Source organism: Puntigrus tetrazona, chromosome 7 (genome assembly GCF_018831695.1).
Source record: "Puntigrus tetrazona isolate hp1 chromosome 7, ASM1883169v1, whole genome shotgun sequence".
In the NCBI taxonomy this organism is placed as follows: Eukaryota; Metazoa; Chordata; class Actinopteri; order Cypriniformes; family Cyprinidae; genus Puntigrus; species Puntigrus tetrazona.
In genome coordinates, this window is record NC_056705.1 from 21,420,913 (window position 1) to 21,493,001 (window position 72,089).

Below are 72,089 nucleotides of genomic sequence, written 5' to 3' on the forward strand. Positions count from 1 at the left end.
TTGCTCCACGAATCTCACTGTTTCCATCGTCTTTATCAGAGCAATGACAGAACACAGGACTGAAATTCAGACTTTCTCAGGACCTCACACACACACACACAGCATTGCATACAAAGACACATATGCAGACACTGACGTGAACACACACAGACTCACAGATAACAGGCTCGTAAATTGCTGCTGTTCTGCAAGACTGCTGAGCTCAAACCCTTATACTACTGAAGTGCGTGTGGGAGAGCAGGCAAAGTCTGTAAGCTTAAGCAGAGCTGCCAGCAATTTATTTTATCCAAAAAATCTATTTCAATTGTTAAGGGTAAGCATAATTTTGTAAAAAAAAAAAAAAAAAAAGAGTAATTAAAACAGGTCTCTCAAATGATGTGTGAATCAATGTTTTGGAGAAATAGTTGAGAGTTTAAATTGAGGGACAAACTTTCGAGGATGAATTTATTAAGCAGATTGCAAGTGGGCCAAAAATGCGAACAGAGAGGCTTGCCGGCATGACAAGAAAACATTCTGCTTGCAGGAACAAGCAGTGGCTGCAACCAAGCAGCAGGGATGAGAGGAGAATGTAAAATGAAAGCAGCTGTATGCCGAGATGGAAACTTAGAGAGGAGATGGCAAAAGGAGGAGGTGCTGAGTTTTCATGAATGAAATGAGAAGAAGAGCAGGGAAAAAATTAAGGTGTATGTAAATAAATGTTGATTGACTTCAAAATTACTTCTTTTTTTTGTTTTAGTTTTTATGAGAGTCATAAACTGTGAATCTTATATATTTGATTTTTACTTTTTTTTAGCTGTTCGGACATAAACCACTTTCCAGTTACATTAAATAGTTTCTAGAAATTCTCCAATTTTTTTTTTATTGATACTGGCAGCATTTGTAAATGTTGACACACGCTGAAAGGTGATGCTTGTTAATTAAATAGGAAGTTGTGTACTTGTCCTCTTTACACGCTTACTCTCTCTCTCTCTCTCTCTCTCACTTCATCATTAGCATGTTAGAGGAGGCTGTAGCATATGTCAAGGTGAAGTGAGTATCAGGTGCTTGTCTTCGTCCTACTGTCACCTCTATACTCACACCAGCACATCTGTAGCATGTGTATGATTACAGTAGCATTTTACTATTGCTATTATTATTCTTTTTTTTACTAGTTATCATTGTCCAATTTATTAAAAATGAAATATGACAAAATATTCAAATAAAAAGAGAATAGAAATAAAAGAGAAATAAAATTTGAGAATACGTTGAAATGCAATTGATTCAATACAATTCATACAAATTATATCTACATGCATTTTCAGTTTTTTAATCAGCGTTATAACCAGAATGCAGCTGTTTTATTTATCACGAAAGACATAAAACTATTATATCACAGAAAGAGCCCTTGCTCACCCTGATGGTTGTCAAAGTGATTCTTTCTGACTTGCATTACATTATATATAGAAGGTTCAAGAAGGATGGAAATACTTTGTTTAATTGCTGCTTAAAACATTTGATATTTTTAGTCAACAAAACTTGAAAACACACTTTATACTTTTTCATTTTTTATTATCTTATTTCCTGGCACTTGCATTTCCCCCTCTCTTTATAACATTTTAAATATTCTCATTTGTCAGTGGAACATAATTGTTTTGCATAAAATATAACAGCTTATTTAATATTCATTCTGACCTCCTGAGGGAGACAGATATTCTCTGAAGGCTAAATTGAAATTCATTCACGGAAAGAAACAGTTATCCATTAAAAGCTGAAAGAGAAAACACTCACTTCCTTTGCTTCTCATATTAAACCAGTTTTGTCTATTGTGGTGTGTGCGTACATTTTTTGTTTCGCTGGAAATCTAGTTTTTCTGGTCACTGACTTCTTTGAACTGTAGCAGTGGGTCATGATTCCTGCATCATGGTTTGATGCCTCTGGCTCTCCTCACACAGAAACACACTCTCTCTGCTGCCGTATCCAGGACACGTCCAGAGTGATGTAATATCAGTCGGCACGGTAACGGACACGGGTAGAACAGCGAATGGCCGATCTAGTGACTCTTAATTATGCAGTCCTCTCTTTTTTGGACCGAGCTGTGGAATGGACCATTAAGCAGGACACAACACACAGGCCATGGGTCAGAACAGGAGTTGCAGAGGGGACGTGACCTCTGTGTGTTCAGCAGAGATAAAATAACAGCCATGTTAGGATAAAGTGGATCAGTTTGATTTTAAGTTGGCCAATCTATAATCTGACTAATAATTCAATATATAATTATTGTGAAAGCAGGTATTTACTACATGGATTTTACTGGGGTCATGACATTCATTATTTAGTCCTGTCTATTAATTTACTCAAAAAGTAATTTGTGAATTAAAATTCATTTTGTTATTTTTTATTGCTCATGGATGGAAGGAGTGTACTTTTTTTTTTTAAGTAAATCCTTAAAATTGCAAAAAAAATAAAATAAAACTTGAAGAACTAGAAAAAACAAATGATTGATTATATTTTACACCAAAAATTTAAATACAATTATTTTAATTTAATCAGTTATTAATTTTATCATATCTATATATATAGATAGATATTTTCACAAATATTTTTTCCTTCTAAAAATAGTTGTGATCTAACCTACATTCAATATACAATATTATCATAAAACCGTTATCATAGGACTGTGTAGACACTCAAAAGTACAAGTTATTATCATTTTAAAATGCCATGTAAAAATGAAATTACTTATTATAATTATTCATGTTATCTGTTAGAGATTTGTTTTACATTTTTTAAGTAATGAATGTTCTTGATAATGTAAAAAAAAAAACATATATATTATATTATAACCAATCTGTTTCAAAGAAGCCATTTCTTTTTCACTGGATGTAATGTCCTTTTTTCTTTATTGTTGACACGTTTTATGCCGTTGACCCACTGTAACAGCAGTTTTTCCACCTGAGAGATATCAGACGTTATGTTCTACTCAGATGTAGCTGTTGTTTAAATATCACAAGCTGTTGAGCACTCAGTGTGTGCTTCAGGCTCTCTGTCATGCTTAACACAGAGCCACTACATGTAACTGGCATAATCCAGCATGAGAAATCACACGCTCTGTGTGTAAGATCAGTGTGTGTGTGTGTGTGTATGTGTGTGATAGCCCCTTTGAAATCCCTGTGTGTTCATGGATGAAGCGCTGCTTGCTGTGAGTGTATGTGTGTGTGTGTGTGTGTGTGTGTGACAGGGGACCATCAGTGAGTATGATGGGCAGTGTAAGATATGAGCTGTGACAAGCGCGGCCGTCACGGGTTATGACTGCTGGAGGGGGCAAGACAGTGTTTAAGGAAGAAAGAGAGTGTGAGTGTGAGAGAGCATCCGACACACGTGGCCGACTCGTGCTACATTATCCGGCTGATTGAGTTATGACAGCTGTGTTCCGCGCAGGGAATCGCTCTCGCTCGCTCCCTCTCTCTCTCTCTCTCCCTCTCCTTCTCTCTCTCTCGCGGAGCTGATGATGATGAAGAGATCACTTTAAACAACAATCTCCATAATATTTCATGCTCAGTAAGCACCCGGAGGCTGCCGGCTCACTTCTCCATCAATTGATTTGATTCACTGCTGGGTTTCTGTGCATACACACACCTATGCCTAGCACTCAGCCCTGAAGATAAATGGCAGGTTAGATGAAAATAATATGTATGTCCATAGGAAATGGGAGTGTGTGCGTGTCAAAGAAAGTGGGTGGTGGGAGGTTATTCTGTATCAGAATAGAACATCACAGGAAGCATTGAGATGAATTATAACTGTCACATCCTTCCACACTACAGCCCACCCTTTTATTCTTCAATTAATCAAAGTGTGAGAAATATTGTGAAGGGACATAGAGCTTTGTTTCGTTTTGTGACAACTAAAAAATGAAGTGTGTTACTTACTGTTGATGTAAGTGACAACTAAAATATTTTAGTTGACTCAACATTTTTTTTTTATAGCATCTTGTTATATAAACAACTATTGTTTTTTTACAGTGTGTATATGTGTGTGTGCAAAGAAATGGCTAGTAACTCATTATATTAACTGTGCGTGTGTGTGTGTGTTTAATTGGAATATGTGTGTTATATAAATAGCTTTGATGTTTACTATATTATGTTGTTCTGTGTTCTATTTTTTATCTGTTCATTTTTACTATTTATTCATTTTGGAGGTTTTCCCCTGATGTTCTATTCTTTGCTTCTTAACTTAAACATTTTTGTTCTATTTTTGCAGCATTTGTCTTACATTTGAAAAGTTAAAAACAAGAATGAGAAAATGAAAAGCTTGCATGGCAGCTTCAGGAAAAAAAAAACCTGGATGAAAGAGTGCAATGGATGTGTCAAGTCACGGCTGGTAAAGTGTGTTTAGTTTTATTTGTGTGAATGTATAAATGCATACATTTACCTTTGTCTGTGTGTACAGAAGTGGAAGTGGTTCTAGACTCGGGGGATATTTTGGTTGTTGAACAGTGTACTAATGAGTCCACTGGAGACTTCCACCACAGGAAAGGGGAGAGAGAGACAGAGCGGGAAACAGTAAGAGAGGGTAGGACTACGGTAGGATTAAGTATCTCTTAAAGAGATCTACTTTCAGACTCTCAGTTATCAAACCACTAGTGTGTATTAATTAAGCCTAATGTAGGGATGGGTTATTGGAACTCTCTCTCTCTTTCACACACACACATTACGTGTTTTCACAGATTTTTTATCAACATACTTTTATTAAAACACTCATGTCTGCATACAAATTCAGACATGTTGTTCTTAAATGCATAATTAGTTGCACAGCTAAAACATAACATGCTGTTTTAATCATCATATTAAGTAATAGCAGGTCTGTGTAGCAGTATTCTGGTTGTTTGGAGGAGAGCTGGTATCAGGCAGCCCTGGAGCAAAGCTCTGCTTTGATGTTGTGGAACATGTTTCCTGGTGCGAGACTGGGATCATTTTAACTGCTCCTTTCTCTCATCACTCTTCACTGGGTCATCACTGCGTCATTACTGCTGCTCATTCACGTGTATGTATGCGTGTTCTTATAATGTATCACAAAATAATGTAGCTTTCACAACAAAATAATTAGTAAATTATTAAATGTAAAAATGATTGTAAAAAAAATATTTGCATTATTAATTATCAGCATTCATTAAATTATTAAGACATTCCATATCAATTTAATACCAATTAATTTTTTTGCAGTAGTAAAAATTAATGTTTGCTTTTCGCATCATAGTACTTTTCTGTGAACATTTGTGCGTATGTCATACTACTCTTTATTTGTGTTTATGCATACTTGATTAACTAGTATGGCACACCTGAATAACAAAATCTCACTGCAGATAACCTGGTTTGCTTCTAAACGAAGCAGCACTTTGGTGTTCGTATACATTTTAAAGTAAGTGGAAGAGAGAGAGAGAGTGAGAGAGAGAAAGAGAGCGCACTGGCAGGGGTGCCCCACTGTCCTGGCATTCACCCTTTGACTGAATGGTTAAAGGCATGGGTAGTTTGCCAATGTTGTGTCAAAGTTGTGCCAACATTTGTATCAGATGTAGGCCAACTGTGCCACTTATGGGTGGTTTCTGATGTCCGCTTCCAATCGGAGATCAAGAGGGCCAAATGAAATAAAACAGCTGTAATTAGCATCACTGTTAAAAGTTGGCTGTGACGTTCTGCTACAGGGCCACAGAACATACCCTCATTTTATAATGTCAGATTTCAATCCTACTATCTGGCAATATAAAACCTGAAACTAATGAAGCATAAAAATTAAACCTTAACTTTAGCCTTAGTGGTTGATGTTTAAAATGTATGTATATGTATATGTGTGTGTGTATGCATATTAAAAAATAAAATAGAACTACTATGTGTCCTTATAAAAGTGTAACCATCTTATTGTGCTGTTCTTTCACCATTTTGTAAATGTAAATGTGTTAGCGGTAATCTTTGATTTCTTCTAAGGCTGTCACTGTTGGATCTATTGATTCCCACCATGAGTCAACAGACATGCCACAGATGAGCCTTTCTCTCTCTCTTATTCTGTCTCTCTCGCTTCTTCATGCTTATTATACCAATTATCGGTAACAGAGAAACGTTTCACTTTTTTGACTCCCTGCTGTGTGATTTGAGCAAATCAATATCTCTGATCAGAGCTGCCTCTGCAGCATTCTTTATGGGGTCCAATCACATCTCGTAAAGAGGTTTGTCCTTCAGATATGTGAAACTAATCTGCAGCAAATATCACGCAGTATTGTGTTCCATGCTATGGCGCTCAGCAAATGTGGCAGTATGTCACCGATGTCTCTTTGTAAAGCACATACGTCGTTACAGTTTGAGATGCAAGACCACCAAGCACAATAAGCCGCTGTCTTCCGCACATGTCTCACTCTCAGTGTGCCTTGGTATTGTCTAATTGCTCGCCACAATTACTGGAACTCATTGCCGTGTCTGACCTTAATGCTACAGACACAGGCCGCAAGTAGATTGAGCGTCCCGACTCCTCCAAAAATTTCCCACATTTTGAGCGAGACGCGACGGACAAGGTCCGCGTGACCCTAACATCCAGTTGAGATTGAGCTCGGCATTCATGCTCCGTTGTTTTCGCCGGTAATTTGATTGACAGGTTGTTTATCATGCAGCTGGGCCTGACACTTTCAAAGCTGGAGGGTGCACATGTGTTTGTGCGTGCGTTGGGGGGAATATCCAATCTGTCTAACTCCCCCTCCACAGCAGCTGACCCCTCCGGGTCGTCACGACTTAAGTAAGAGTGAAGTTGCTTAAACAGAAGAGCTCTGGTCAGAGGGGCCTGGCCCGAACCCACAGCTGCACCGATCTCCTCTCGCGCTCAGGCCTGTCTGTGATCCTTTAAGAATCCATACATATTGATTCAGACTGATAATAAACAATTTGATTAGCCTTCTTCTATAGGCTGTCAGTCCAATCACTCTCAGCGAACCATCCGAGTGGAAGAGGAGGGGAGGGGAAGGAGGGAGATAGAGAGATAGAAAGAGAGCGAGAGAAAGCTGCATAAAGCTGAAAAGGACGGATGGAAGGTACAGGGCCCAGGGGCGAGAAGAAGGGAGGGCAGAAAAAGGGATCCTGGTGTGATTAGGCGTCAGCGTTTGCTGAATTGGACAGGACAGCTGAGCTGCCTGGTTATTAACTCCCTCAGAAAATTCTCAGGCTCTCGCGAGCGCGCCTGAATACTGCCATCTGGATCGATAAGCAATCTCCGCTGTGTACTGAGCAACTGCACCTTTCATTTGTCTCAGGCGGTCCCTCTCTCTTACTCTTGCCCCTCGCCATTGAACAGGTGTATTGTCCAGTGAAGAGAGAGGGAGAACGAAACTTCTCCTCCGCTCTTCCCATTTCTGTTTCTCTCTGGCCATCACTCAGATTTGCTCTTTCTTCTTTTCTCGCTCGCTCACTCTCCTTTAGTCACCAGCTAGGGTCTCTATCGGCGCTAACATAATGACCCGGGGGGAGAAAGTGCGAAGTCGCCCGCTCCCCGGCACAGGTCAGCATTCAGAGGGGACGGTGGGCCTGCACTCGGATGAGGGGGGATGGGTTTGATGTTTGATGCCTGACAGGGGAGCAGATGTCATGACCGGGGCTCCACCTCGGCTCAGAAAGCACAAGCATTTGGCAGACACGAGAGAGGGAAAAAAATTAGAAAATGGGAATTGGACATGTTTCGCTAAACACGGAGGATGCCTTTAATAGGATGATCTAGCACACACACCTGTGTATGGACCATATCGCTCAGCGGTGCATGGGTTTAATAGACCCTTAAACACTCATTTGCGTTTGCAAAATGGGATCCGTGCTTAGGTTGAAGCAACCGCACATATTGGCAGTGTTGTATGGTTTTAGCTAACGTTTTGGCCGCAGCAGGAGGGAGAGAGTGTGAATGTGTGTTTTTTGAAAAGCGCTGCCTACAACAGCCCGTGTGTGTGGACTCAAAAGATGAATGTCCATACTGATTTTGTGTGTAGATTGAGCAGGCCTTGGGCTGATCACTTTGAGTGATTCTGCAGGCCATTGATTGGCTGGATGGATCTATTGATGAGTCAGGCAGCTGATGGGGAAGATGGGATGAACATTAGCCCGTCCTCTCACAGCACACATTTTCACAGAACACAAATGCATGAGGAAAATCACAGAATATATGAGGACAATGACTCACGTAGCTCTTATCTAAAAAACATCTATACAGAGAAAACTGATGAACATTTAGTGTTAGTGTTAGGTTTACAATGAACAGCCTATTTTGGCACTATATGATGCTTTTTTCTTATTTTGATGTACAGATAACTGTGTCTGTCGGGCATAAATCTTGTATTTACATATTTGTTTTTAAATATTTAGCCAATAAAAGGATTAACCACATCTCGTAACTCTGTTGGAAACTTAAACTCTCAGAAATGAACATAATTTGGAAAAATATTAATAAGACATGGTTTTGACCTCACATACTGTAAAGCCAGTTATGAACATACCAAGTTTCTGCTCTGCATATAATAACTTTGTAAAAACAGCAAAATAAATTGTACTCTGATTCTACAATACAGTATATTATCAGTTGTGTATTTTTTTTTGGGTAGCATTTTGGACGTTGCGTAAGGCGGCAAAAATTGCAGTTGTCCATAATAGCAATATTTTTTTGCAGACAGCTTTTATGGCTAAAATGGTAAAGTGCAGATATTATTTGATACTATATTTATATATAAGACCACACCAAAGACAGTTCATATCTTCATATCAATTTTAGACATTTTCTGAGTCATATTTTTAACAGTAGCCATTCACTACTGTCTGAGCTACAGGAATGCTAATTGTTCTAAAATAAGTCACAACAGGAAAATTATAAATGTGGAGGCACAACACCCAACTAATTATATATATATCATACATAAACAATATGCACTAATGGACACAGCACGAACAGCTCTCTAATGTTACCAGACAAAATAGGAAGAGTGAATCATGAATACACTTTTAATCAGTTCAAAGCTGCAGCTGTGTGGGTCGGTACATGGAAACACAGATTATGGCATACAGCTCCAAATTTCCCACATAATGATGGATAATGCCTTGTCCTCAGATATTTTTAGAAGAAAACTCACAGCTGCTGTAAGAGTTAAAAACAGAATTAGTCTACACTAAATGAAACTAGAAGCAATGTAAGTTTTTCAGTGTTGTTGTTTTTTAAAGAATGGAAAAAGAGATTTTCATTTAAAAAGCTTTTCTGTGCTTGGACTTTCTTAAAAACATTTTTAAACCGTTCTTCTCTGACTATGGAACTAGGTGAATTTCCTGTTGATGTTTCACTGATGTAGACACTTTTCCCTAAGAGGCTTTTTTTTATCATGTCTTTGTCTACTCTTCTTTCAAGGTCATTTCCAACCTGGAATCTATAAACCTCTGAATGGGCAAAGTTATATGAATTCTTACTTTTTAATGAGCAAGTTAAAATATTTCCATCTCAGACCCACCGATTTAAAACGATCCCACAATCTACTGAGAAGAGAGGACGAAATTACTGTGCAATTACTGCTTTCTCTGCCTGTCTTTCTCACAGTCAATCTCACCCTGGGATGTGACATGCCGTTCTGTCGTCTTGCTCTTTTAAATTCAGAATGATTCCGACTGCTTGATATTGTTGGGGCCTGTCATTGCTAAGCTTTCAGATGATGCAATTGTGAAGGCATCAGTTGTTAGAAGTGATCCAAGAGCTGAAGATCCACCAGTCTGGCTCTTTGTTCTGTTATCAATAAAAAGCTCTGATGCACTGTCACTGGATATTTCTTCATAAAGCCCAAGGCTCAGTAGGCTCTGTAAACAAATGCAATGTTTGGGAGTGTGACAGTGATGGTAATATGTGGCTAGGTGAGCTGCCTCCTGGAGTTGGTCACCTTTCACCACCTGTCATCCGCCCCTCATATCAAATACACACAAGCACTCGCGTATGTTTTAGCTGCCGAAGCATCTCAGAGGTGCTAACATGCCCTAACCCTGCTAACGTCTCAAGAAGATGCATCTGACGCTTTTTAGATTCCCCCTCCAGACGCGTCTCACTCACTGGGGCATTGATACAAATGAGATGGGACTGCATGCTGTTTGTCTGAACCTCTATTCTACCTGTTTGGGATCTATAATTAGTGCCCATGACACCTGCTGTCAACGGGTAAACATGCAAGGCAAAGTTTAAAAGTGTACAGAGCATAAAATGACCTCCAGTCAAACCCCACATATCAAACAGACCACCCTAAGTGCCTTTAAAAATATTTGTGTCCTTAACTACAGACTCTTGCTTCTGAAGATTTTGGTTGTGTTACATAAAACAAACAGTATAATGATAATGTGCCGTATTCGCTTGCATTTAAGCGCACAGCGGAGAGGCCATAGATTATGCTCTCTCGGCTCCTTCTTGAGAAAGTGCATATGTAGGCATCATACAAATTAGAATTCATTTGATGACTTATGGATTTAAATTTGCAACAAATTTGATTGAGGATGATTCACCGGCTTGGAACCGGATCCATCCAGCCTTCTGCCCATTGTGTCCCTTGATTGATTTTTAAGTTAGCGGGAAGCAATCGGTAAGCACCACCCAATCAAGGCCTACGAACATAGCGCAGATTAGACAATTTGTGGTAATCAATGAAAATATTCCATGATTTGCTAGCACTCAATCGGCACCGTAAATCAAGACCGTAATGCCTGGGTTAGTTAGCGATAAAACAAGAGCCCCTGACAGGACAAACTATAATGGATGAATTAGAAGGGCAGGTCAGGAAGTGGGGGGTGTAATAAGGCTGATATACAGGCTCCATACACACCAGAAGCCTGCGCCCGCACCAGAGCTGTCAACTGCTAATGGCTTAGCAAAAGTACCGGTGTTTATCATCTGCCTTCCGTCCACATATTTATTCATTTATTTAGTACTCTGATGCAGAATCATCATTTTTAGTGTTTAACATCCTGCCATCGCACACACACACACACACACACACACACACACACAGACATACAGTTCTCTGCAGCTCCTGCTAAGCTCTGTAGGAAAATTACAGTCATAAGTAAGACAATTATTTATATGTTGTTGAGATTGTTAATTGCATTAATTATACATGTTACTGTAAGTTACATGTGCATAACATTGTAAGTGTATTCAAGAACACAGCTATGAGAGAAATGGAGCTCTCCTCTCACATTGTGAAAAGCCGAGTACAGCCAAAATGGAAAAGTCTGTCAGCATTTAACTTTCTTTCTTAATTCTATGGCAGAACAAAAAAAATTGTGTTCCTATTGTATTGCGAAACACATCGGCTGATACTGAGATGGGATACGGGTATGGCTAGGGAAAGATTTGTTGGAAAGGTTTAAGGTGGGCTGAGGTGTTAGGGGTTGGGTCAACATTGTAATTAAAAATGTAATAAAAATGTAATAGAGTATTTTAAGTACAGGTAAAAACATGAATACAAGTACACAATAAGTTTTTTATTAATTTAACATAGCAGTTAAGGTCAACTAATATAAAGTGTGGCCGAGCTATTACAGTGTTTTTCAAATAAAGAAATGCCATCAAATTTTTGATATTGAATGTTGTTTATAGAATTAGATTTTTCATTATGAATTAAGAGTGATATGACATGTCATTTGTAATTGTAGAAACCAAGAACCAGCCCAATGTGATGGTATTAGCAATATAGGTATCCTTAATGTAAGGTTCTAGAAATATCTAAAATATACAATTATAATTTAATGTTGTAACTAAAATTGTCACTGTACATGTCTAATAATTGATTTAAAAAACACTGTAACCATGCAAACATATTTATAATATAAAACATGTTATCAGACTTACAAACTAAGTGAAGTGTGAAGTAATTTTCTTCTTTGTTGAGCACACATCTCCAATCAGTGAATTCTCCCAGAAATACAAATAATTTCAGTGAATTTCACATTCAGTTTGATGTGTTTATTTAGAAAATCTATCTGAACTAATATGCAAGTTTCTACATAGCAATGGTTCAGCACATGTGAAGTGTCTATAGAAAGTAATATTTGTGCTCTACACTGAGCCCCTCAACTCTGCCCTGACTCTTTGCGAAGGTAAAATGAATCTCATTTGGTTTGGAAAAGAGAAGGATACCTTAGACTCTTTCTCTCACCTGGCCTGTTCTCTTGACAGGTGCTGGGTCTTTGTATTCTGTTGTAATGGCTTGACTAGACTGATGCTCCAACGGCTGACCTCTACCAGAACATTTGATTCTATCATCCTCCGCCCTGCTCGGGGGTCAGACTGCTTTATCAGAGGAATTACCTAAAGTGCCTGTTATTTCATCATCCTGCCCGCCAATACAGGCTATTCCTTTAATTTATACACCCCCAAAACAACTGCAGTCTCCATATATCACCCTCTTCCTGCAAGAGGTAAAATATCACTCGCTCATCCGAGGCCAGGTGTAGAATCATTAACCTCTGTCGTAGCGAGAGCAAGGGGCTATTATAGGATAGAGGCGATGCCCATACAGAGAAAGAGAGAGAGAGAGAGGCTTTTGTGACTTGAGCTGTCCTTTAATACACACGTCTTAGACACCGGCATGCATCAATACACTGACTTCCTGCTCACATAGGCAGCTGCTGAACTCAGGAATGTGAGCTGTTGTGTAGGACTTGTGTTTGGTGCAATTCTATCCTTTAATATGAGGAAATCTGAATATTCTAGGTTCAATGTAAACTGACAGTGTGGATTATTACAAGGAACTATTTTTAATTGTCCTTTATTTTCCTAAAAAGTAAAAAAGGCAAACAGTGAGGTTACAGGTAAGCACTTACTATGGAAGTTTGCAGTTGCGAACAAAAGTATTTTATATTTGGCAAGGATGCATCAGATGCTCAAACGTGACATTAAAAACATAGTCATGCCCCAAAAGATTTGTTTCAAATATATACTGTTCGTTTCCCCCAAATTACTAAGCAGCACAACAGATGTGAAGCATATTAGAATGATTTCTGAAGGATCATATATATATATATATATATATATATATATATATATATATATATATATATATATATATATATATATATATATATATAAAATTTTTTCCTGTGATGGCACAGATGAATTCTTAGCAGTTATTACTGTTGAAAACTAAACTGCTGAAAATTAAACTGTATATATATTAATTATTTTAAATTATGGCAAGGTTTGACATGTTGAATATAACTGTTGAATATTACATCTTGAAATTGTTAATTTGTTAATTAATTGTTATACTATCGAAACAGTAGTACTCTTTGTAAGTTCCTTTCTGTCACACAGCAAAGGAGGGGCAGTTTGAAAGTAATTTTTGTGTGCTGTGATTGAACCTCAACGCTTGCCATAGTCTGATGGAAGTTTAGCAAAGAACAGTAGAACTATGAGAATCCGTCTCCTGAAAACCTGCAGAGGTCTCTTTCAATGTGTTGTAGTACCAGTCTGCTTTAACAAGACCCCAGTGAGAATGCGCTTCAGCAATCTGTCTGTAGCTGTAGTATGTTGATGTTACTGTAAGGGCTTGCCTGACTTTGCTTACCCTTGGAAAGCTTCTCTCTCCCTATGATCCAACATCTGAAGAGATGATAAAAACCCCCTGGTAGCCTCAGAGCAGCTGCCTGGCTTAACATTGTCAAAAAGCTTTTTTTACTCCCCCCATCGTTTCAACCTCTGGTGTGTATTTTATTGAGCCGTTCTCATCCCTCCCAACTGCATAAGCTGTGTTCAAAATGTATTTCCCTGCTCATTAAAACGGACAGGCATGCACACTACATACAGACTCTCTTGTTCTGAGAATGGATCAGGCTATGAATGTTCTCTGAACTTACTTTTAAGTTTTCACACAATGAACCTCATTGATATTCTATAACTTTGATAAGTAAAAGTTAAGAAGTGCATTCCATCTACACTATTCCATCACATAAATGCAACTGTAGACAAACAATTTTAAGATTTCTAAAAGTGCATGTCCAGATCTTTGCATTCTGTTGCACTCCATCCAATTGTTTTGAACATAAGAACACTTCCTTCATGAGCAACTTTGCCTGTTTTTAGTAAGTGTTGAATGTTTCCTTTAATAGCAGTGTGATAATGGTAGGGGTTTTACATACGGTTCAGGGAGCATGATTACTTGTGTGTTATTATTTTTTATAATTATTCACAGTAAATTAAAGTGTTAAACTGACTGCCCTATTAATAATATACTGTAAATGTATGTACAAGAGAGCACAACTATGAAAATCACAGTGTACAGGCTTACTTATATGTAAACTAAAGGCTTCAGATCTAAATATACATAATTTGATAAACTAATTGGAGAAAATGAGACATATGTGAGAACATATGTGCATATTCCTTTTGGCAGTAGTGTTTACATCTTGCAGTAAATGAAACTGCTTTATCATCTTAAAATATATATTAAAAATCTTTTTCATGTTGACATTTCTAAAACACTTAGTAGCTAATTCATCTTTAAGCACGCACAATTACATTGGTGGCTGAAAGAAGGACCCTCGAGGCAGCATTTAAAGCATTTGACGTCTGGAGTCCCATATGCTGCACACCTTATACGTCTCCACTGACGATGACTCGCTAAACTCAGCCTTTACGTGTAAAAATGCACCAGCACAAATCTTTCTAACACCAGACAGACCTTTTCTTTCAACGCATCAAGACCAAACTCCCAAAGCGCCCTCGCATGGGTACAGGCAGCTCCCAGTACACTTCACAGGCTGTTTTCATCTTATCTTCCATCATACAGAGCAAATATCAAAAATGTGATTCGAATGTCAGGGAAAATTATCCCTGAAGGACAAAGGGAAAAGGTACAAAATGACAAACTCATTCAACGGCACATTGGGTTTTCTTTTATTGGAATCAAACGAGCCGTCTCCCTCTCTCTTTCCAGTATTCCCTTATGTAAAGACCTCATGTCTAAGAGAGGACGAGAGATGAAGAGAAAGAACAAGGGAGGGAGAGAAAGCCCTCGCTTCTCCAGACAGTAGGCTAACAGCCCAGAAGGTTAATTGAAGTCTGGGAGAGTGACTTTGGTGGCCTATCTTTAACAGGACGACCTATAAATGTTTAAATGTTTGATTTCTGCTTAGCTATAGAAAAATGGATCTTGTGATCTTTCTGTGCATGGCTAATGTCCTTGAACAAGGACTTTGGACAGGTTATTGAGTTAGTGCGCTAGATAAATCTGAATGCCGGTCTTACATTACTCAACTAATGAGCTAATGAAATTTGAAAAATCTGTGCACTTCCTTCAGGGGATTGGACAGGAACCGAGACATTAGCAGGTGGCATGAAGATTGTTTGGAACTTTGAAAAATGCCCTGACTTGTAGGGGAATCGTTCAGCAGCGTTTCATCCATCAACGTGAACCTACAGATATTTCAAAGCCACAAAACTTCAGGCCTATCTGAGAATGAAATCTGCAGAGCATCCTAAATCTTTAAAAACTAATTTAGTTAATGACTTACCGCTGGCGATTAAAAGCTCTGCCTCCAGTTATACTGGCCTACTGATCAAAGTGTTTCATGATTTACTCGGCAGTATTTGTGTGTTTGAGTGTGCGCGGGCACGCACATAATCCTCCTTTTGCATCCTCGTCATTTGCGAGATAACCTTGTCATCGATCTGCAAAAAATGCCTGTAGATGAAACGTGCATTCTTGAGTTCTCTTAATCAAGAAGCTTATTGATTATATGACTAATGATGGGCCATTAAGATATGGCTGAAATGAATGGTCTGTCGTATCATACTGAGCTCTCAGCTAATAGGATGTTTCAATCAAGAGATGTTCATGATATCGCTTCTGTTACAACCGCTCTCTAATTTTATCTGTTCTTTAAGATAAGTTAATGTTCTTGTTATGTCTAGAATGCTATTGATTTGCCACTGCTTGGGTATTACAACACTATTTCATCTCTTTTCCTTTGCATATAAAAGTATGATACGCTCTGGAGGGGGGAGGAAGCAGTGGACAGGTGTGCTAAATGACTGCCCGAGCAAATGTTTCACTTCCTACGTCTTTCTTATAATTTACACTGGCTTTTCCATTTACTTTTTATTTGCTCGTGTTGATAGGGAATCATTTCAGTGAGAAATGAAATTTAATTTAAACAAGCACAGCTTAGTAAAATACAGGTCAGAAAAGAAGATTAAGAAGAAAAAGAAAGGTATAGCAGAGTTCAGTCTAAGAAGACTAGTTTTCTTTCGTTATCTGTAATTTGACTGAAAAGTGCATTCCAGTGTAAATGTAAGAATTCAGGCTTTTGAGATTGTTAAATAAATAAATCAATGATTGGATCAGTTTCAGGCAAAATAAATATATTAAAATATATTTAAAATAAAAAAGTACAAAATTCTATTTGAAAAACAAATATAATTAATGTACAAGTTTGGACTTAAGATATTTTTTGTTTGATTAAGCAGATATAATGGAGCCTGATTATATTAAAATTACACACACACACACACATATATATATATATATATATATATATTTTTTTTTTTTTTTTTCAGTTTATATATTATATATTATATTTCATTACAAATATAAAGCAGCACAGGTGTTTTCTGGTTTGGAGAAGTGGCTGCTGAAAATCCAGCTTTGCCTCACAGTATTGAATTATTAAATATATTAAAACAATTTTTAAAAAATGATATTTTACAATATTACTGTTTTATTGTGTTGCAGCCTCAGTGAGCATCAAAAAACATTAATTATAATAATTATAATTTTCAAACTTTCAAAGTATAGTGCATATATAACACTGAATATGAGATAGATATAACCATTAGATGAGCATCAGACTGTTGGCAAGACTTTGCTGACATCTGCACTGGTGTGTTTGTGTGTGTTTGTGCAGATCGCTGGCCCTCCAGAGTGGTGTTGGGTTTCACAACACACAAAGGCTATAAGTGGTGTAAGTTTTGTTTAACGGAGAACATTCAATAGCTTAAGGACAGGGTTCAGCTACATCCCGGGCCAGAAGGGAAGCCTGACAGACATCCCAGGGGTGTGTGTGGGGGTCTTTGACAGTTTCCACATGGTGTGAGTGGGTGTGCATAAAGCCGATGAATGAAGACCACTACAAACATGATACCAGACGCACTGCAGACCAGGTGTCAAACAGCCGGTGCCCAGAACACACCACTGCATGTCATTGGACATCTACAGACGGGGAAAAGGCGTTCAGATGAGTAGTCCGACTGCTATGATGGAGGTCGAACATCCGAAGCGTAGACTGATATGTGTTGCATGCTTGATCTGGAAAGAGTAATGAAAGGAAGGGAAAGATTAATGTTGAAAATGTCCATCCCGTGATCCCAAACAGCTCCTGACCCCCTGTGTGCTGGAGTGCATCACCTGTCTGGGCTTCAGCTCGGTTGTCTATTCCGTCTGCCACGTCCTCGTCTGCCAGATCTCCCTTCCCGATCTCAGGGCGCACGCGGCTATAATGGCAGGCGCATAAACAGAGTGCGCGGCTTGTCAGACCTAATGGTGCAATGTTAAAACATGAGGCCTCTAGGGGTCCATATAGCGTCGCACCCTCAGACCATCAAACCCCCTGCCCTCAGCCGGCATTATGATCAAAAGCTTCACCTTGCAGCCGAAGGTGGAGAGAGGCAGAGGAGGGATGAGGAAGAGTCCTCATTATGGTTCCGAGACATCCATTTGGGCATTTTTAATATGTGTATCCTATTAAGCTCTTTAAGTGCTTTTTGATAATTGTGCTTTGTACTTTTACAGCACTCCAGTCTATTCCCAGTTCAATTTCCTCTTTTATCGGACGTTTGAAATATTGATCTCTGACAGATAAAAGCAAACACTATAATCTTGCTCCTGAGAGAGAGAAAGCGAGAGATGGAGAGAGCGAGGCGGCGCTGTAGGAATGCACTGGGGACGTCTCTTCCTTCCAAACCCTCTTTGTTTTATTGCGTTTCTTTGTCAACAGAATTTGCTTACTGCTTACCGAGATGCTTATGTAAAGCACCTGCTCGCTGATGGCTCGTTGATATGACCGTCTCCCTCGGTCTCATTTACCTCTATCTGACTCTCTCTCTCTCTCTCTCTCCCTTCATCTGCCCGCTCCCTCGTCCCCCATCAAATCCCACACTCCCCCCTCGACATTTTGCGGAGCGGAGCGGAGGGGCGGCAGAGGTGCTTTCGATGATTGCCACAGCTTAAACGGCTGTCAGGCCGGCCTGAATAAGCATGATTTATCCCCGTAGTGCTTTATGGAAGTTAGTGTTTTCTGTTAACCTGAGCTCTCAAATGCAGCTTGCTGCTGCCTGGCCGTCACATTAACCTGAATCAATCACGTCTTGATTTTTCCATAAAAGAAAAGCCAGCTGTAAATAACTGGGTGGACGCGGCGCAAGGATGAATGCGCGGTGGGGCCGACTGCTATTCAGCGCTCCGCCGTGGGCTTATTACAGCGCTGCCGCCGCTGATGGTCCTACACTGGCAGGACTTTCTTACAGAAGATCACCCGAAAGAATTCCAACTGTTTCTCAGAGCATCGTCCTAATGTCCCATCAGCATGTGAGCATCTCACAGCCCTTCTGACGACTCAGTGATCTTCGACTTTCGCAGTTCTGTCAGTTTTTTATTAGGCAGACAGCAGAGAAAGCAAACCCTAAAGCAGCCCTTCCATTTTTCTGCTGCCGTTTTCAGCCTTTTTAGCTTTCACAGACACTATTTAAGATTTACTGCAAACATTTGAGCATCCAACCCACTGTATTGACTCCGTTTGACAAGCGTAATCCTTCTCCTCTTCCCCGTCGTTTCCATCCCAAGATCAATCACCTCATCAATGCTGCCTGACTGCTATGAAGTGCAGGCAGGAGGTTCGATTCCCGCTCAGCACCCTTACGGACTTGCTATAATATAGAAATTGATTCATCTTCAAAGTTTTCTTAAGTGCTCGCCCCGGTGTTAAAGGATGTCACTGGTTTGGTGAAAACACAAGCTCTTTGTGGGACTTCTGAGAAAACAGCCCACACAAATGGATCGCAACAACAACTAAGGAAAGCTTCCCTGCAGTTGCGGGGGTTCTTTGTCTTAGTCTGAAGTAGTAATTATTCATAATTTCACCAGCCACGATATCAACATGTATAACAGTCAGTTTTACTGTCGTGTGGGGTAAATATGAAGTAATATTTCTATTAATAAAATAAAATAGTAAGTATTAAGTAATATATCACAATAAAAAATTGGAAATGGATATATTTGAATATAGACATCCAAAAAAACGGTATATTTGAATGATAGTAAGTTAAATAAATCAGTAAATAACACAAACACAATATGCAAATATATTAATATATTTAAATATAATCACTTTCAAAAAGCATACATCTTTACTGTGAATTATTTTAGCTATTTTACAATAGCTATGCAAAATAACATTTGCATGTCGTACCATGTATGTATGTGTATGTGACAAATAAAATTTGAATTTGATTTTGAAATAAACAAAAAATAATGCTAAATAAGTATATATTCATATAAACAAAATACATTTGATTAAACAAGTAAAATAAATGTGTGTGTGTGTACATATACATGCATATATATATAAATATATATAAACACTGGGTGCACTTGTATCATTGCTCTTTTGCTGATTTAGATTGCTTGGCGTTGGATGAAAGAGTCTGCTAAATGATTAAACGTGAATGTCTACATTTAAAAGCAAGCACTTCTATGCTATGATTCATACGCATTTATGGTGAACTAATCAACATTTAGTGCATTTACTCCACACTATAGCATACCATCTATCTACCAACCACATATTTTGTGCAAAAGTGTGCACGTGTATGTGCGTGTGTAAAAGAGAGAAAGAGAGAGAGAGGGAGAAAGAGAAGGGCACACTTTTGGTCATTCATTTTCTTCAATTCTGCTCAGTCCAGACAATAACTTATGGCTTTTCAAAATGCCTCTGACATATTCATAGACCCACAGCTCAACCCAGAGAATCGAGAGTGTCAATTTTACTTTAGTCCCCTCTTTCATTCAAAGCATACAACTGAAATGGACATCTCCCTCTCGCTCTCGCTTTCTCTTGTTTTCTTTCTTTTTCCCACCTAGGGCGGCCCAGTTGATGAGTACACATGTCCTTTACAAAGCAATCTCCACGCGTGTAGACTGAACCATATATTCACAGTATAGCCACATTGTGGACACTTGTTCTTGCTAATATGCCTAGGTTGGCATTTGGAGAGCGAGTGTAGGGGTAGAGCTGCTGGTGCTAGTGTTTTGGGAAGTGTAGTAATTACTGTTCGGACAGTGTCAGTGACCTCCAGATTGCAGGATCTTGTCTCTTTTGTCTTGGCTGTGCCACTCTCTACACCGGCTGAAATTGTATCTATTCACTTTGGCTCTGTTAAAGAAAATGCTGGTAGTATTGGGAGCCAGTGAGCCGTGATGGCGAGGGCTTCTTCTCTCGTCCGGCAAACACACACGCACACACACACACACACACACACACACACACATACACACTCTCACAGACACATTAAAATGTGAGGTTACTACAGAGCAGCTGGGCCACAGGGTATCAGAGGTTATTGAATGTGTGTGTGTGAAATAGAAAGATAGAGAGAGAATTAAGGCAAAGAAAGAGAGGGCAAAAGAGGAAAGGAAAGAGAAAGAAGCATGCTGTGTGTATAATTTGATGATTATCAGGTGAATACCATGCTCCACCCGGACTATTGACAGGTGTCAGGTGACATGTAGACCGTGGCAGTATTTGTCAGCTGTCCCTCTCTGAGTATCTCTGGAGTCTTGAGCCGTTCACACACACACACACACACACACACACACAGCAAATGTATTTAATTCGATCAGCCAGCGTGTTTGCGCTTCCGCCCAAAATTTCACACCCTACATCCTCACTGTTTTCCTTAACGCAACGAGTCCGTACTGCCCACTGCTCATCTGTGGGACCCATTAAGATGCTTCCAGCCTGATACACCCCAGTACTTTGGCCTAAGTTAGCGTGAGCGGTTAGCGCTTAGCGTCAACATGCTAATTGGTATTCTGCAGCGCGGTGGGAGGCTGTTCAGGATGTGGGAGAGTGAACCAGTGTTCGATCCTATAAGAACAAACACTCTGTTCCCTGCCCTGCTGTCAGAGCATGGCGATACGAAGCAGAACAGGACCTGACATCACATGCACGCGATACAGAATAGCTCACACACACATACAATGGGGGATTTCAAACGCATGCTACTGTTTATGTCGTGGACATTAACTGGATTATTTTGCTTGTAATACACATTAGTTCTTTTATTCATCGTTGGTCTGTTTGTTTAGTGCTAATTTCGGTAACGACCCTCTTCAATTTGTTTTCTGAGTGAGCAAGAGTTCAAAGCTATTTGTCACTCTCAAATCACATTTTATAAGCAATGGTGACCATGAAGCACCGCACAAATTATTAAATAATCCTTTAACCTTTATAGGGACCTTAAATATGCATGGTACAAATCAATATCATTAGCTGCAACAAAATACATAAAATAAAATCAATGCTAATAAAATGACATCGGTCATATACTCTGTTTCATTTCCACCCTTACCTTACTGCACAATGATTCCCATAATTCTTTGCACTACCATATGCTACGGCATGGATCTTTTTCATTACAAGTGAGGTCGGGTCAATTAACAGAGCTGTTAACACTCTTTAGTTTAAGTTCACACACCAGCCAGCTGTTATTACCATCCTATTCTTAAGAAAGAGGGTCGGGCTCTTTAATCCACTCTGTGTGAAGGCACACACGCATCTCAAAAACTGTATAATACCATGACCAAACAATACATGACGCAAATTACATTTGATAAAGTGCCATGCTGTGACACTGAAAATATCCAAACAATTATATTTCCTCAAAACATTCACAATTCTTGTTGTCAGGTAATATGTATATTTATTATGTATATAAAGACACACAAATTCAGTATATATTTAGAAAATATTTACATGTATATCATTATATCCCTATAATTGATATTATATATAAATAAATTTAACATATCATTTTTTTTTACAAATATACACATGCGTGTATGCGTATTTAAATATACATAATACATATACACAGTACACACACACATGTTATATTTTATAGATTATCAGAAAAAAAGCTGATTAAATATGTAATTGGTTCTGATGTGCTGATGTTATTGCGATTTGTTGTTCTTTTTAGTCTGTGAGTGTGTGTGAGAGTTAGTGTTTGTGAGGGAGGTGTGTGCTTGCAGACCCTCATACCTGTGGGAACCCTGTGGAGCCCAGCGTGTTTCCTGCTCTTGAGTTTGAAGTGCTCTCCAGCTCGACCGTGGCCTCCGAAAATCATTAACACGCCTTTGTTTCCCAACGTCATCCTGCAAAGAAAGAGAATGAGTGAGCGAGAGCAGCATTTTAGAAATATGAGGCAAAGTAAATGCCGGATTTTAAAGTGTTTAAATTCATACGTTCTCTAAGGTGAAAAGTTAAATCTATATTCAATACATTGCGCTTTTAGCTCAAACGCATTTCATTACACATGCTAGTAGAAGCATCAGAGAGCAAGACTCTTGGCTAAATTGTGATTAAAAAAGTGTGAAATGAATGCAAAGACTGATTTTGAAACTGTTGTGGATTTATTACTGAGAAAGGGTTAAAAGGGCTACACTGTTTTGCTTAATTTAAAAAAAATAAGTTAAAGTTTACGGCTTTTATAATACTTGCATTTCTTACCAATTTTACCCTTTTTTAATGAGAATAATTTCATAGTGTTTTGGTTTGGAAACACAGAGACAGATTTACGGTAAAGCCCCTCCTGTTTTTGACGACATTTAAGCAGGAAAACTGCACAACACACACACACACACACACACACACAGGCACACACAGGCACACAAATGGACTCTTGGGGTTTTGTACCCATCATGCCAGTGTTGCATAAACATGCATACACTTTGGGAGTCGTGTAAATTGCCCTAGAAGGGAGGTCAACTAAGTGTAATTGTGCTGAAATTGGCCATGTATCCGCCCTGCCATTCCTCTGCCATTACTCCATTCACTACCTCTAAAATAAAAAATCCCACAAATCCAGCTTAGGAAAAACAGTCAAGACAAAAAAAATCTATTACACATTTGTGTTAAAAAATTAAGTCATTTATATGTATATACATATATACATATATATACATATAAGCCATGCATTTCATCATGTATTTTTACATCTTAATATGCAGTTTAGGATATAAGCGTTAAATATCTACACTAGCAAAATACAATAAAATGTATTTTATTTATTTATTGCAATTATATATATATATATATATATATATATATATATATATATATATATATATATATATATATATATATATATATATATATATATATATATATATATATATATTTTCCTTTTATTTTTCTCCTTAGCTTTTACATTTTTTTTTTTTTTAAATTGACTCATAATAATCTTTCCCAACAATTGTTTCTAAATTGTTTAGCCTTTTATTAAATAAAATCTGAATTATGTGAATAAAAGCATAGGTGAACTAAATGACTTAATTTAGTGTCCTGTAGACAACCCTAGATATTGTACTGTGCAGAATAACCCTTTATTTGTTTTCAAGTGATATGCTGTTTGTCTTTTCTCCAAGTTAAGCACATTCCCGTCTGACAATGACATCTGTCTGCTGATTAAAATGACATTAGCTCTTATTCTCTCAGCAACGTGAAACTGGACACGCGACAAATGCGCCGTCCCGGCGGAACCCGCTCCTGAAACCATATTTTAAAATAAACAAACAAATAAAAATAGATAAAATAAAAAAAACAACAACGACCGAATTCTGCGTGTTCGCTTTCGTAAAGCCAAGAAAACGCCGTTCGGTACCAAGTTATGCAGTGGGCTGGAGTGCAACGCCTCCTAGTGGTTTCTAACGGGACTCGTTTTTTCCGCTCTTTAACGTGCGACTTCGAGATCAAGAACGAATTTCCATAAAAGCGCGAGAGATCGCCCGTGCCGTTTATCTTTTGATCAGCTATGACGGATGCTCCGTTAATTCAAATCTACCGTTCCTCGGCGGGAGCTTCATTAATGTGCAGTGTGTTTGTGTGAGGGAGAGATGCTGGAATGCAGATGTGAGAGGAATAGCAGGTAATTAGTAGATAAGAGTTCTCATTTGAGTGCAAATACACACATCATACATAATAAAGCGTGTGTGTGAGTGTGTGTGTGTGTGTGTGTGTGTGTGTGTGTTTCTTTTTCAGCACTATATAGGCTAAATAAAAGGTCTAGAGGAACACGGTGTGTGTGTGTGTGTGTGTGTGTGTGTGTGTGTGTGTGTGTGTGTGTGAGAGGTAACTTGACAGAAAACTCACTGTACTTATATGCTGGAATGAGATGAGATGAGATGAGATGAGACCCCGGCGTTAGGGGACTGCAGATGAAGAGCAGACGTGAACTACAGAGAATGATACTATGGTAGTATTAACTTTTAAAACACAACCTGATCTTTGAGCCAGAGGCAGCCAGTGTGGACACATACACCACCCCACATCCAGGGAATCTAAGACTGGAGCAATAAGTGGCAGTCTTTAGTCTCTTTCCCCGGTGTATTCTAATTGCTTAAGATTATATATTAAATAAATACAAAAAAACAAAAGGAAAAAAAAAAACAAAAGGTCATGCATAAAGTGAGCAGGCTCTGTTCTGGGTACTATGTTTTAGTAGTTTTGAGTCTTTATTTTTATCATTGTAATTTGTAAATTATTATTGCCGTTGCTTAGCCGATTTATTATTTTGTTTCGTGCATAAAAAGCTGCCTTTCATGTGTGCACTTCAGCTATTTTAATTGCTATTCCAATTAATTTTCATTGATTTTGGACATTCGTGAATAATGACCACTTTAGTGTAAAGAATGATCATACAGCTTCTATTATCAAACGTGGCTCCGATTCTGCTTTGGTTCTGTGTTAACATAATGCAGCGGCACACACACTTTACCGCTGTATAGATTTCTGATTTCGATTAAAAAAAAAAAAAATGACTGATAATGTTCTCATTAATTGCTCCATTCCCAATTGAATCACTTATTTCCATAAGCACATATTTTATGTTAATTCTACACTTGTAGATTTGTAAATGCATGTAAGATGCCTGTCAGATACAGACACAACGTAACAAAAGGCTCACTGTTGAGCTTTTATGGAGAATTAGCGACAACAAACACTCATCACTCTCAGTGCGTTCAGTATATTTGTGTGAGACAGAACTAAAACATCTTCATGATTAAAAACTAAACCGGGAAGTCTAATTATTAAACACACACACACACACAAACACAAACATTTCACAAAAGCTACAACTAAATAGAGTAAATAAGATGCTGTCTGTTTCTGAATAAAGAATTAAAACTGTCAGAATACCTGGAAAGATAAAGAAAAGCCTTGACAGTGTACAGAGTCAGCAAATGCTTCCTTGCCGTAGAGTCCAACAAACCTGGTTACTACAAGAAGACAGATCCTGCTTTTAGTGTATCTCTAACACCTTAAACTAAATTATACATATATATATATATATATATATATATATATATATATATATATATATATATATATATATATATATATATATATATATATAATATGAAACCATCTTTATCATTCCCAGAATGCTTATTTAAATCATAATAAAGGTAATCAAAAAAAAAAAAGACAAAACGTATTGACTAATAACACTGAACATCAAAAAGAGGGACACACACTGCTTGCCGTTGCTCTTCATTTTGTTTTCTTTCCCCTTTCCCCCACCATCTTCCTCAGACACACTCACACTTTTAAGTCTTTCACACACACATAGTTACACATTCATACACACACATTCACAGTGTCTGTTTCACACACTTGTTAGCTAGATACGTTTTTTTGAACACTTTAGGACCTGTTGACTGGAAGTGTGTCACTTTAACCCCTACTTGCTCAAAACACACACACACACACTAAAGTGTCATCCCACTCACTGCGATGGTCTACATGCTGTGTGGAGAGAGCGCTGCAGAAACACTCTTTTTCTCTCTTGTAGCACAGTGGGTGTTAGTAAGGCTGTAAGAACAGGAGCGATGGTAGTAGCAAAGACGATGTGTGTGTGTATGGATTAAAAGGATATGGTGGGGAACTCAGTGAGCTGTGCATCATTATATAAAGAAGGGGGAGTGTGTTATTCTGGATGTGTGACAGCAGTGAAGAATAAACTTCATTAGTAGAGTGGTTTAGACCAGGAACACGGGGTGCTGGACAGTACAAAAGCACACATATGCACTTGGAAAAATTTTACCCGTAGGAATGTGCCCGTTATTAGTGAGTGCAATCCATTAAAAATACTAAATGTTCTTACTAAATGCGATCACAAAGGCACCAAAAAAAGAAATGAGCTGATAATCTGAATGTCTTGTTATCCCTCTTAGACCTCGGGCTATCAGAGCAAATTTAGTCTCAATTGTGTCTGGGGTTTTTTTTTTTTCAGTCCAAGTACGATTGCATGCACTTTAAAGGTCCAGGTGAAATCAAACTAAAGCAATAATTTGTCGTGATTCAACTAACCTGTACGCGGGTATATATTTGTCACGGGATTACAGGAGTGCAGCATTCTGCAGAAATGAGTAAAAGTTCAGAGGGAACACACACATCTTTTATAACACGGTTCATCTTCTATACAGGCAACCAATTAGCCTACAAATCTATTAAACATAAAAAAAGAGATTTATTACATGGCCAAATTTATTTATTCATTACTGAAAAATATTATACAAACACATATTGCATACATATTGCACACATTTAAAAAATTACAAATTTGTGGATTTAGGATTATTATAATATTATTATTTGTATTTTTGGAAAGAAGTCTTTTATTTCATGACAATACTGCAAAATTATCATATTGGGAAATATTGTTCCAATTCAAAATAACAGTTTATTTTAAAATGTCATTTATCCATTATGGCAAAGCTGAATTTTCATCAGCCAGTCTCCAGTGTCACGTGATCCTTCGGCTGATTTGTTCTTATTTCTTATTCATATTGATAAAAAAGGTGTGCTTCATATTTTGTGGGAAATTTTATAATTGTTTACAAACACACAAACAGGAAAGGAAATTTTTGATTGATTGATTTTTTTTTTCCAAATAGGAAGTTCAAAAGAACGTCATTTATTTGAAATAAAAATCTTTTTGTAATATGATAAATGTCTTTACCATCACTTTTGATCCATTTAATGCACCCTTGCTAAAAACTTTCATCAACACAAAATTTTAGCCCAAAAATGCACATTTATTAATTTTAATTTGGGCATTGTTTAATAGGCATTATTGTAAAATTCCATTGTCAGGATTTCAGAAGGTTCCCGTACCGTCATCTGTGTCTGTGTCTGTGTGTGAGTACGAGTGTGTGTACCTTTCTGTCGATCAGCGAAGGCGAAGGTGTCAGTTTGTGTATCAGTCTCTCAAAGAGTGTGCTCATCTGTCCATCTCTATGTTTGTTGATGCTTTTTTTCAGTTCTCTCTCTTGCTCTCCATCTCCCCGTCTCACTGAATGTATTACCATGGTTGTCTTCATTAAAATTCTAGCTCAAGTTTAGAGATGTTCTCCATATTAGTGGTAATAGGTAAATAGATAAGAGCAAAGCAAAGACGGTGGAATGGAGAGAGAGATTGCAAGTGCGAGAAAGACAGAAGCTAAGTCCTTGAACAAAAAGACATGAACCGACTCACCGTGGACGATAATTGGCCAAATTAGCTAGGAGCGCCTCGAATGCAGACTGGATTTCATGGATGCACTAAAATAAAGTATTTAAAATGAATGTTTGTAACATTAAAATAATAATAGTAAAATCTTAGATCAGAATGAGATGGCTGTTTATAGTATTTAAGGAGTTCGCTTGGTCATGTGGAGATGCAGGTGCTCTTCTCCTCACCTCTGTGTTGCTGGGGTCTCCAGACGGAGGTGAGGTAAAGCCGGTAGGGGTCACCAGGTAAAACAAGGCTAAAATCTAGTCAGGAGCCCTGTGGTTGTCATTTAACCCCAATCCAGCGTCTCGCACACATACACCGTGTCCCCCGGTCTGAGGCCAGGAGAGACGGGCTATTGATTGCTAGCAATGAGAGAGCCAGCTGCCATTACACCATTACAGTCCTGACAGAAGAACTGCACTGCATTGATCTGCAGGCCAAGGCCCTCCTGCTGGTATTTATAGAGGTAGAGCAAGAAACATCCTTACCCCATCCTTCTTTATCTTTCTCTTGCTCTCTCGTCCTCCCTCTTTTATTCTTTCTCTCTCTCTCTTTCTCTGATGAGGTGTAATTGATTGTAAATGAGAATGCGTTTCCTACCTGACCCCAGTGCACCGTGGGTAAGATTGATTACATATAGCGCAATTATGATTGATATGATTCAGTTGCTGAACACATCATGCGTTTACGTTTATAATCGAGCTAAAATAGACTCTAATAGAGAGAAAGTAGTGGCATTTTTGAGTGGAATGACAATAAGAGGGAAGATGTACAGTGCATTCAATGCATTGTACTGTAGTTTAACAACATACCAACTGTTGTCTGGAAAAAAATAATAATACAAAATTTCAATAAACATGAGAGATGCGAAAATTATGCGATCCTTTTGAGAGCATGTCCATCCTTGTTAAATTCAACACATCGTTTAACCCACGTCTTCAACTTTATGCATGAAACATAATAATATATTGAAATAATAAATGCATCCTGCCATCAACTCTGTTTTTTGGAGGAGTGCACGATGCTAGCAAGATTAGCATGTAAACGTGCTAAATGATGCCAAGCTACAATCACATTAACAGTATTGTTAGCTCTTGGATCAGTCAGACTAGAAAATATTTTAAAAGCTGAAATATTGCTTTGCTTAAGTCAAACCTAAAGTGCATGTTAATGCACGTGTGTATTTGTAATCAATACAACATTTAACCGATTTATCCTGTTTTCTTACAGATCTCCTATAACGTCACATGAAACACTTTTAAAATCCCACTTAATAAATTCCACCTCTTTCTCTCTCTCCCTTTCTTTTCCTTTTCACCCGGTGATATAACACATAATCATCTCTTCGTTGCCAGTGTTGTGACAGCACACTGTGCCTTGGTGAATATTTCAGTATGTGTAAAAGTTGAAGCAATCAGCACCGGTCTATACTGCTTGCTTAGCAGGAGGTGTTAAAAAGTATTGGCAGCTGACATAGCCTGACTTAATATCCAGCTAAGTGATTTAATAGCTTCTGTTGGATGCTTAACTGGTGTTTTTTCTTGTATTGATTTATGAGCTCATAAAGTGTACAGTGAATTTTCACCCACCATGGGAGCTATTGAACCAGCCATTTGATATTTCATATCGGCTCAATACAGTAATTACCCACAGTTTGGCAACCTTTCCATCACACATTATAAGCTAAAGGTGTGCAGATCTACATCACAACAACAGTGCAAACCAGCAAGAGATGTCCTGGTCCGTTGAATGTGTCTCGTTTCTATTTAACCACTCGAACCGATAGTCACTTTGCTGAATGTAAATTTATCATATTTGCTCATTCGTGTTTCTCACCGGCACACAAAATAATGTCTACATGTTGAACATTAGCTGAATAACATTAGTGTGTCTAAGAATCCCAATCTGTCCCTGTCAATAACCAACACGCTGCTTCCCATCAATCCATCTCTCCATCTTTTAATCTGTTGGAGTTTTGTCCTCCATAATTCAGTTATTGTGGGAAACCATAATGAAATTTCTGCATTGTTTGTTATTCTCTCATAGTCTGTAATTCATGCCATCATACAACTAAGTCGAAGTGTCCTTCTGCCTGTTAAATGCAGAGAAAGGGTCTCTTTATGTGAGGCGGTTATATTTCAGGCTGCCTCTATGGGCAGCCTGTCTCTCTGAGGGGAATTAAGTTAAGCATGTGGTTGAAATGGTTGGTTATGAGTGGAAGCATTACAGCAACAGGCTTTTAAAATCCATTTTGCTCTCTCTGATTAGATTTGGTGTTATCATCACTGCAGTGCTGAAATGACTGTAGCTTGTTCATATTTCTGAAGAAAAGCATAAATCCAGCTAACTGGGACCTGTCTGCTTCAGTTAAGGCTGATGAAGAAAAATTGCCACAAAAACCACAAGTCACTTATGACTTTCTTTCATGCTGTGCCTGAAATCTCTCTGTTCCTTTCTTTCCCCATCCATCCATTCATTACACAATAATTCCATTTCAAAGAATGATATATGAATTTATATCTATTTGTGAATTTTTTTTTAAGACAGACAGACAGACTCTATTTTGATCAAATAAATGCATCCTTATAGATCAACAGTGCACATTATTTAAAAACAGCACAACATTTTGGCAGTATTTTAAGGCTGCCAAATTTCAGAGCCAAAATCCAGCAAGTGAAATTAACATGCAAGACTCGCACGACATTTCCAACGCTAAATCCTTTTCCTCGGGGTTACATTACCGTCATGGCAAAGCGTAAAGCAAGCAGCGGTGTAAAACTATCCTAATCTGGCAACACTAATGCAGTGAACCAACACTACAAAACTGGCAATCACAAAGTCTGGGTTGCCATTCACCTCGAGTGTGAGCAAAGCTAAAACTCCCATTTTTGCCAGGGTTCCTAGCACCTGCAGAGCGGTGGAGTGTGTTGTAATTGCAGTTGTATAATGGCCTGTTTAACACTATGAATAGGAACAGTGCACCTGATGAAAACAATGAGCAAACCAAGAGATTGAGTGTCTGCCAACACTAAACCCAACCATTCAAACTGCACATAGATAAAGTTACAGTTCACTCCTCTGGACTGCATTAAACTAATGGCGTTCATTGATATGGCTCAAAATGGAGTTGTTTTTCAAAATATTCTTTAGAATAAGGAACGGCTTGAGTGCTTAACATATGGCTCAGCAGATTACTAATTGAATATTCCGTCTCTCATTTTGTGTATCACCTTTCGACAAAGCAGCATACAACCGCTCACATATTGCATATGTTATTCCGTCCATAAATTACATGTAGCGTCACATGATATTATCAGTTGTAATCATGAATAGGGAGGCAGTTGGCCATTAGTGTGGGAGGACGAAGATGAGTAGATTAACTCATCACATATCACATTTTGCTAGAGAGCATGTGAAATCTATACAATACACACCATATTTAAATTGAAAACGATCGCTGTAATATATATGGAAATTTCAGTTAAAAAGTTAAAAGAGAGCATTTCTGATTATATTGGACATTATATATACTATACTGTTTAAAAGCTCAGGGTGAGCAAGTTCTTTTTATTCGTTTTATTTTTAGTGATGTCAAATGAATCATAGGGATGAATCAATTTTTTTAAAATCAAAAATGTTTGTTTACATAATATGTGTATGTATTGTTATAGAACTCATGTATATATTCATGAAACATATGGTATACACACACACAGTACACTTGTTATTAACAATTATTTAATCAAAATTGACAGTGAAGACATTTATTGTGTTGCAAAAGATTTAAAAATAAATTAATTAAATAAATGCTGTTCCTTCAAATAGCCGCATTCGTGAAATCATCACATCATCAAATAATCCAAAAATAAAATGATCATGTTTCATGAGGTGGAAATCAGTACAAAAATCACACTGTAATAATTATTAATTGTAAGTAAAAAAAAAAGTTCTTTATCTATACCTTTAGAATACCTTCAAAATACATATAACCTTCTCATTCCATAAAATGTTACAGTAAAAAAAAAAAAAAAAGGGTGTTTAGTTTAGATTAAGAACTCTTCACTGAAAGGTTCTTTTGGGAACCAAAACCGGTTCTTTTATGGCATTGCTGTGCAAACCCCCTTTTGGAACCATTATTCTTTAAGTGCACAACAATTAAACTGCAATTATTTTAAATAAAATTACTGTTTTTATTGCACTTTGATCAAATAAATGCAACCTTGGTGAGCATTTCACTTATTTCAAAAACATTTAAAACCTTACCAACTCCTAGTTCTACAGAGTAGCGTGTATATATTTTTTAGTTTAAAGTGGATCACTCAAAATGCGGTTTTCTTCATGATACTGTAGCAAAAGCTGTGTAGTGATAAATGTTAAGATTATTTTTAAAGGTACAGCAGAAGCTGAGAGATTCTGTTTGAATAGTTTGCTCAGATTAATATATGTTAAACGAGAAGCAATAAATGATTTTAGTTTGCTTTTAATGCAGGGAGCGTAGCCTTAACCATAACTCTGACACAAGCCCACTGTCTAGGGCTGTTTTATGATTACATCACAATGGTAAAGTTATGGTATAGCTGTATTGTTTTGGATCAGTGGTATATTGCTTTTGATATCTGTGCTCTTATAATAAGTACAGGCTCCATTTAGGTCATTATGTTCTCTCTAATGCCTGTTCCTTTTGTCAAAATGTCCTACAATACATCTAGAGAGGCATGCTTTGTGTGAATAATTGAAGATATCAGAATTTTAGAAGTTAATAAGCTCAATGTTCGGCCATGTTAGAGGCGTACTTTGACAAATGCATTATATTTCCTCCTCCCTGATGCACTTACTATCTGTTACAGCTAATATAAATATGCAAATCTGCCTGTTGAACTTTACCGGGGCCGCTGTGATTCGTCTCTTTAAGATATTCATTTGCATGACTGAAGCACCCATGCATCATGCCAGTGTCATTCTGAAAGCAAATATTAATCAATTTTGCGTGATGTAACCCTTCCCCCAGCAATCCCTGTTTCTTTGTTTGACTGTAACGTTCTCTTATTTTTTAGCGTTTACTTGCTTTACAATTTAAGCAAGGTCTTTGTGCGTGACCCAGCTATTGTTGTGTCTGGCCCTTGTACAATAGTGAACAGAAATTGTGACATGATGAAATTGATTCATCTGTGTGAATTACTTATAAATGTAATTAAATTGAGTTATGTCCAATACCATCACAAAGGCTCTCTCTGACCTTTAAACAAATATTCCAGGAGCTGGTGATGTTCTCGGGCTCCGTTTTACAGTGATGTGGTTTACGTGCGGCATGGTGGCCAAAAAGGAGGACACTTCAAAGCGAAGCCAGGATAAAAACTGAAGCAAGCCCAATTTTTCTTCCTTTTACGAGGGCAACTTTTCTAACCTTTTTAAATAAGTGCTTCCATTTTTATGTAAATTAATACATTTAGTCAGTGAATGCAACTGAAATAGGAATCATCAACATCTTCATTATATAAATTAAATCAATTTAGACAATCTTTGCATTGCAGAGGTGCCACAGAAGCTGCATTTGAAGTGGAATTTAAATCTATTTAATGAATTTAGATCTATTTTATATCTATTTCAACGAATGCATGAACGCTACAGATGCAATTGCAGAAATGCTCTTGTAATGGTTTAAATATAAAATATACCTGCAACATAATGGTTCAATCTGGAAGAAAGCAAGTGATCGTCTTTATGAATGGGTCGAATAACTGATTCACCTGAATAATTCAAAAACACTGAATCATTCAGGAATGAAATGCCACTGTATTTGCAGAGATGCAAATGTTCTGCTGTGATTCTGCTCGCAACTGTTTTCACTGGTGGAATAGAGCTACAGTCAGTATTTACAAAACTGTGTCTAAAATACCACTTAATATTAACATAAACAGCCTTTAAAACATAATCTCCTGTTGAAAAAAGCCTAAAAAGGTCATGATCTAAAAAGAAAGACCAATGAATAAATGTCTGACTCAAGGCTGCGCCACAAGAAAGACATGGCATTTCTGGACTCTCCAGCCTAAAACTGTGTGGGTTGGCATTATATAATGTGTGTGTGCTAGGGCATACAAACCCTGAATTTACACAGTTTTAATTCCTGTTTGATTCCAAACTCTGATGCACTCAGGAACCTTGAAAGAAACAAAAAGACGGGTATGACTCACTCTCTGGATTAAGTTTCTATCATGATTCATTCATTCAGCATTCAAGAAATGGCACAAGAGCACAGTGTCAGTGTGTTTCCTTTTTTTCTGTCTTTTTTTTCTGTTTACTTGCTCATTCAATTTCTCACTCACCCTCTCCAGCAGGGTTAAGAGCATTGAACTGCACACACTCATAACAAATATGCTATATGTTAAATAAATATCCAGTTGTAAAGCCTGAAATAGAAAGCTCAAAATACAAACCCATCCAGAGGGCCTGCTCTTTGTCTTTCTCTCTCGCGCGCACACACACACACACACACACACACACACACACACACACACACACACACACACACACACACACTCCCAGCCCCTGTGGGATCCCCAGTCAGACAAACAATGATAAAGTAGTGCTCTTATGTCTTTGACACTCTGAGGAGATGCAGACCTCAAAACGCCTAACTAATAAACGCTGTCTGACTGCCACACACCCCGTGTGGCGATGCCTCGTGTGTTTCTCAAAGAATATTGTTTATTAAGGTATTACACGTTTTCCCCAGTGGCATTGGAAAAGGCCAGCGTAAGGTGAAATAAGCTAAATCTGGCCACTTTTTGTCACTGAGATGAAGTGTCCAGAGATGAAAAAGACAACGCACGGTCCAGGTGACCAACCTTTCCTATCTGGCCATAATAAAACGACTGGGTTTCATCTGGGTCGAGGCCTCCGAAGTAAAAGGGCACATGAGGAGAGTCAAAAGTTTGATTGCGAGCGAGACCCGCGAAAAAACCTAAGGCAGAACGGATGAGTGGACGGGTGGGGGTGTGGTTGGCGAAAGGTCAAGCATGTAATATAAGAGCAGGATCTCGGCCGTCTCCGTCAGACAATAGCCTCCCGCAGCAGACACTCCGCTGTTCTCTCTCTTCTCTTAATTACAGTCATATCACCCCTCTGCCGCCGCCTGTCCTTAACATATTCCTCTTTATTTGGAGTCCTTTTTTCTCAGCTAATGGAATGTCAGCTCTCTGCTATTCCCTCTCCTCATCTCACGCCGATCAAAGTGACCTCTGCCTCTCCGCCGGCGCACAAATCAATACGCGCACTGACAGAAAACCACACAACATATAATAAATGACAATCCGCGCACGCACGCACACGGGCCGTCCCGTGGCATATCTGACAAAAGCCTTTCATAGCAGTCATTCCGGCACGATGGCAGTGAGTTATGTTTAAGGGAGGATTGGCGGAGCGCTCGGCTCTGCGCAGGTGTGGATATTACAGGGCAGGGTGGGTTTAAAGCATCTCTCCTCGGTGTGTGTGAGAACGCCCGTCCCGGCCCGAGGCTGACAGCACCAATGCCATTACAGTTGTAGCTGTTTATTGTGGTTGTCTTGCTGGGAGAGGTTCTATCCAAAGCAATTTTCCTCTTAAGGGGGCAAATTGCTGGCGGAAAATTGTATGTGCTGTCGCTCAGCCATGATTGGCAGGGAGGCCGAGTTTGGCAACGGTGAATAAAGGAGAATGAAAGGATTTCATACTCGGAGCCGAAAGCGAGCGAGCGAGCGAGGGAGGGACGGATGGAAGGAGGAACGAGAAAAAGCACAGTGCATATTAAAATGTGTTGTGAAAAACGAGTGTGAAATTTCACACAATTCTGAAAACGACTGCTGTTCTTCCAGGTGGAGAGAGAGAAGCCAGGTGTTTGTGAAGACCTCATAGAACTAGTAAATCTCTCTCTCTCTCTCTATCTTTTTCCTCTCTCTTTTTTTTTTTCCTATCGGTGTGCGCTAGCTTTGTAAAGGATCAGGAGGATTTGTAACAGCTGGCATTCTTCCAGTCACTTTAAACAAAGAGTGAGTGAGAAAGAGAGAGAGAGGAAAATAGTGAATTGATGGAGAGAACGACAGGCGCTTGCATTCTGCAAACTTTGATAGTAGTTATTAGCTACAGCCACTCTCAGAGAAATAAAGGGGTGAAGTGCTGTGAACTTAAGTTGACTAAACTCTTTTAGGTTTTGTTTCTATTGAAGCCTCTATGAGTGTTCTGCCTGGTTTGCTCATAGACAAATATCAAACACTCTTTGTTCCTTCCTTCCTTGATTCCTGAACAATAATTTCATTCTTTTATTTCATTCTCTTTCTTTTTTAGCCCTTTCCATTCTATGCCTTTTTCCTTTCTTGCTTATCCAACTTCCTCGCCCATTTACTTTCTTACCTTCTCCTATCCATGCTTCCGTTTCCATTCCTTCCATCCTCACTGCCCATACTTTCTTTCTTTCTTTCTCTCTCTTAATTCTCTCCTGCTCTATCTCTCCCTCCCTCTGCAGATGGCGTTTCAGCCTCATCCATTAACTGTTATTGTTTTTCCTGAACATGACATTGATTCAATTTAACACCAATCAATTTCAAACGCTTCTGACATTCAGATCTGACCTTAAGGCAAACGACTCATGAACTATGATCAGAATTAAACTTTTGCTAACGAGGTGATCTCTCAGCCTTGCCCAACAGCAACGTTCGCTAAAAATTAGATCAATTATTATAAGGCAAACAGACCCTAAGTTGATTACCCTGCCCTCGCTAATTTGTGTAATTAATAACCAGCCTTGGACCAGAATAAGAAGTTTATTAATCCATATCTACAAGCCGGTAATGAAATTGCGTGGGCAGGTCATCCATTCAGATGGTAATGTCATAATCAATGCAGTCACACCATACATGTTAATGAGCATTGTTATGAATTGTTACAGTTAGAGGTGTGTGTGTGTGTGGCGATGTCGGCCTCTTTGTGTTGTTATGTATGGCAATCAGACGCGTGAAAATGGCAAATCTAATTAGGAATTCCGACTGGAGCGGCTGGGAACACTGAGAGCAGTAGACGGTATCGGAGCTGACAGCTGCCAGCCGGAACGCCGAGTGTCGGAACAAAACCAGCATTCTGCGCCACAACGGGAATGACAGGAAAAAAGGATGTATCACAAACGAATAATTGCACTCTGCATGGCCTCTTGCCATATAGCACAATAGAACTGCCAGCACAGGAAGAAGATGCTATTGTGTGTGTACAAGCACTCTTTATGAGTTTTACCTCCGAGTCGAGGGGATAGACTCGTGTCATCTGCATGGCGATGAGGCTCCTGCTCTCGCGTTCTGTCTTCCTCTGCAGGCCCTGGGTGCTCCTCCACTTCTGCGTGCGAGATACTGCACAGTATTCATCTGCTAAATTAATACATGTAAATTCACACATATAGAGGTCTCACGCATGTCACATGGCTCATATTTACACTGATTCATAAGGAGGAATGTGTTTCCTTAAGTTATGAATTTGTCCATGACAGGGGGCCTAGGAATTAGTCCCCAAGACTTGATGCCATGAGATACTACACTGGAGACTTTGGGTATTTTTGCAATTAAAATCAATGTAATACAAGAAAAAGTCTTAAAGAGATGTAAAGATCTTAAAAGATCTTAAAAGAGTCTGTGTTTTGAAAAATGTTTTAAGATGCCTTATGCTTACCCAAGGCTGCATTGATTTGAGAGATGTGAAATATATGAATAACATTAATAATACATTAATAACATGTATATATAAATATTTTTTTAATGCTGCTTAATATATTGGTAGAAACCACAACACATTTTAATAGAATTTTTAGCAACTATTACTATTGCATTATTCCTGAAAAAGAAAACACACACACACACACACACACACATACATATATATATATATATATATATATATATATATATATATATATATATACATACACACAGAGAGAGAAAGAGAGAGAGAGAAATTTTTCATTAACTGTTCCTACCTGGTGGAATGACCTGCCCAACTAAATCAGAACAGCTAAATCTTTAGCCATCTTCAAGAAATGGCTAAAAACAATCTCTTGCATCTTTATTTGACCCTTTAAATCTTTTATACTATCTATTCTAATTTTATTTTATCTGTCTTCATATCTATCTTTTAATAAAAACACACACACACAGCCTTGACCCTATCAATTCCATATTTATTTTGCTACTTCTATTCTTTAAAATCTGATAGTAGATTTTTTTTTTTTTCGATTCCTTCTACTTGTTTCATAAAGTGATTATTTTTCAATTCTATTCTATCTACATGTTTTCTTTAAAAAAAAAACGTGCTATGTGTATTGGGTTAGGCTAAATGAGACCTGGCATGTTGTTGCTCCTCTTTTGGTTTTAACTACTTCTAAGCTGCTTTTAAATAACTAAAATGTAAATGTAAATATATACTTGTGGGAAACAAAAAAAATCACGTAAGACTTCCTTGTGTCCTATAAGCACCTGTAAATAATGCAGCGTTAGAGACAGACGAATGGAGAAAAGGGAGAATGAAGGGTGTGCAGTCAGACACACCAGTCCTGCCACAAGTCGCACACCGATGCTAACTGCTTTTAGCACCTTACACATGCCACCGTGTGTGTATGCGTGTGTGCTGCCTGTTATGAGGTTAAATATTTTACACAGGCATGCTGCATATGTAGCTCTGCAACACCTGTTCTTCAGAGCCAACAGCGGCATCTGCTACACAGCTCATTAATGACTACACAGATCCACACCAAACTGTATTAAACGAAAAGCGCACAATGTGTATTCTTCCTCCTATCTCTCACACCTTTTGGTGTTCGGAAACCTTTATAAATTCCCCTTTGATTAGAGAAGACTGCGTTTTACAACTAAAATGACATACAGATAAAGTTTGATCTAAGTTTGATCACAGGCATCGAGATGATCATTAAGAGCTCAGGATGGAACTTAATCAAAGAGATCGTTTAAAGGAGGCTGAATAAGAAGAGGTAATGCTATCATCAGTCATCATTCCTGCATTACCTGCTCCAGTTTTTGAGCTTTGAAGACGGCCAATAAAAGCTGCTGTTAGGAAGAAGTTAAAGCGATTCTCTGGTTTTATATTGGGTTAGTACTGATTGGCTTTAAATTGCTCTGTCTTGAGATTCCCTTTCATCTTTACTGCTGGAAATCACTGTTTTCCTGTTGTCTGAGTAGGTTTAAACATTTACTCTCTCTCTCACACTGTGGATGTTTTCCCTTGGGAACGTGAGAAAAAAACAGCTCAAGGAGTGAATTTCAACTAACTAGAAGTATAGGTAAGGAATTAGACAGGGAGAATTAGAAAACAACTGTCAAATCACAGCCAGTGTGTGTTTACTTCCATTCTGATGCACGGATTAGGGACACGTGCAGTCGCCGTGGAAAACAATACACACGCAAAACTGAATGCCTGAACTACTGTAATACACTGAGCTTTGTTAACAAGTGAGAGATGCGTAATTACACACAACCTCTTTTCAGTCATTTTCAACGTAAGACTTTATCTTGGTGTCAAGAAGCTTCAAATCACTACTGGAATACATACACAATATTTCGGCTGAACTTAATTTACATGTGGAATTAAGGATTTATTCTGGTAATGTTTAAAATTAATGTTTCTGTTAACGGTCACAGAGCTGTTGAATGTTTGATTTTGATTGGAAGTCCAAAGCTATGAAGCAGTTTCAGGTCTGTCAACTGCATTACAGTTTTATATTATTTTGCTAAACTATTTAATTTATTTCAAAGGTCCTTATAATGTACAAGAACTGAACACGGCAAAAAAAACGTGATATGAAATTATCTGACAAATGTCTTGACATTTTAAAAAAAAACTGTGTCTCAGTGTCTAAGGTCCAATCAGTTACTAAAAACGTAAAAACCTAAGAGAAACTAAGAATACCCTTAATTATCTTTCAGCTATGAAATTATAGAAGACATAACTTCTTAATAGTGGCTTAAATTCTTACTTTGTTTTGCTGTGGGACATTTACTCATTTTGAGCTTAATTTACTGAAAATTTCCTTACAAGGAACTGAACCAAAAGAGGCAGTGGAAAGTTGCTTATTTATAGAATCCAATTTCTCATTGAGCAAAGCAACGTATACCACAGTCACAAGCTAGCATTCTCAACCCAAACACAAGCGCCACTTTTCAGCATTATGGTAACCACCAAAACTCAATATAAGAGCTTCACCCTTATTCATCTTGCTTGAAAACACGTAAAAGAGCACTTCATTTCAACATTTACTCTGCCCATCCAGTCTCATGCAAAGCACACTGGGAACCATAAATCCTCTGGCCATCCAAACATAAATAACGTAAACCTCTATTTTAAAAATGTAGATGGATTGCAGACAGTGAAATTAAGCTGATAAAAGTGTTCCATTACCGTAAATAAATTGAACAAGAAGCAAAAATAATTTTTTTGAGTGTACAACACATACACAGAGAGAGCACACAGTACTCATCCTTAAGTTTCTGAACTCTCATCGAGAGACTCTGAGGTAAACCTCTGACAACAGCAGATCTTCTGTTGATCAGAATCAAAGTCAACAGAGAAGGAATCCATATGCTTTGATTTTATTTGACATTCACCCCCCAAGGCTATACTCTAATGGTGGGAATGGCAATACTGTTCTCCATCTGGTCAGGTAGCGCCAACGTAGGCTAAATTAGCACGTAGCACGCGGCAAACAGCAGGCATATGCCACACCAAGAAGCTACATGAGAGCATTGTGTGCCAGCTGTTGCGATGACAAATACTAGCACGACAATTGTGCAGTTCACAGTCTTGAAGCGTTTAAGACGACAAGGCTAAGTGGTGCTTTTTACTGAAAGTGGAGTATATTCATTTTTATTTGGGAAACATAAGATTTGGTAACACTTTACAAAAAAGGTTTTATTTGCTAATATTAGTTAACAAATGAAAAAGATGGTAACCGTGAGTAAACTTTACAAATAATTACAAAGAAACACATAAATAAAATGTTTAAGCAGAAACATTGAAATAGTATTTTGTTGCAAACGTACTCCAATAATTGTTTTTATTGAGAACTTCGAAAATAAAGTTTGCTTGCAGTGCATGGACTAACAACAGACAATACTTACACAACATTTATTAATCTTAATTATTGTTAATAATTATATTTACTAATATATATTTCTAAGATTTTTGTAAACATTCACAAAGGTTAATACAGGCTTCAAGCATATGTTGCTCAATGTTAATTAACACATTAATTATTGTTAGCAAATGAGACCCTATTGTAAAGTGTCACTTATATCACCTACTAACAGACCTATTATGAGTATCCAAACGTACAGTGGACAATCAGCAATTGTATAATATCACACAAAATATGTGTAATCACACGGTTAAGGGTCTTGCACACTAAAAGTCAAAAATTGCTTGCTACAAATCAAACCTTTTTTTACGACGGACTAAAATTTAGGAGAAAGCCTGTGAACTTGATTGACATAACGTGAGGTTGATTTTATTTTTTAACACGGACAAGAATTTCATACTTAGTGTGCAAAGACCTTAACAATGAAACACAGAATATAAATAGTATAAATATAAATATATATATAAAATATAATGTGACTGGTATAACTGAACATGTAATGGCTGTGACCATATGAGGTCATCAGGGGTTGTGACTTGATGTGAAGAGTGTGAGTGTGTGTGTGTGTGTGTGTGTGTGTGTGTGTGCGCGTCTCCAGCTGCTGAGCCTTCACTACAGATCAGCTCCATCTGTCCAGCTTTGGTGTGTTTGCATCCGAGACCACATCATGCCCTGGTCGTGACACCATGTTAATGAGATCCACACAGGTGACAGGTGAAAGCAGCACCGCTGGCAGTTGACAAATCCCCACACAAACACTCACGGACTTATGACAACACTGAAGGCAACGGACATCCAAACACACCTCGTCCGTCTGCCTGCTGAAGCCCGTCTACAAACACACACACACTCAGATGAAAGACACGTGGCAGATGAAAACACTACTGGCATCAAAGCACAAATGCTGCACACATCTCAGTGACATGTGAAGACAGAGATTCTCACAGCTTGGTGGCACATCTGTCAACTTTTCAAGGTAAATATTCACCTCAACCACACAAACACATACAAACTGCAATCCTTCCTCTTGCTTGTCTTCACTTCTATTTAAAAAAAACACACACGCGCACACATTTTAACAAACAATCCCAAATGAGCAAGTCAAAAGCAGTGCAGCCATTACCACAAAAGCTGTTTTCAAAATGGCGTTTTAATTTAGTTAACATTTAAGAGAACAGCACAGAGATAATAAAGTCCACCTGGCTTCATTTTACACAAGTACACTAGTCGTCATCCTTTCTCCCATTACAGCCGCTCACGGAGAATCTCTCCCATAGTGTACGGTTACATCAGCAGAGATTAAAAAACAATCCCAATGCATGTGTCTTTCCATAACCCTTCAGTTTAAACCAGGCCATGTAAACAATCCGATAACCCATAGCAAAAATGTGCGCAGTACATCAATCCAGTATCTCGATGAACAGTGTTACCGCAAATTAGCCAACAGCACTGCAGTTTAGCGTGAAACAGCTTCTGCCCATTCAGCCTCCGCCGTGAACATTCAAACCAGAGCATGTCATATACAAACAGGAACTGGAATCACTTCTTTATAACATGAACATGTCCTTGACTGCAAAACAATCACTTTTGGAATTTCATCATCATAATATTGGACTCGTATCCGTAGGAAGTCATTTACCACTAATTTATGATTTAGAAAGCATGGCCTGGGAAGCTGTTAGTTTTTTTTTTTTTTTGCTATATTTAAAATTTCCACATTTATAAAAACCATAATTCAAATTAAATAATTCCTATTTTAACAAAAAAAGCTCAATTATATAATTCTTCATGTGAAAAAAAAAAAACGTGTGCTTAATCATTTCTTCCGTCTTGATCTGGGACCAGTGCATGGCAGTCAAGGGCTCTGCTGTTTGTGAACACACCTGACAAAGACTTCACAGCAAAATATAAAGGCAAAAACAGGGACTACACACAGTGCATCTGAACTATAATTAATGCTGGACGCTGCAGTGCATTAAGATGGGTTGATGACGAATGGAAGAATTCAGACAGAGGGGAAACATCCTGTTTGGGTCATTCATCCAAGGCTTCATTTACAGGGGTAGAACGTGTTGTTGTTTGGAGGGGTCAATTCTGGCTGGAGGAGGCGAATGTGAAGCCTTCAGGTGAGTGAGCGTCTGCGAAACACCTGAGGGCTGGAAAGATTGTGAATTCTCTCCGTGCAAAAAAAACACCGCTCTCCGAACACTCAAAGAGTCTGAGCTGAGCCCAAGACGGCACAAATCGGAGAAAACAACAATGACACTTCAACAGACACACACAAACACATATGCTCTCACACAGTGCAAATAGGCTTTTTCGTTCGTTCTCTTGATCTCGCCTTTGCTCTCATGACCGTATTTACCCTGCAGTATGTACAGAGAGATGCAGAACAGAGGATGAGGCAACCGGTCGTGGGAGTGCGTTATCCTGGGCACTTTTTTCCTCCTGTTCCCTCGTTCCCTCATCTCTCTCCTTCTTGGTCATTCCCTTTCCTACCTTTCCTTCCTTCTTTATTTCTCCCTCTCTATTTATAGAGGCTCATGGTGGGACTCTGGTACATGCACATATAGGCGTCACAGAGAAGTCTGCGTGCATAGCCCTGGATGTTCTTGGGGTCCAGTGCGTGGAGTTCCTCTGGGGTCATCTTCAGGTAGGCCCCTACTTCAGGGCAAGGGGACACCTGTGGGATGTTAAACCCGTTCTGACCACCTGCCACCGGAAAAGAAAAATAAAGTTGACCATTCGGTAAAAGAATAGCGAGTCAATTTATTATTTTGAGAGATATATTACACTTATATTAGATGGCTTATACTGAAATTATTTTAGAAAATCCTCCGTACCGTCACGGTCAGCCATACTATCGAAGAACAGCCAGGCTGAATCTGCTGATCCGTATTTGACAAAGGCGACATAGTGGCTCGTCTCAATGCAAAGCACGGCAAACAGATCCATCTGCTGGTGAGGGTAAGATCCCTGTCTCCAAACAGACTCCTGCAGCTCTTTAGGTATAGATAACTTAACACACCGATGAGATTTACGCCGCGGGTGCAGATGTACCTAAAGGTCCGGGATATTAACACATATGTGAAAAAATAAATATGTACACATAAATATGGACATTACTGTATGTTCAAGCACAGAAAGGAAACATTACAGACGAGTGTGTTCGAGGATTATTCGGTTGGAAAAGTCTCCATCTAGTGGTTATGAAAGGTATTGCAGACAAAGGTAAGTTAGGAGAGCATTTTTTTGGCTCATGTGGTACCTGTGTATTGCACTTTTCGCAGAATTGCTTGATCTTTCCTGGTGTGATATCGCAATCTTCATAGCACTCTCTGCACTCGTAAAGAGCTAAGCCACCACAAATTCGACATTCTCTAGGAGCTGACAAAAACAATATCATTGTTTATATCATTCTCCTTTAAACACCGAAAACACAGAGCTCAGCCAAACAGATGCACATTACAATAATCTTAGTCAATACAGATACAGACCAAATACAGATATATTATTTTGGTATGTGGGATTGTATTCTAATAACAGCACAAATCAAATCTGTTATTGAACTGACTCACTGTCATCTAATAGGTCTGTGATGTCAAGCTCCAGAGAAGGGAAAATCTTATTAAACATCTTAAAATCCTTCCCAAAACGAGGCATCTGAATTATAAGGCAAGAAGGGGCCTGGACAGAAACAAACAGACAAGAACATGACAGTGCCCTTCATTTGTCCTCACGCCACACTAAATAAATGCAGGTATTTTTATTCAAAGAATCTAAACTACAGTTTCACAATATTACTCTTTTTACAATACTCTGGATCAAAAAAAATGTAACCTTGGTGAGCATAGACCTCTTAAAAAAATTAAACAAATCTTACTGATCTCAAATGAATGAAAGAATGAATGAATGGTAAATATATATATATATATATATATATATATATATATATATATATATATATATATATATATATATATATATATATATATACACATATATATATATATACATATATATATATACACATATATATATATATATATATATATATATATATATATATATATATATATATATATATATATGTATATATATACATACATATATGAACAGTAAAACATGGAAGCGAAGTGGCCTCTCATGTACTCCTCTAATTATGTTGTCTAACACAAGGGCATTTTCAGAGTATACCCTGTGTACATACCTCTGCAAATTTGAGATCACTGTTGATGAAGGACCACTCCAGAAGTTGCTGACTGGTTGGCACCAACACTTTATCTTTCTTATCCATAAAGATCTGATAGAAGTAACAGTCCTGAACCTTCTGCCCTGCAGACCTGCAAATAAAACAATCATATTTCATAAATTTCAAGACAAAAAACACCACTTTTTTATTACAGCTTTGCAGTGATGCTAATTTTAGCATGGATTTCAGAGGCGCACCGAAGTTTGAGAAGAGGATCGACTCTCAGGATGTGATGAAAAAGGATGTTGAGGAACTCCTCTGGATCTAAACAGAAAGAGAACACCATACTATGTCACTCAACACAGAAGCTTTGATGTACAATAACTCCTTACAAGTAATGCAAGTACCGTATTCAGATTTCTTTTTTAAGTAACTAGTACTGTAATCCATTACTTTTTAATTTATAAGAAAATATCAAAATTACTTTTTCAAAAAAGTAACACTTTTTACTTTGTTTTCCCATTTATTGACAGACAAGCCTTGGGAGAAATCAGAAGGTCAGAGGTGTGTGAAAGCTAGACTAAATGTGAATGTGCATTAATTAATCTCACTTGCAAAAAAAAAAAAAAAAAAAAAAAGATTTAGTATTCATTGAAATTAATTAAAATGGTGAATTGAAAAAAATAAACGGTAACACAAATGTATCTAATCCCATTTTATTAACTAATGTCTTTGCTGCTGACCTTTGATGATTCAGTTCAACCAGACCAATAAAAATACTTTAGATAAACCAACAATTGTGCTTCATTCTTTTTTTTAATTGCTGAAGAGTATTGAACCACCTTCTCCTCTATTCTACTGTACAGATATGATTTTGTTTTCCTTCAACTGGAGGTTTATTCATTACACTCTTTGGTGTGAAAGGTTTTACTCTTAAAAGTAACTTTCCTGAACACTGACTATAACACATTTAGATATTTGAACTATGGCAGTCAATCAATTTATTACCTTTCATTTCACAATTCTTGTAGAACACCTTTGAAGTGTTTTTATACAATATTTTATTGAACATACGGTGCCTATTCAAGAGGTCCCAGTTTATATTAAGTGTATTTAACTTTTATATAAAATAAAAAGTAAAAACCAGTATGCACTTAAGTGTAGTAATAAGTGCAGCTTATCAAATTATTAATTTAAATGTTACCACTGAAGAATCTATAAATAATGTGTTTATGAATAAGCACAATGCAATAAATACAGTGGGGCTATTATGAAAACAGTTACACTTTAAGGTTTATATACACATTTAAGTACGAAGTAATATTAATAAATGCAGAATTAATGAATGTTCTTACTATATGGTTAGGGTTAAAGTTAGAGTAACGTGCATGTAATTATTTATTGTTATTATAATTGTAAGTACATGTAACATGTTAGCATGTAAATTACGTAAAGTATATTACTTTAACTAGGTATTCTTCTTTTATGTTCTCTGTGTGATATCAGGGACACATGTGACAACTTTATAAAAGCACAAAGTGGACATGATAGATGCCAACTGTATTTCAGTACGGTTGCACAAAACAGAATGATGTACTCAAGATCCTTAAATGCTTGATTATATGAAATAATTGAAAAAATAAAATAAAATAAAATAATCACTCCCAAACTACTTGATACCACAATAGCATTTTTTGAACGGATAGCTTGTAAAGTGATCACATTTCTTAAAATAGTTTTTCAAACAATACAATGAAGTATAAACATTTCCTCTAAAATTGAATGATCCACCCATTTTGTGTTGTTCCTCAATATAACGAAACACTCAACATGATACCATCTTAAAAGCTGAATAAAACAAGTTCTTCTGTTTGGATCTCTAGATGGCAGTGTTTCATCATCAATGCATTTCTTTGAGACTTTTCTTACCTTTCTCTTCTGAGGTGAATCCTGACGCGGCCTCCACTTTCTCCAATATCCTCCTAAGTTTCATGATTTTAGTGGCGCACACGTAGCCATGTCTAACAAATTCACACACAGATTAACAAAACATCACAACTAGGTCTTTCACAGACAATGAGTAAAAGGGAATATTTGAATCAATACTTAAATAGAAAAATGTTTACAAGTTCTATATGATAAATTATATGCGGTAATAAACTGTATGCCACTCACATTCGTAGTGGGTTGACTATTTCTGTCCGCAGTAAGTCTTGTGTCTCTTTGTAATATTCTACATCAGTTTTAGATCTTGGCCTCAGGAGCACCGTATCCAACACAGAACTAAAGGAGAAAAGACTGACAAGCAGAAAGAGAAAGAATATATATTGACACATTTAACATTAAAAAAGTAATAATTTTAAGCAAATGAATGCATTGCAGTAGTGTCAAACAAATGTAACGGGTATTGTGTAAAGTGATTCCTGCCTTTAAATCTCAGTGTAGATATTAGCGTGATATAGAGAAATTTAACACTTTGTGTGTGTGTGTGTGTGTGTGTTCACCAGAACAGAGTAGAGTCCAGATAGCAGGAATTGTAATGTCCTTGTATTCCTTTCTTTTTCCCCACCATCACCTCTAAACCATCATTTTCTGTCCGAGGAGGAGTGTTCTCATTAACTACTTCACTTAGGTAACCCCCAAAAGCTGCAGAAAAAGAAAAAAAAAAACACTGATCAATCATATCGATTAATTAAAATGAGAGTTTCAATGTTCTGAGATTTTATAAATCAGGTTCTGACATCAACATCTACTGTAGATCTACATTGAAAATGTTAATTAATACACAAATACACTCTGGCTTTACTTTATGATGAAAACATACTATTGTTAACATATAACCACAAGGTTTGTTCACCATCAAAGTTGGTCCCACTTTATATTAAGTGTCTTTAAAACCTGTGCACACAGAAACTAAATGTACACATAGTATGTAAGCACACATTAGTAGATAGTTTCTACAGCTCGAAATAGTCCTGTAAACTGTTACTTCACACATGTAACAACCCTCAGAATGGTGTAAGTATAAATGTGTAACATGACATATGTAACTACAATTTGTAACAACAATATGTATAAGAGTAATCGGCACAATTTGACTCAAGGGTTGGAGATGCGTAGGATTAGGGGTGGAAATGGGATCCAGGGGTTGGAAATGAGTAGGCTTAGGGATATGTTACGTGGGAGGAGTTGGTGCACTACTGTAATACCAGTGTACTTACGTGGTAACTCATCAGGAACTGTCCAGTTATAAAGTTATAAAGTATAACATTCTGGACACCAACCCCAATTTATTTATAAAAAAATAACTCACTGGTTACATGATTACATGGTTAATCTAAGTCTAATTAATATACCAAAAAAGTGCTGTTAGTCCTGTGACACGTTCAGTTGGTTGTTACAAATATGTAGTTACACAAACAATACAGCTGTAGATAACTATGTACCACTGTGCTTATATACATGTAATGTAATGTATAGTGTAGTAAGTACACAGGTGTTAAAGACAAAATATGAAGTCTGACCCAGCATTTCATTCCAGCTCACGGACAGTCTAGGTGATGTAAATTTTGTCAGAACAATCTGCTGTTGTCTGCACAAACTGTCCACGTACAGCCCGACTTTTTATTCTTTTTTTTGAGTGGATCTCAAATCCCATCATTACTATGTACTAGTGATCTGAACACTCTGCACTTTGCACAAGCAGAACATATCTATCCACGTTTAGGGTTAACAGAACATACTTTTAAAGGCTTGGGCTTTCAATTATACACTAGACAGAGCAGAACACAGAAAATGAGAGATATCAAGGGCTTTAGTGTGTTAATGTACCTACAATTTTTGCTCCTAAAAAATGCTTGTTTGTTTTTTTTTTATAAAAAATTATTTTAATTTTTTTAGATTAATAAAAAAATTCTGCCGTAAATGCTGTATAGAGAGCTTATACAGCACTGGACATTAATATTACTTTTCCCTAAATCTGGTTTACTGTATAAGCCACTCAAAATCATAAGCATAAGAACGTAAACTCTGACAATTAAAGTGTATTTCTTACCTATGGAGTTGCATCGTTCTATGGGGTTGGGTGAATGATGCAAGGATGGGAATCGTGAGTCAGGCCTGCAGCACTTCAGCTTTACAAACAGAGCTTTCTTTGGTGGACACGTAAAATAACGAATCCCTTTAAACGTTCCATCAGTGCAGCCCACACACTCCTCCTCCTAAACACACACACACACAAAAGAAAAGAGTTCTAACGAAGAAAAAAAACAAATATATATATATATATATATATATATATATATATATATATATATATATATATATATATATATATACATACATACATATATATATATATCTCAGAAATCATACAAATATGCTGTTTTGGTGCTTAGAATTTAATATAGTTGCAGTACTACAGCAGACAAATACAGACAAATAAATCTACTGACCAGCTCTAGCCCAGCTAGTGGCTCTTGTAGTCCTGGAGGTAGACCAACCCAGCGGATGACCCCGCAAAGTGGTGGGTTCTCCTTGACCTCGACCAATGACCCGACCTCTAACCCCGGCTGACCTTGTGGTGGCGAGGGAGGCCTCTGGACAGGAGTGGTAGCAGGTGGCAGGACGTCTTGCTGCTCCCCCATCACTGAGCCCGCGGACAGGGAGAGAGGGCCATGGCTCATGCTCCCACTGGAGCCAACTTTATGGCTCAAGCTAAAAGGCAGGGAGTGGAACTTGTTATCATTGGACAGCGATGAGTTTGTGGGCGGAGCTCGAGAAGGGGACGAGCCTGGGTTGAAGTCTGGGGGCGTGTCCGTCAGAGATTTGGCAGGGTCCTCGCCAACTATCAAAAAAGAAAGCCAAAGAAATAAGAGGCAGTACCAAGAGGTCATGATATCCAGATGATGCATCAGTGTGGAGGACCAGGAATATAAACTGATCAGATGACATCATAATACATGGATTCACAGATACTAAATAGTTGACAACAGCATATCGAATTAAACAGTCTTTAAAAAGATTTATATTTATATACCGTTATACTGCCTTTCAAAAGTTTGGGGCTTTTTTGGAAATGTTTTTGATGAGCATCTCATACTTAGGCTTGTACTTATTTGATCAAAAGTACAGTAAAACTTTGAGATAAATGTTTTCTAGCGTCACATGATCCTTCAGAAATAATTGTAATGCTGAAATGGCACTCAAACATTTCTTAACATATGATAAAAATGGGTAAAATATACATTTAAATGAAATGTATCCAATTTCATTATTATTTGATGAATCGAAAAAGTTCAAAGTGTGAGAATGTATTTACCATCAAACTTTTATCACAAATAGTAATATTTTGACAGTATCGAATTTCTACTGTATACTGATCAGTTTAATCCATCCCTGCTGACAGAAACAAACTTAAAAATATCTTGCTGACTCAAACTTTTGAATGGTAGCGCATACAAATAAATATGATGTCCTTTCAAAGACGATTAGAGCTGGCTATTTTCTCCTCACTGAAGCACATACAAACACATGAAATATGAAGATATTGGAAAAACACTGGGCCACAGAAAAAAGTCACCACTGGAAGAATGACAATCTGGTGAATGAGAATGAAAGCAGCACAGGGCACGAACACAATATAAACCCCTTAACCAATCACAGACCGCCCCTGGAACATTCTCCAATAGTGCTCGTTAGTAAAGAGTGACATGAAATATGAAATAATTACACAGATGAAAGCAATGTTTAAGGAATACAGTCTCCCGATGTTTTCAGTGCCAAATACAAACATTCAAACACACACAATTACACAATGGATGAGTGGAAAAATATCAAATACGCCTGATACCAAATATAAAACGCTTTTACAAATGAAAGAAAAACTGGCTATAAATGCTTAACATTATGTGTGATGCAAATAAAAGCAGTTTTCTAAAATAAAATACTTAACTCATTTGAGTAAATAAATGTATAATTTATTCATTCTCATTTATTTCTTATTGCCTTAAAATTTAATTAAAAACTGAATTTGAAATGAATGTCACCTGTGATTTTCTGATCAATGATGTCATGCTATGAAGTCATTTATATCACAGTGAACCGGATTCCCAATAAAACATCTCAGCAGCAAGTTGCCTTTTTAAATCACCAGTGATGCATTCAAAGGCAAAGATTAACATGTGACTTTTTCTTCCCAAGACTATTAAAGGTAACTAAAGTTGAGTGTGCTCTTTAGGCTGAATATTAGCAAGAAGGCACCTTGCTGTTAAGATTTTTTATTATTAGAGTTTCCCAGTCTGTCCATCTGTATTGATTATTGATTACCTTCATCTATGTACCATGTGCTTTTGGCTTTGGACTGAGCAGGGTGATCAACCGAGCTGCCATTTAGCGTATAATAAAACTCAGACTTGCTCCTGCTGCCAGGCTGCAGGCCTAACCCTGAATAACAGTCACGATAGGAAGATAGGAAGACAGTAAACAGTGTGTGTGTGTGTGTGTGAGAGAGAGGTGTGTGTGTGAGAGAGAGAGAGAGAGAGAGAGAGAGAGAGAGAGAGAGAGAGAGAGAGAGAGAGAGAGAGAGAGAGAGAGGAATACATGTGGCATTACATGTTCAACAACTCATTTGTGTGTGCAATTTATGCCGAAATCACAAGTCTGGTGAAGATTTAACATGATCCATCAGAACAAAATTTAGGACAAATTTACATGTTGAAGCAAAAGAGCAGCAAATTATATTAAAGTTAGTAAGAGCAAGAGACAGAGTGTGAGAGAGAGTGCTGCTTCCTTAAAGGATGTACATCAGTAAATTAAAAATAAGGTTCTCTTTCCTTTCTTTCTTTGGTTTCTTAAACAAATCAAAACAAAAAAAAACAGCAGTTTTCAAAACCACAAAGCTCCTGAAAGCAAAGTAAATTGTATTAGGTTTGAAAGCAACACCAGCCTAATATACTTGATGCTGTCTATGCTGTTAGTGGTAATAAAAAAAAATTATTAAAAAAAAAAAATAAATAAATAAAAAAATCACGCTTTGCTCATGATTGAATTATATGTATTTTTATAATTACTTGAGATCTTTTTACTCACACTGGTATTAAAATCATGTATAAGAATTTGTTCATATCACTGTATAAAGATATACTAGGAATAATACCTTTGGTCTTTGGTTTGCTCTGGCTGCCAGGTTTGTCATTGCCGCCCCTGCAGGCAAAGACTTTGGGCAGCCTCTGATCCTGCATGGAGTATTCTGCAAGTAAATAAAAAAAAAGATTTCAATAAGCTGTGATACAAGCAAATAGCTTGCCTAAAAAAAGAACAAAAAAAGTCACAATATTCTCATGTTGTTTAAAATCCATAACATTTACTTCCTTGCATGGTTTAAAAGTTTCAAGGTTATTGTTTGGTAAGGATGTGTCCAATAACATTATTTTAAATAATGTAACAAATATATCATGATACATAAGTTTACTGTTATAGAAAATACAAATACATAGACATACAATGTCGGTAATATCACATACAGCATCACACACACACACACACACAAAGCAGCAGGTTAGACCCTGACGACTGCAAATTACAAATCCTTTAGTTCCACAGAAAACAAGAAAAAAAAAAGTGGTAGCTTTAAGACATTAACCAAGACGAGACATTTTGCCCACACACATACACATGCACACAAACAAACAAATCAAGTAGTCGGAACAAAGACAGCTCCACACTCCACTCACAAAAAACAAGGCCTTTAGACAAAAGAGCTTCTGTTTCCAGCGTGTTAACATGACTCACTCACACACACACACACACACACACACACTAGAGCACTTTGCTTTCTGACAACAAATATTTAGCCTACACCCTGACTTGAAATCTAAAACACACACAAAAAAAGTCAACAATCTATAAGATAAATACAATAGAAATCTATTTATAGGATAAACACAGGAAAATCTATAGGTTTATAAAGTTAATTATTTAATAATCTGCATATTTTAATAAATGCAACAGATTTCGTCAATTCTAAATTTAAATTCGTTTTTATTTTATAAAACCTTACATTTTAAGATTTTGGTGAACTTTGAATTTGAGGTGCTCAACCTGGAATCTAACAGAGCAACTAACACCACGTTTCTAGCAGTAGGCACACTCAAAGCCAGCATAAAATCTAATACCCTCATCTGAAAAAATACAGAAGTATGAAGCGAGAGCCCTTACCTGGCATCACATCACATATGGGAACGAGACGGGTGTGTTCAAGACTAGCAAAATTACACAGCTGTTTGCCGTCGAAGATCCCATCCCAGTCTCCAATGGGATTGTCCTGAGGGTGAGAGGTACAGCACCCTATTACTGCACCTGACCTAGATCATCTCATAAACGTTCACATCTACAACACTGTAATTTCCAACTTAAAATAAACGCGTCCCAAACAAAGGTTGGCCTGTCTCTATCTCCCAACAGAAATCTTCATCTGCGTTCTTGTTCTGACCCAGACAGGACCCGTCTCACTAACTGAGAGCCGTAATTCTCTAATGGCTACACTACACAACCTACACTATCATCAGAACGACTGATGTCTCTGGACTCTAAACCCACACACTTCACATGCCAGATCACTACCGTTGCGTTTAGCCTTCAATAGCCTTTTCCTAGGTACTGTTTTTTGTATCTGTTTAAACAAGTAAAACCAAACTCATCAAATCTTCTTTGTGTATATTAAATTACAGCTAAAATAATAATACGTATATACATTAATTTGCTAAACAAAGCCAAAAATATTTTAAGTCTAATCTATACAATCTATTAGCAAAAAGACCAAGAGGCCAAAAAATAATGTAATGTACTGTAAAAACTCTTCGAAACCTAAACCTATTCACATCTACGCTATTTAGATATCCAGCTGAGCTCTGCTGAGAGAGCAGTGACGGCTTAACAGAAGAGAGAGAAACAAAGGGTGAAAGACGAGAACAGTGGAATGGCGTGTGTTGGTTGTGTCTTGTGTGAGCGTTTGGCAGTATGCCATTATGGTGGTCACACAGAGCAAACTGAGCTGTCTCTACATCTCTCCTTCAGTCTTCCCCTTCGTGCTGACATCTGTCTCACTGGAGGAGAACATCAAAACTATTTCGACTACCATTCAAAAGTTTGGAATCAGAAAGATTTTTTTACGCTTTTAATGTTTTAAATTTATGTTCGCATAATTCTGCAAAAGTAATATTGTGAAATGTTATTACAATTTAACTACGATTGCTACAGTTACAATTAATTTATTGACATTTATTGATCTTATGACGTGTGACATTACTCTCCACACTCTGAAGTGTCACACAATCCTACAAAAATCATTCTAGTTTGCGGATTTGGTGCTCAGGAAAATTCTTTTCCTCCAGAATTCTTTGAATTCAAAAGAAAAACACTTATTTTAGATATTGATCTTATTATTATAAATGCCAGTATAAATGGTCTAAATAGAAGAAACATTTACTTAAAAATCTTAATGAACCTAAATATTTGAATGGTAGTGTATTTTAAAGGGATGCACAATATATTGGTAAAACTTTAACTTAAAGTTAATGTTTAAAAACACTTTTAAATGTAATCTTTATCGAATCTCTAAAAATGTAGACAAAATAAGAGGGTTAGGTCATTAATTATTCATACACATGTCCTTCCAAACTCGGAAGATCTTCATTCAACTTCAGAACAACTAAGTATTTTTGATGAAATCGTTCTGATCCTGCGTAGACAGCAACGGAACTGCCATGAATATGGCTCAGAAACATAGTAAAGATATTCTTAAAATAGTCCATGTGACATCAGTGGTTCAGCTTTAATTTTATGAAGCTACACGAATAGATTAAAAACTGAATGGCAGTGGAGAATGAGCAAGAAGAGAAATCTTCAAAGTCATTATTTTCATTTTCTTTGCATGCAAAAAATATTCTTGTAGCTTCATGAAATTAAAGTTAAACCACTGATGTCAGACGGACATTTAACGATAACCTTTCTACCTTTTTGGGCCTTAAATATGGTAGTTGCCTTGATAAAGTTGCACTAAGGTCTTACATATCGATGCTTAATTGATCATTTCTTAAATAGTTTAATTTCTTAATTAATTTAATTAGCACCTTCTAATATCTAACCTGCCTGAACAAATATATCGCTTAATGAAAATTGTAATATTAAACATACAGAGCATGTAACTGTAACTTGCAGCTAAGAATAGCTATTCACCACCACCGACTAATTTATTTACCATATCAACACCAACGTAGTATCCAAGGCTCTCATTGCCAGGCAGTAAGTCACAGAAAATAACAGTGCCCCGTTCCGGGCCATCCCGTGTCTGCACCAACACTCGAGAGTTGATCTCCAGTGGCGGTCCTTCGCCTTCCACTTCCGGGTCATTATCCTCCAGCGTCACACGTTCCACCTCATCTTCCCAGAGCTCAAGTTTATCCAGAGCAACAAAGACACCGCATTCATCTTCGCAACGAAACAGCTGCTGTCCCTGATAAGAGCCCTCGGTGAAACCTTGACCCCGGCCCTCTTCCTGAAAAACAGAGGAGAAAAGGACATTACATCCACCAACGCAAACATCAGAACTCACATAAATAACATCACGCATGTGCCACATAAACAAAAGACACTGTTGATGTGTGATGGTGGGTCTGAGACTAGCCTTCACCCACATGAGCAGCCTACGGGCTTAAATTATGTTCGTTCAAATCTCCCAGCTTAGCCCAGGAAACAAATGCAGCTTTGTTCTGTAATGATCACATGCTCAAGAACCAGGTGAACCCAAAACCAGACAAACAACGTCAACAAGACAAACAGTGTTGCTCACCAGTAATTCAACACCAAACCAGATCCCGCTCAGAGCTCGGTCTGGCAGCAAAGCTCCTTTAAATCGGACCACACCTGGAAGGGGCACGTCGCCAGACCTCAGCTGCACTCGAACTTTTGATCCGCAGTTGATGTCCCGGGCCCTGTCCAGACGCGCTCTGTTGTACAGCAGGCTGTAACGCTCTTCGCAGTTGGTGATGGGGAACAGCAGCTCTGCCAGCTTCTCCTCAAGCTCCATAACGTCCCGTTCATCCACGCTGACCACCACATTGGTCTGGTCCAGGATGCGTAGGCTGCGCTTACCCTTGCTGGCCGGGATTGTGCGACCCAGGCTGTTGCGTTCCTGGCAGGCCTGGCCGAGGCTGCCGCGTGGGATGCGCAGAGTCTTCTGGCCCGGCTTTTCCACAGTGCACTCCTTCACCACAATGTAGAAGCGCCAGTCGTCCCGGAAACTGCCTGCTGGCTTTTCCTGGCTCCATAGCGCAGAGCTCATGGCTGCATAGCAGGAGAGGGTTGAAGATGACAGGAACACACGTCAAAGGTCAGTGGGTCGTCAGGGGTCAGTGGGACTAGAAAGAGTGAGCTTTCATGACCTTTTCAACGGGATAGATGGACTGAATGAACATAAAGAGCTGGAAAAAAATAAACAAAATAATTAGAGAGAGTATAAAGGTTTAAGAAGTTATAAAGTTTGTCTACTTTTTGTTTGTCTAGTGTCTTTTAGCTCATGATTTTGTTATAGTTAGCAACAGAGAAAACCTGAGCCACTTCTACATGATATGGTGCAAACTGGAGGAGTTGCAAGACACCGGTATTGAGGCAAACTGTGATATAAAAAAAAAATACCACAGTGTCGGTAACAATCTGGTTAAAACTACAACATAATAAGTAGCGGCACTGCACATAACTTCTGGATGACACTGATCATGACTTAAAAAAAGAAGAAAACAACATGTATAGCTTCTACTGCTGCACAAAATCACGTCAAAGAAGATGAAAGATATAAGTGAGACTCTCTATACCCAAAATAGATAGCTTGCCAGTGTGTGGAGATTTTTTTGGATTCCGATTTAAAAAATGGAGGATGTCAAGACTTCAAGCTAAGCCCAAAGAACTAACTAGTGTGATGTAATTTCTTACAAAATTAGACCGATATAAAGTTTGTTTCGAGTTCCTTTCAGGAATCTGAAACAGCTTGCCAAAGAATGCTTGACAGAAAAGTTTACTCCAGCTGGTATGTATCTTCAAACTACCACTGGTCTGTGGCAATGTAGGACGATGGTATGAGGCTCTGACTTTTTTTGACACAGACAACAGACAACATTATTTTTTTCTGTTCAGTCCAACAAGGTCAGAAGTGTGTAAAAATGTAAACATATTGAAGAGCTGCTTTATAGCTAATATTGTAACTATGGTAACTAATATTGTAATTTTAACTGAAGACAATTCTGACACTGTTTTTTCATGTTTAAATTTTCAATCTTCTTTTTACTCCTAAGCAAAGAAGGAAAAAAATAAGCCGACAGTATATCAGGACCTTTAGACACATGTGCTTTTTGTACAGTTATGTTAAAAACTAGTATTTTATACTTTACTACTATATGTTATACTAGTATTTATTAGTATATACTAGTAAATAAATTCTAGTGATTTTCTTTTTGTTTCTTCTAGGGGAAATCCTCAATTCCTGTGTTATGTGCTTATTCACGTCACCAAAAGAAAATTTCAGAATTCACATCTGACCTTAAACTAGAAGAGAAAATATGAAAAGTTTTAATAGGCCCTTTGTTAAAATATATATATATATTTAACAAATTTACATAATTATTGTCAGATAGTATTCAAATACGTTATTGATTTAAAATGACACCAAACCGTTTTTTTTAATCTTTTCATTCAGTAAATTTTATCTTTTCATTCTAGGGGATAAATAGAAGCTGTACTTGTATGGCTGGAAATAGCTCTCTGGAGGTGTTACAATTATGGCTTCTGAATGAACCGACTACCCTTAAAGGGAATTTAGTACCCTCTGTGTTGCCACCTAAAATTACCAGCTCTGACCGATCCTTCTTAAACACACACATTCAGAGCACGCTGAATGCGGTTCTGTTCTTAACACACAAAAGTTGTCCTAAACAGCAGCGCATGAGTGAAGTGATCTGAATGTAAACACCATGGCGTCAGATAGACTGCTGCAAGACACTAAGAGCTATCTGTTTCAACCTCCTATACACCACAAGACTTTAACGGTCTACATTAACAGTCTACCTACTCCTCATCTCAGCTTTTTTTTGGTTTGTTTTTTTCCCCCATCCAACTTTTTAAGGAGAATTCAGCACATCACATTTTAAAACTCCCAAAAATGTATCATATTTAATAATATATATTTAATCCTATTTAATGATGTCATCATTCTCGTTATCAGTTGTTTTTCAAAGGTACAAAACAGATTTCAGTACTTTAATAAGTTGGTATATTAACATCATATCAGATAATGAAATTATAGTATTTAACTGTATATTTAAGTTAAAACAGTAAAACCTAAAACATTGTTACCATATTTTTATGGTATAATTACGGCAACCAGATCTGTCAGTTTTTGACTGTGAATTTTATGGATTTTTTTGGCATCTTTTAAATATCTTCTGTTGTATTATATGAAAGAAAGTAAGTCCCGCAGTTTTGGCACAACATGGGGGTTAGTAAATGATGAAATAACTTCATTTCTGAGTGAACTATTTCTTTAAGCAACATCACATGACAAACACTGACTAGGCTTCATCAATGACCACGTCACTAGAATAACCAGCCAACACACTTGTATCAACACACAGCCTGTGTGACTGTTCGGTTTTTCCCCAGCAGCAGGGGAATTCATGCAGCAAATTAAATCTCACTCAGAGCTTCCTGTATGCACAATAAGGGTGCACAAATACAACTACTGCATAATGACTAATATTGAGAATACAAAGACGAGACAGAGAAGGCTTTACTGCATGACCTTTTACTAATATTGCACAGCATCTCCTGTCTGAAATGTAAGAAAAATCCAGCAGTTCAGATCGTCTGGCAGTGATTTGGGCCATCCTAAAACGGCCAACACAGTTAAAAAAATAAATAAAAATCATCCCATTGTCTGCCATGCTGGTAAATATTAGAGATCTGGGTGAATGCATCAATGGGTTTCAAGTTCAAAGCCTGCTTGATTTGATCAAGAAGGTCAGTAATACCTGGACAAAGCAATCTGTTAGCATTCACATACATCTCAATGGCACTTGTTTGCCTGTTATTTTAAGTCAATCATCAGAGCTGTCACTGGGCGAGGTGACCTATGTTTTTTTATCCTCTTTCTCTCTCTCAGTTTTTCCATTTATATGAGTTTGAATATTCAAAGATATTCAAGCATATAACTTGCTGTCGTAAAGACACACAGTCAATATTCACAGACCATTCAAAAAATGGTGGATGGCTTACATTTCACGTACACGTAGAGGCCTCTTTTGCGATTGTTTTGGTGGGCTTTTATATGTAAGCCATCCACCATATTGTAATGGTATAATTACCATAGTAATCAATGAATATTTGAAAGATCCTGCACGAAACGCTCAGCAGCTCTGTGCGAACCTACAGTATTGTCAATAATATCAAGTTGACCAATCCAAGATGGGGCCACATCGACATGCCTGGAGCCATAGAGATATGTATACATAGATGCTTCATTAGTTTTTATAGGCCGCGAAATGTAAGCTCTTAGCTGTATTGTTGCAGTCTTTACTTGACATCATTCACCACAGTAATCACTGAATATTCGAAAGATGTCACAATACTTCACATAACGGCACAACAGTTCTGTGAAAACCCACAGTATTGTGAAAGACGTCAAATTTACCATTCCAACATGGCGGCAGCATCGATGTGCCTTTGAAGTGGTCCAATGAGGCGTCTATGGCATGAGTCAGTCCAATGGGGTATCTATACGTAGCTATGTTATGCATCGCGGCCCATAGAAACAATATATACATATATATATATATATATATATATATATATGGTGGTATTTCTGACTGTTGTGTGTACAGGTTGTTCTTTTATTCTGTATTCGTTTGAAAAAATAAATAAAGTTACAAAATATAATTAATCTGAGCTGTGAAGCGCATGACATTTAATACAAGGCCCCCTAAGAAACAAGGGAACACAACTCTGAGAAATAAATCATTTTGAGAAACTCCAGCGGCCTGTTTTATAAAACAAGTTTATCGTACAAGCCAGGTTTCAGTTAGTCTGACTTACTGTCAGTTTGTTTGGTTCAGAATAAGTCAGAATAAGCCTGGCTTGGTAAATTTGTTTTATGAAACGGCGCAGCTTTGAGCAGAAATGTTTATGTTTACAAGTTTTTCCTTCAACAGTATCCTTCTTTTAATATTTAACAGACAGTGATCTGTCTGAAGTTGATGCTTGGTCAAAAAAAAAAAAAAAAAAACCCGAAAAACATGCAGAGCTGGGAACACCCATCTGTAATAATAATACATTAGCAATATGAAAAAGCTGTAAGTGCAATTACTTAATTCATTATGTAACACATCAGTGTAAACACCACATCAGCGTTCTTTCTCTACACAGTAACTGTGACTGTTGGGAGAACACGATGCAGCAGAGATGGACAGGCCTTACAATAAATGTCACTGATCAGGTACAGGATGCAAACGAACAGCTTCCTATTAAGCTGTTATTCCTAGCCCTAGAGCTCGGTTTAGATATAATGTCATCGCTGGATAACGCTGTGTTGTCATGTATGATCAGTGGATCCTGTTACAGTAACAGATCTAAAGCTGATCATGTATCAGAGTCAGACTCTAGAGGTAAACAGGTGACATCAACACGAGCCGATCAGACTGCTCTTACCTGAGGTTTAAATAACTCGGTATTCACCGGTCGGTCTTCGATGGCATTTGGAAAAAGATTATTCCAGTGAAGCTCTCGTGGCGCTGCTAGTGATGATGGTGTTTATGTGACATTGTCGGATGGGCTTAGCTGAAGCCAGCGCTGGCTACACTCCGCATTACTACCGGTTAATGGAGGGTCAGCCGCCTCCTCCGTGCACTTTAAAACCGCTGGAAACAATGATGGCGAGACTTTGAGGGAGACGAGAAAAAATCCAGTAAAATTCGTTGAGCCGAAGCCGTCGTTTCATTTGAAATCAGTGTGAGTATTATTTACAGTGTGTGAATGTGTGTCTGACGGTTCAAACAAACATGCTACACTAGTGGAGAGAAACTTGCTTTCCTATTGGCCAAAGAGTGACAGCTACAGCTCTCATTGGTCATCTCGGATGTCTTTTATTTCGCCCCGCCTCTTGGGGTTTTCCAGTGATTTGGCCGAGGAGTTTAAGGAACTGGCAAAGTGACAGGTTGTACATTACAGTTGATTTCCTTTCAGTTCTTCCCATTTAGGTCTAAATGCTTATTGAAAATATAAATGCTTAATCATTTTTATTAACCATCATTTTTACATGGATCCTATATGGAAGCTCTTGTGTCAGTAAACAAATGTTTAATGAATTTTGTATGCAAACAAATTATATATTATACAGCTTAATATAAGTCATAAAATGTGTAATTAAAGCAAAGGAATTCAAAACCATCAAAACAATGGTTCAAGTAACAGACCTTAAATACACTATGAATTTGCAATACCATCAACTATTATCTATGTGCAATAAATGTAAACTGGGAATGAATGCAAAGGATAGTACCAGATAAATCTTGTCTGCTACATGTCCCACCTTTAGAAATTCCATTTGTGTGCCATGGCTCGACAGTTTAAATGTTACTTAATTTATGCGGTTTTCTTCTACATAGAAACTTTTACAGCACTTTTCAAGTACTGTAAATGCTACATAGGATCTCAGACAGTCATTGTTAAGCACCATGTGACGTTCTGGGCAGCGTTTCTCAAAAGCATCGTGAGCATCAATGGATGCCACCAATGGCTCTACAATCAATTCAGGCTTATGATGCTTTTAGGAAATGCTGCCCCGATTGGTACCGTAGATATTTCGATTAACTCAATATAAACATTTTAGCCACAAGACAGGCAGTTTCGACTCGCCAAGCCGTGGATTCCTGCATGTGCCTGCCTCAGCTAGGTCTAGTTTTTTTTTTTTTTTTTGACGAGCTTTGGATTTGATGGCAGGCATTACAGAGCCGTCTTGCTTTCAGAAAGTCAATCTGCTTTCTTGCTTGCTCAGCTCCTCCTCTTCCTCTTGGCTTAGATCATTTCCTCTCAGCCTTTAAGAGCACAAAGCAAAAAGACTTTGTATTAAGAGCATTATTCACAACACAAACCATTCATCGGGTATGGGTATTAATGTAAAAATGCATTTAATTTCTATTACACATACAGTTTTTCTTAAATGTCCAATGAATGTTTTTTGCCCAAAATATTGCACTCAATAAGTACTGCAAATGTATAACTTTCACGTGTAACAACTTGAGCATGCTATTGTGCTTCTATTGTGTTCACCTGTTTGTAGTAAGACTGTGGATTTAGTTTGGCAGACAGAATTTGTAAATATTATAACTTTAGAGGGTTTGGACTGGGCGTGTAAAACCAAAATAAAATGCCACTCTTATACACATTTGTCTGACTGGACTTTTGACTCAATGAACTGAGTGAAATGAATGAACTTATTGAGTAAAAACAAGCACACAGAATCATCTACAAGAAGCACCTTACCAGACTTCCTTAACACTAGAGTTCATTTTGAGTGCCTTTATTAGACACTCAACCCCCTCTCTGCTGATGCAGTTTTTGTTTAGCCTATAAGTGAAAGAGAGAGGACATGTAAATCTCGGGCATATACAGGCATGTAAATCTCTAAATAAATAAAAAATAAAAAAAGAAACAAAGTGGATTACTCACCACAATTCCTCCAGAGTTGTGCTCTGACTGATGAGTTTAGCCAGAGCACATGCACCTGCACTGCCCACACCATTATCCACCAGACTGAAACAAACCAGCATTATTACTACCCACAAAAATGAACACATGCTGCATAGCATTGCTCAGCACTAAAATTATCTTGATCTGACCTGGCAACCTTTAGAATAAACTAGCTGAATGTTCATACTAAACATTCTATATGGAATGCGGAATTATAGTAATATAGATTACCTTAGCCATATTAGTGTTGTGCTATTTTTCAGCGCAGCTGCCAGGGCCTCAGCTCCCCTATCCCCAATTTTATTACCCCATAATCTGGAAATGAAAAATCAGAATGGAAATACAATTTAGGCACAGTGCTTGTAATTACAAAAATAAATTCCTCTCATTGTTGACCTCACCCAAGAAACTGCAAAGACTGGTTGTAGCTTAGGCCTTCTGCCAGCTCTTCTGCTCCCTGTGACGTGATGTTATTATTTCCAAGCCTACAAAGCATTTATATATTTTGCATGATAAATGAGTTTCTACATGTGCAGTACATCCTAAAAAATGTTATTCAAATCACCCACATCCAACAGGGCAGATTTAATTACCTGACCTGAAATAAGCACTGACCTCAAAGACAGGAAGTTCTGTTTTGATTTTAACAGCAAAGCAAAGTGTTGGGTACAAGCGTCTGTTAGGTTGTTGTTGAAAAGCCTGAAGAAATATTAAAATGCAATTATTCCAAGTAAAACAATAACATATAAGTTATTTGTAAAATGCAGAGCTAAGATGTTTAATATTCTCACGCTATTTTTTGGAAGCTTTCACACTTCATTCCCTTTTCCAGTATTTTCCGGATTCCTTCATCTGATATGTTATTGTTCCTTAAACTGAAAGATTCAAACACTCAATTAATTTGCAAAACAGATTTCAGAAAGAAAGAAAAACACAAATATCTGTCACCATGTAATTTTCCAGATATTACTCCAAACCTGTATTACCTCCTTCTTCTTATTTTAGTTTTTGTTTGTCTTATTTTATTTTTGGGCTCCAAACTATATTGTACTTCATTGACTTGCACTGTATTAACTTTCATGTTCCACAATAAACCATACAGGTTTGGAATGTCGAAAATTTTTGGGTGAACTATTCCTTTAAACTAAATTTCATCTTACTAAAGGGAGTGACAAATATGTAGACATGGAAGAAGCTGCTCCGCTCCCACATCTCCCACTGAATTGTTATCCAACTGGAGCCCAACAGGATTCCGCAGGAACTTCAGCACATATGCCAGCGCAGTACATTCCACAGGACCAATGTTACAGTAGGTGAGCTTCAAGTGCTCAACATCCAACTTAGCCATGGAATCTTGAGCAATACTGTTGTCTTGCATTTCATAGATGCACTTAATTAGCCAAACAAAACTTGGCATTGCATGCATGCTCTTCTTTTCACCCTCAACAGGACGAGGAATGGACTTGAAATGTCTCTGCATACCTTTAGACAAAGACTTCACTACCTGCTTTACCTTGCGTTCCCGTAAAGCAGTAGGACAGCATTCCAGCAAGAGATTAAGGTGTCGCTGGGATAAAAGTCCTGACACAAACTGAGCTGTAATCTGGAGGTTTGGTGTCTCTGTCACAGGGGACTCCACCTCCTCTACAGAACTGTCAATACAGTGTCCCAGACATCTTTGAGACCGACCCGACAACTGCCTGTTCTGGGGCTGAAAGAGTCTGGAGACGGCAGAACGGTCGCTGTTACGACTGAGAACGACATAGAGAGCAGCGAAGAAGCATTGTAAGGTGATGTGCAGAAATTCATAGCGTTTACAATCTGTAACAGACAGGTCATTGCAGTAAATGAGGAAACCCAGGCTGACATCCTGTTCTGTCAGCATATTTCTTTGCAGCTCATATCCTGAGAACACATAACAAGAGGCCTCCAGACCTTCCAGTGCCAGCTGTCCAAGTTTTAACACTGTCTCCAAATGTTCCTCCAACCAGGCCTTTCTCAGGACTCCTTGGGGCTGAGATGACTTTCGCTGGAAGAAATGCTGTAAGACCAGGAGGTAGACATCGGTGATAGTCTGAGGAATACCATCTTGACTACCCAGAAGCTCCTGGTGGCACTTGGTCACAATCCAGCAGAAGACTGGGATGTGGCAAAGACCTAATAACACTGTGTTAGCCTGGAGGGATTCTATGACACGTCTAGCCATAGCAGGGTTGTTGTGATGTTTCTTAACAAAGCAGTTAATGCCTCCAGGAGAAAACCCCTTCAGGAACACTTCTTTCCGGAGATAGTGCTTCAACGATGGGCCCACAGCCTGTGGCCTGCTAGTGACCACCTTTGTAACTCCCTTCATTAGCGTCCCCTGTAAAATATTGAAGAGCAAAATAGGTATAGGCACTTGCTTTGTGGGGCAGCAGTGGCGTTCTTCATCTGTGAAACCCTGTTTAAACTCATCAAGCCCATCAAAGGTAAAAAGGACCAAATTGGGATGGTCTAGAATGAACTGGAAAACCTCATCCTGACCTCGATCAGGCCAGCAGCAGTGCAGGAAGAGGAGATCTTTCAGTGACAGCTCCCTGTGCTCTGCGTTCAGATTGCGGCAACTGAAGGGGAACAGCAGGAAAGTGTTTGTGAGCAAAGCTTCTCTTGCCCAGAGCAAGTGCAGTCGCTGAAGCAGTGTGCTTTTGCCACTTCCTGCCTCCCCAGACACAAGAACTGTGTCAGCATCTTCATTAAGAGTCCCCAAGGGACCCACCACATCCTCCAGCCCTAGCGTAAGTGTTTCTCCAGAGCCATCCATCACTTCAAGAAGTCCGTCTGTGTAAATGTCATCCAAGGAGAAACGTCCTGTTCCACCATAGGTGCTAAGGGAATGGGACTGAGCAGCAACAGAGCTACGCAGCTTCTTCTGGTAGAGCAAACAATCTGGAGAAACAATGTAAGCAAAAGACTAATTGTATTGACAAATACATAGTTTGTATTCAGTACATTTACATGTTTTTCAGTGTGTAATTATGAGAAATAAAGAAAATAAGGAAATGTAAAATGTATTTTAAAAGCGTATTTATTATATTATTCATTTCACAATTAAGTTTAATATTGTCTCATCAATATAGTGATGACATAATTATAAATGGCAGCAACATTACGCCCATTTTTGTGCAGTTGACAGACAGTAACACCAAAGACAAAGACAAGCAAAGATACCCTGTCCACACAACTGAAAAAATGTCTCATACTGGCAGAAAGTTGATTTTCTTTATCTTCAGGGTTTGGTCTGGTTGTCTCAGTTTGCTCTAGATATTGTAGTAAGGTCTTTGCAGCAGTTTCGCCTTTAAATCTCACTTCGTCTAACAGCCTCCGAACCTGCCACAATCCAACAAGATGGAATAGACATTTACTCCTAACAAGTTTGAAATACAGAGAAGGCCAAACTTATCACAACAATTGGCATATTTAAGTGGTTTCATTTTTTTGTTGAATTGGCCATTACAATACCCATTAAAATGAACTATTCCTGGAACTACCTCTGATGAATGAAATAGACTGGAACACTGAAAATGATGGACTAGCCCCTTCAAAGTCCGAACCTCAACCCCATCAAGCAAATGTGGGACAAGTTGGAAAATAAACTTGACAGATCTATTGTAGATTTGAAAAGATTTGGCTTGAGTTGCAGAAGGCACGGTAACGTGTTCTAAGATGAAGTTCTCAGGAAAGACACTGACACTATGCCAGAGAGATGTGCTGCTGTAATTGCTTCAAATGGTGGACATACCAAATATTAAAGTTAAATAAATAAAAGCAGTAAGAATAACTTCATCTGATATCTGTTGTGCTCAGAGCATCCACTGCAATGTTTTATGAACATTATGAAATAACATCATGTTTTAGAGACAAAAAGGTCAATATTTTTTTTAGATCTGTCAGGTGTTCTCATAGTTTTGGCCACCACTGTATTTGCATGCCAAACTGGGTATGTATGAGATATACAGTATATCACAATGTGTTTAGCAGTTAATTCAACAGTTAGTACCAAGGAATAGTCATGGGAAAATTACGTCACAGTTACTCATGGGGCAGACTAAAATTCAGGGATTTCATAACACTATGGATTAAAATTAGTATGGATTAAAGTAGTATTCAATCAAGTTACCTGTTGTGAGGGAGTGTATACAGGTAGTTGCACTGCATCACAATCTTTAACAGTGAAGCAGCCAGTTGTCAGTAAAGCATTCAGTGCTCCATCAATATTATCTCTGAGCTTTCTCACTAATACTGGCCTGTCAGCCAGTAATGTTAAAGTTGCGGTGTCTGGTCTGTTCTTGCCCACCCCAGCACATTCTTTCCCAAAACACAGCCCAGCCTTCTGCTCCTCAGGTAAGACCTGGTTCATCGCAGCCAACAGAAAGCTGCACGCATCTTCTCCTTTATCATACACCACATCTAATAGTTTCCTGACGTTGAAACATAGAGGTTTCTCCGCCACTCGTATGCTTAGGTAATCCTCCCAGACGAGAACCTCCCAAGCCAGAAGCAGGTCCAGAACACAGTCCAGAGGTTCAACACTGCCTCCAACACACAGGACCGACAGAAGCTCGGCTCGTTGCTTTAAGATCAAATGGTGAGCAGTCATTGTGGCGCTCGGCGTCGTCTCAAAGCCAATAGCCACAATCAGAACCCTCTAAAGAGATGGGATAGTGAAGAACAATGTATATTTTTTGTAAATGTACATTGTGGCATTTACTAGACATCATAGAATTGGCATACATTGTATTGCAATATTGTGAACAGCTACATTTAGGCTACATATGGCACTCATTTCCTCATTTTTCCAAAAAGCGGTCCCTCCAACTGTGTTTCATTTGTTTATTCAAACTTAGGTCGAGATTAGGGCTTCATGCTTGCACATGTAGTTAAAAAAGGTACATCATCAAAATATATTTTGATGAAGCCTATTTCGCAGACATCAAGAAGAGTAATTTTAAGAAACACTTACCTACACTTACACTTATTGACTGAAATATATCCCAAACGTCATTGTCCCCCACTATGAAGGCAGGCTAAAACGACTCATTTCACTCGTTTCATTCATGATATGTTATTTGAAACACGATTACAAAGCTCAATTTACTAGATATTCCGTAACTGTGGTAAATACCCCAGTATATGAAAACAGCGCAAACACATGCTTATCCGTCCTTACAGACCGTTTCATCGTTTTATGGCAATGATCGTCCGAACTGAAAGTGAAAGAGGAGGCGTCGCTGTCCGGTCTTCAGGAAGTCCTGTTAAATCGGTTTCACATTTAAACCAGTCTTTGTTTGAAGTTGCTACACAGAAGCCAGCGGGTGTTGTGACACTTTGTTTGCACGTCAGCAAGTGATTGTTGTTTTGCAAAAAGTGACAAAAACTTTGATTTAATATGCCCGTCACGGTCTGCTCCAGTTTTAAAACGTTTTATTTAGGGTTCACGCATACTGCAGTAAGTTAGTGTAATACAAAGAGTGTTTTTACTAATTCCTTTTCCTAGCTGTAGCCTGTGACTTCTGCTGTCGCCTCAGGAGGGTGGTGCTCCACAGACACAGTTTCGGAGCGTTCCTATGCGGAAGTGAAAACTGTAGTTACACGAGTGCCCTCTCGACTGACTGACAAAATAATAAACGTAGCGGCTTTTAGGCGCCTCTCGGCTGAAACTTCACTTTCACAGTTGTAATGCAAGCATGCAGAACCACGCTTTAAACACCAGAGGGAAGTCTAACATCACGTAATCCTTTGGGGAAGATGATTCCAAGAACAATTTGCTGTTAAATTGCACAATATATAGACAAAAATGTAGAATTTAAAGGTTGATGGTGCATCGGCCAATGTGTCGTTAAAAGGAAATTAAATAGAAACGGGTCTCACAAAATGTAGGCTACAGTTATTCATTATCCCAACTTCCTGAGAAGAAGTGTAGCCTGGGTAAAATATTACGCATATGTTTAAGTCGTTAGATAAATTTATATTAATGAAAAACACTAAATTGAGTTTTGACAGTTTATATGAACAATTCAATAACCAATAAGTAATGACAGAATTCCAGTTAAGAGATTCATTTGAAAGGTAAATTTATTTAATGTACAGGTATATGAATATATAAATATTTAAATTCAGATTTAGATTTTAATAAATAGAGAAGTCTTGGAATTTTTGCATAATAATCACATGAATTACAATAAATATTAAATTAAATAAGAAACAGTAGTAGAAACAATCATGGGGTGGAAATACTGTAATGAGATAAATATTTAAATAAATAATTAATATTTTTAGTTGATTCTTATGTTAAATTCTTGTGTTAGGCCTATGTATTTTTTAGGTCTTGCATACTACTGTATGTACACATTTTCTACAATTTATTAATAAAGTTAAAGAAATCTTTTCAGACAGTTTCAACCAATCATTTAATTAAATTTTTTTGTTTCTTTGTTTCTTTGTTTGCTTGCTTACTTGCTTTGACTGCTTAGGGCCTTAAACCACCCAAGGAATGATTCTGTTCTGTAGGCTGTTGTGAGAAGTTTTTGTGTTCATTTATTTCAGTTAATTCGGTCAGTTCTGGAATTGTAATTGCTCAAATAAAGCAATATATTGTAATATTTTATGATGCTGAGTCCCAGTAGTCATTTGAGGAATATGTGACATTTATGGCGGTGTGGGCAGTGGAAGGTGCTGTGAGGGTTTGGTGTCGATCCTGTGTGGGGGCTGTTTGGCTTTGATGAGACCAGAGCTGATCAGCATGATGTCTTCATCTCTCTGTAGCTCTGTCATCCACAGTTTAAACGACAGAGCCTGTTTGGCCAGTCTAAACAAAGTTAAAAGAAATACAGTTACATGAATTTCTTTGAATTTCAGTTTATGTGAACTGTATCTTCATGTGTACAACTTTGAAATGCAATTTTACAACCTGCCTGCTTCCTCAATGTATGCTTTTAAATTGAAAGGGTACTCCGCCAAAAAATGAAAAATTTGCCATTATTCACTTACCCCTGTGTTGTTGCAAACCCGTAAAATCTTTTTTTGTCTTCGGGACTTGACTGTCCCATTGACTGCCAAGTAATGAACACTGTTACAGTCCAGTATAATAAAAGTGTAAAAGACAGTCAAAATAGTCCATCTGCCATATGTTCAATCTGTATTTTATGAAGCAACAAGAAATAAATGTAAGTTTTTTTTCTCCTCTGCTTCTCTCTGCATCCCTGTAGCTCCATTTTGGAGAATATTCGCTGCATGTAATCTATATGTACAGTACATGCATGCACTGTTTTAGTTTAAATCAAAGTGTAAATACACATAGAAAACGCATCCTTGTGTTGCAGCTGACACAGAAGAGCGTACACGGTTTGCAGGCAGTGGGTATTCTCCAAAATGGCGCTACAATGGCACGGAGAGACACAGAGGAGATTAAATGTTTACAATATGTGTTCTCTGCGCAGAAAATGTTTTCTCGTGGCACAGTTACAACACTCTGGGTGTTCATCTAAAATTTTCATTTTGGGGTGGAGTAACTTTTCAATTCAAATTCAGGAACATTTAAATTTCATTTCTGAATGGTACACAAGCCTAGCTGGCAGAATGGAGACCATGATAAACCATTCCGCACAACAGTAATGGTCATTTTTTCCCATTAAGGTGAGACAACCGAATTAACTGACTGAACCCTTTAGTATCTCTCAATGAACCTGTCTATCATGCTGACTGTGGTGCACTTCTGGCATTGCATTGGACACAGAAGAACAGTCATGCAGTGGCCAGCTGACATGTGCTGACAGTGACAACACAATTAGCCAGTGACTCAGAAACAGAGCAGTAGTGTGCAGACAGAGCTTGTAAACAGATTACCTTCAGTGCGCTGCGGCTTTCATACTCTATTTTTTAGCAGTTTTTTTTTTTAAAAGTTGCACTATTGTACACCCAAAAAGATCTTGAGGAAAAAAATAATAAATGAAAAATCAAAAGGCTTCAGAACTAGAAGAAAATAAGTATTTTAGCCATGAAAACGAAATTAGACGCCCTGGTCAAATCAGGCTTATTGGCATAATACTCAAAAAGTTGAAAGAAATGCAAAAATATTCTTTATACCTAAAGTGTGTGTGTCAGAGATATGTGGCTTCTCCAGTCTGTCTTTGTCTTTGATCTACATAATAAAAACGTGGGAAATAGAGTTGTTTTGTTCCTTTATTGCCTGTTGTTTTGTCATGATTGCTTTATCTCATATTTCCTCATGTGCCATGATTAGTTTGTCATCTTATCTGTGTAGAATATAAAGCTCTAGTGAGTCCAACAATGACAGATGTAATGACAAACAGTGAGGTGTGGGTTGTCATGTTGATTTTCCACAAAGACTGTTGGGGTACAGAGAGGAGAGTTCTGACAGAAATGCTAATATCCTAATCAGAGAAGTGCCGTGAATTGAACTCCCTTAGCACAATTGTTTTTGTCATTTCTTGTCATTTCCCATTTTGTGAAACTGTGATTTGTACACTAATTGTAAATACTGGAGGAAAGGAAGAGATACAGGGTTTTTATTGTCACCTCAGCATGATGGTATGAAAATTCGACAAGCTAACATTAGTAGATGATGGATAGCAGTCATGTGTATAGTCGCACATCAGTATTTAATGCAATTATATATAGCGAGATTTGTCCTTTATTATACCACAACCCAAAAAAATAAAGAAAAATAGAACGAAAATCGTCTCATCATTTACTCTCCCTCACGTCATTCCAAACTTGTATGACTTCCTCTCTGTAATGTAATTCAAGATATTTTGAATAATACTGTTAACCAAACACTTTTGTTTCCATTGGCATCCATTGTATAGACAAAAATTACATGGAAGTTGGAACTGAAATGGGAACTGAAACTTCAAAACATCTTCTTTTGTGTTACGCAGAAGAAAGGCATTATTACAGGTCTGGAACAACATGAGAGTGATTTTCTAGACCCAATCTCATCTTTTTGAACTGACTCAAAATAGTTTGTTTGGGAAGCAGAATACACTGGCCGTGTTCAATGTTTTTGATTTACTAAAAAGAACCAGTTCGTAAAAGCCATTTGTT

At 37.9% G+C, this 72,089-nt stretch overlaps 2 protein-coding genes across 5 annotated transcripts; both read right to left on the reverse strand.

Annotated features, from left to right (window-relative positions):
• Positions 1 to 42,137: 42,137 nt before the first annotated feature.
• cylda (cylindromatosis (turban tumor syndrome), a) lies at positions 42,138 to 56,538 on the reverse strand. 2 transcript variants are annotated; one of them, XM_043243776.1, is made up of 16 exons: positions 56,047 to 56,538; positions 55,456 to 55,752; positions 53,415 to 53,520; positions 52,354 to 52,446; positions 51,525 to 51,641; positions 49,652 to 50,043; positions 49,252 to 49,417; positions 47,702 to 47,843; positions 47,373 to 47,495; positions 47,127 to 47,218; positions 45,455 to 45,521; positions 45,216 to 45,348; positions 44,584 to 44,692; positions 44,274 to 44,392; positions 43,849 to 44,065; positions 42,138 to 43,717 (listed from the first exon to the last, which is right to left on the reverse strand). In XM_043243776.1, exons 1-16 carry the CDS (start codon positions 56,536 to 56,538, stop codon positions 43,533 to 43,535), a joined length of 2,850 nt encoding a protein of 949 aa, XP_043099711.1. In that variant the 3' UTR covers positions 42,138 to 43,532. The 2 variants fall into 2 exon arrangements, with proteins under 2 accessions (XP_043099711.1, XP_043099712.1); XM_043243777.1 differs by lacking the exon at positions 51,525 to 51,641.
• Positions 56,539 to 62,194: 5,656 nt separating this feature from the next.
• Positions 62,195 to 68,613, reverse strand: nod2 (nucleotide-binding oligomerization domain containing 2). 3 transcript variants are annotated; one of them, XM_043243774.1, is made up of 11 exons: positions 67,997 to 68,613; positions 67,144 to 67,671; positions 66,227 to 66,353; positions 64,148 to 65,912; positions 63,779 to 63,862; positions 63,603 to 63,686; positions 63,389 to 63,472; positions 63,219 to 63,302; positions 62,967 to 63,050; positions 62,781 to 62,864; positions 62,195 to 62,332 (listed from the first exon to the last, which is right to left on the reverse strand). In XM_043243774.1, exons 2-11 carry the CDS (start codon positions 67,621 to 67,623, stop codon positions 62,260 to 62,262), a joined length of 2,949 nt encoding a protein of 982 aa, XP_043099709.1. In that variant the 5' UTR covers positions 67,624 to 67,671; positions 67,997 to 68,613; the 3' UTR covers positions 62,195 to 62,259. The 3 variants fall into 3 exon arrangements, with proteins under 3 accessions (XP_043099709.1, XP_043099710.1, XP_043099707.1); XM_043243775.1 differs by having other exon boundaries at positions 67,991 to 68,613; XM_043243772.1 differs by having other exon boundaries at positions 67,987 to 68,612.
• Between the last annotated feature and the right edge of the window lie 3,476 nt (positions 68,614 to 72,089).

Coding starts and splice junctions, on each gene's coding strand:
- cylda (XM_043243776.1), bottom strand. CDS start 56,538: ATGAGCTCTGCGCTATGGAGCCAGGAAAAGCCAGCAGGCAGTTTCCGG. Junction 51,642..52,353: donor GAGCAAACCAAAGACCAAAG/GTATTATTCCTA, acceptor ACTGTTATTCAG/GGTTAGGCCTGCAGCCTGGC. Junction 45,522..47,126: donor ATTCACCTCAGAAGAGAAAG/GTAAGAAAAGTC, acceptor CTTTCTGTTTAG/ATCCAGAGGAGTTCCTCAAC.
- nod2 (XM_043243774.1), bottom strand. CDS start 67,623: ATGACTGCTCACCATTTGATCTTAAAGCAACGAGCCGAGCTTCTGTCG. Junction 66,354..67,143: donor TATACACTCCCTCACAACAG/GTAACTTGATTG, acceptor GGATTGTGGCAG/GTTCGGAGGCTGTTAGACGA. Junction 63,473..63,602: donor CAGAACTTCCTGTCTTTGAG/GTCAGTGCTTAT, acceptor AATGCTTTGTAG/GCTTGGAAATAATAACATCA.